Source organism: Tiliqua scincoides, chromosome 1 (genome assembly GCF_035046505.1).
Source record: "Tiliqua scincoides isolate rTilSci1 chromosome 1, rTilSci1.hap2, whole genome shotgun sequence".
NCBI classification, from domain to species: Eukaryota; Metazoa; Chordata; class Lepidosauria; order Squamata; family Scincidae; genus Tiliqua; species Tiliqua scincoides.
Window position 1 is genome coordinate 214,639,858 of NC_089821.1, and position 71,747 is coordinate 214,711,604.

The 71,747-nt window shown below is 42.3% G+C and overlaps 3 protein-coding genes across 3 annotated transcripts in view; 1 reads left to right on the plus strand and 2 right to left on the minus strand.

Moving 5' to 3' along the window:
• Positions 1-1,376: 1,376 nt before the first annotated feature.
• On the minus strand, positions 1,377-20,162 carry PPIL4 (peptidylprolyl isomerase like 4). The gene is made up of 13 exons (XM_066615588.1): positions 20,068-20,162; positions 18,227-18,294; positions 17,878-17,942; positions 16,264-16,381; positions 15,130-15,272; positions 14,135-14,231; positions 13,354-13,470; positions 12,884-13,008; positions 11,657-11,723; positions 10,464-10,575; positions 8,185-8,281; positions 6,857-6,989; positions 1,377-2,657 (listed from the first exon to the last, which is right to left on the minus strand). Exons 1-13 carry the CDS (start codon positions 20,135-20,137, stop codon positions 2,430-2,432), a joined length of 1,440 nt encoding a protein of 479 aa, XP_066471685.1. The 5' UTR covers positions 20,138-20,162; the 3' UTR covers positions 1,377-2,429.
• A 4,861-nt stretch (positions 20,163-25,023) lies between these two features.
• On the plus strand, positions 25,024-43,249 carry GINM1 (glycosylated integral membrane protein 1). The gene is made up of 8 exons (XM_066611289.1): positions 25,024-25,164; positions 29,251-29,310; positions 30,793-30,889; positions 35,056-35,207; positions 38,088-38,244; positions 39,748-39,878; positions 40,128-40,291; positions 42,318-43,249. Exons 1-8 carry the CDS (start codon positions 25,054-25,056, stop codon positions 42,409-42,411), a joined length of 966 nt encoding a protein of 321 aa, XP_066467386.1. The 5' UTR covers positions 25,024-25,053; the 3' UTR covers positions 42,412-43,249.
• A 2,394-nt stretch (positions 43,250-45,643) lies between these two features.
• The window catches only part of KATNA1 (katanin catalytic subunit A1), a 29,965-nt gene continuing 3,861 nt past the window's right edge, over positions 45,644-71,747 (minus strand). Inside the window, exons 3-12 of the mRNA XM_066611290.1 lie at positions 63,199-63,372; positions 62,484-62,641; positions 60,423-60,606; positions 52,854-52,975; positions 51,618-51,723; positions 50,944-51,102; positions 49,615-49,741; positions 48,132-48,266; positions 47,581-47,707; positions 45,644-45,988 (exon numbers count right to left, since the gene is read on the minus strand). Coding sequence (XP_066467387.1) covers positions 45,790-45,988; positions 47,581-47,707; positions 48,132-48,266; positions 49,615-49,741; positions 50,944-51,102; positions 51,618-51,723; positions 52,854-52,975; positions 60,423-60,606; positions 62,484-62,641; positions 63,199-63,369 — 1,488 coding nt within the window. The 5' untranslated portion in view covers positions 63,370-63,372 and the 3' untranslated portion in view covers positions 45,644-45,789. The remainder of the gene's footprint in view (positions 45,989-47,580; positions 47,708-48,131; positions 48,267-49,614; positions 49,742-50,943; positions 51,103-51,617; positions 51,724-52,853; positions 52,976-60,422; positions 60,607-62,483; positions 62,642-63,198; positions 63,373-71,747) is intronic.

Below are 71,747 nucleotides of genomic sequence, written 5' to 3' on the forward strand. Positions count from 1 at the left end.
TGCTTGTAATAGCCCACAGAGCAGCTTTTCAGCTGAGCCCTGGGCAGCATCCAGGTTGAGCTCTATTGTCCCTAAGGAAAGAGGGTGTAAATGATCATCCAGAAGGGGACAAGTAAAATTTGATTAAAATCCAAAGCTGTTTGTGAAATGTGCACAAAGTATCTCTCCAAATTGAGTGAATGGTAACCAAATGTGGTTCAGTGTCAATAAGTGTAAAATGAGACATACTGGGAAAAAAAACCCAAATGTAATGAGCTAGGGGAGGGAATCTTAGGCTTGTGCGGATAGCTTAGTTAAACAGTTGCCTCCATGTGTGGCAGCGATAAGGGCAAATGGCATGTGAGGGCTCTTTAAGTCATTTCTACCCAGTGTTTCGTATATGCAACAGGGATCAAATGTGTACACCTGTGGGCTGGGCAAAAATGGGTCAAGAAAGGGAATGGGTCTTTGACCTGATCCTGCAGGGATTTTCTGTTCTCCTATTCTAGTCAGAGGTCCCAACCATGAGAGTTGGTTGCACACAATACAGAAGCTATATAGGGCAAGATCCAGCTGTTAGGCACTCCCATGTCTCATTGATAGTAAATATAAAGAAATATGAACTTTGGTTAGGAAGGACAAAGCTGGAAAGGAGGCATTTTGTTCCCCTTCCTACAATTTCATCACTTGCCTGGAGAGACTAGCACTTCAGTCTGACAACTCCAAGGGCAATGGCTCCCATAGCATATAGGAAGCATGACCCTCATCTGGCATTTATTATAAGGGAGGAGCAATGGTGGTTTTTACCCCCTCAATATCTTGGAGAACAGTTCAACCCTGTCAAACACCCTCTAAATGCTACCCATTCAGGCTGGTTAGAGGCTTTTTACATTACACTATTTACACTATTAACCCTAATAGTGATCATAAAGCAGTTGTAGTAGCCTACTGAAACAGATAAAGGGTCCAATCCTATCCCACTTTCTAATGCTGATGCAGCTGTGCCAATGGGGCATGCACTGCTTCTGGTGGTGGTGGGGCACTCAGATAACTTCCTAAGATACATTCCCATACTTCAGGGCTGCATCAACACTGAAAAGTTGGATAGAATTGGGCCCAAAGTCACTCAGATTAATTCTGATCGAATACAGGTCTGGAAGGTTAGAAGCATCTAGTGTAACTACTGGTTGTGTCTGCTTGTTGGACTTGTGCTGCCCAAGGCCACTGATGAGGTTGTGGGGAGACACTTGGCCCAGCTCGGACAGCAAGATTAGTTACATTGTAACTGTGATGAAACTATGTACAAATGACTATTCTGACACTTTAAAATAAATCACTAGTCCATAGGAATTCTACTTTTTAAAAAAACTACACAAAGCAAAAGCAAAGTCAGTTAATTCTTTCAACATTTTATACCTTGGCTTAATAGGCAGTTGGTACTGTATTTTCTTACAGCAACTAGTTGTACAGATCTTCCAATCCAGACATTTATTGCTTCTTGATAGCGGTGCAATATCAGTCCCCGTCCCCCGTCCCCCGGGGCTAGTTTGAGTTTTTGAATCAGAGAAGTTACAAAACCCTAAATGAATGCATGTTCCTTATGGTTTTTACATCAAGTATTTACAACATTACAAAATGCACATAAGTTTATTAAACATTTCACCAAGCAAAGTCGAACGCTGCCAGGGCAGGACTTTGCCCAAGATCTATCTTCTTTGTAGGGGATGTGGTTTCCAAGGAAAGGATTCTCTTGTACTATTGTTCAATGCTGCAGGTCATACCTGGGGTTTATGTGGTACTAATACATTAATAGATAGGGAAAAATTATAAACTAGAGAACTCTCCTGACATGGGAAAGCACTTCTAGCCACTTCTGGGAGGTCAGGTGAGGTCCTCCAGTGCAGGTGAATCAAATCAGCAGGTCCCAAACCCACAGATAAGGAGAGCCCACTTTATAACAAAGCACTCACCCCACTCTTATGAAGTACCAATCATGCACTATGAAGGACAGCTTTACTACAAGGTAAAAAAATTAAAGAGTTGCTTCACACGAGACAAATTCCCTTCTTGGATATCATTTCTGTGTAGGAAACTGAGTGTTGTAGAAAAAGGTTGCCAATCTCTGATATAAAGGCAAACATTCAAAGGGGCTTTTTTTGGTGGTGACAGTGGGTGAAGTTTATGTTTATCAAGGTACTGCACATTCCTTCTCAACAGTTTTGCAGGAGTCCCAACTTCTACATCAGCAAAGTTACAAATGCCACCAAAATGCTTTATCTACAAAACAATCTGTCAGCATTGACCAAATTCCTCACTCTTTGGCACTGTGAACCAAAAATCAAGAGAGGAGCTGCAGATTTTTGGCTGGGTATGTGGTCGTCTTTCAGTGGCCAAGAAATATGGGGCAGGGGGTGGGGGTGGGGTGTGAAACTCCCTGTTTCCACCCTCGTTCATCTGTGTTTGGACTTCTCCTTATCTTTGGACTTCTTGGGGCTTCTGGCTCTCCTCTTTTCCTCATGCTCCCTTTCTCGGGGCTCTTCATGGTGTCTGTCTTTAGGCTTCCTGTGGTGACTATCTCTGTCTCGAGACTCACTGCGACTGCGACTCCGGCGTCTCTCCCTCTTGTCACTTTTCCTTTTCTCTCTGCCACCTTCTTCTTTGTGCTTTCGCTCAGGGTCCTAAGGCAAGAAATATGGTGAACTGCATTTAACTTGCTCATTTATACTGAGGCTAGAAAGGATTACAAAAGAAATAGGATAAAGATGACGAGATTCCATGGGAAGAAAATGTCAGTTCTTGCCATGAATGAATGGACATACCTATTATATGAATGAATGAATGAGCATATCTATTAAAATGGCACCTTGCTTTAAAATAAACTCTTGATGAAGAGTATGCCAGATTACAAGTGTTATACAATCATAATTTAAAACAGCAATCCAATTCTTGCATATATCCCTAGCTAAATAAAAATATCAAAAGGAAGGTTCTTTACTAATCATGTTAATGTCCAAAACAAAACCAGAAACCTTCTAGAAAAACCATGGTTCAAATTGTAAAAAAAAAAAAATTCAACTGTTGGATGAAATTTGCACTCTCCCTTTCAAGGACAAAGAAGTTTAGAGGTATCTAAGTTATTGCTGCCCTTCATAATAATTTTTCATTTTAGCCAGTGTAGCAATTTACTAGTGTCTAAAATGGACACTGTTGAAAGTGTCCAAGAATACTCAAGAGCTATACAAATATATGAAAGGTTATTTCCAGTTGGAGCACATCATCAGGTCCTCAGAGGTATGCAAAAGCCTTTGGTTACAAATGGGCTGGCAAACATTTTCTGGAACATGCCAGATGGTATCTATATTCTTGTTCCTGGTTGCAGCTAATTTGTAGTTTATAGTGATGATAATCTGTCCATTTTAAAATTGGTATTGTTCTATATTGAGTCACTGTCTGCATTATACTGTTACCTATCCTGAGGGCTCCTTAAAGCCATGTTTGACAAGGTACCATTTTAAAAGCAAAACAAGGTTGAGTTGGATCCAAGAGTGCCTTTCTGAGTGCCAAAAGGCTCTAGTGCACTTGGAAGGGCTTGTTCAAGTAGACTGTGCAAGAAAGACTGCTCTCCCTTCAAATTTCTTGCATTTACACTTGTCAGGATTGTGTAGTGGTTCGGAAGTTAGACCTGAATTCAAATCTCTGTTCAGCTATGAAGCTTAATGAGTGACCTTGGGTCAATATTTCTCAGCCTCCTCTCCCTCATACAACCATGAGCTCCTTGGAGAAAGGGAGATATAAACATGTGGAAAATAAATAATTTTGATTATTTTAAAATGAAAATATCTGTTTCAGAGGGCTTACTTTTCTTGTAATTGGGGCTTTTAGTTTTCTTTAGTTTATTTTGTTATGCCTCTTTGGGCAGTGGTGCTTTTAACAGTGCTTAAAAAGCTGATTCTACCATTCCTGGCAGCTATTTTCCCTCCTGTAGAATGTGCCAAAAATTACCCTATGTCATGGATTGCAAAGGGGGAAAAAACCTATTGCTGAAGACACTGCTGCTGAACTCCAACCACTACTACAATTTTGAGTATAACCCAGGGATACTTTGAAATCAGATGTGGATATACTGGAGGTCTACAGCATTCACAGCTGCAAACACTCCCAAGCATTACCCGAAAAATGAAAGAAGAAGAGGATACAATCTGGTATGACTCCAGTGCACTTGAAAATATCAGTAAAAAGTTGTTAATGGCTACAAAAACATAATCATGAATTTAGAACATCATCTGTTTTTGAATGCAGCATAGGCAGAGTTTAGATAAGATGGTTTGGATAAGTAAAATGGAGTAATGGGTAAGATTTTCTAAAACAAACTCAGTCACGGGTTTTCCTTATCATAATTTCTTTGTCTCTGTTATCTTTTGTGACATGTACATCTCAAATTATTGTTGTGTGTGACAGGAAATTCACTGAAAATGAATTAAGTCTCCTTTAGGATGCATGCTGTTTGATGTTCTGTTTTAAAGCAGGTTTGAGTTTTTTATTTGTGTTATTGGAAAGGGATTGAAAGGAAGGATCATGAAGGTATTTTACATCAGTATATACATTCCCTAAATTATAAGAAAAATCTCACACCCACACACACTAACTTCAAGCGTCCTTCCAGAATCATTCAACTATAATGCATCAGACAAAAGTTACTCCTCCTACAGAACAAGTTGAAAGTTCACAGAAAATTGGAAAGTGAAAAAAACTGCTTTCAGCATAGATGAATCAGTCAGATGAATATTCAGCATATTCAGCTTTTAGCATAGATGAATCAGTCAGATGAATATTCAGCATATTCAGCTTTCAGCATAGATGAATCAGTCAGATGAATATCATGTATCTAATCAAAAAACCTGCACCATTGCAGGACAGTAAAAACAAAACATGGGCTGATGATTCACAGTAGAGTGTTTGAAACTACTTGCCTAAATCTCCTCAAAGGCAGAACAATACCAAAGCTTTCAGAGGGATCAAACAGAAAGACATTAATGAACACCAACATTATTCTAACACATTTTTCCAGCTGGCGCTTGCTGTTTTTTCTTCTCTCCTAAATGCCTTATTCAGAATTTTCATTACCTTCACTCCATTAACCCAGTCTGCAAAGGGCTCAATATCTTCATCTTCCCTCCATTACACTTGAGGTACCCAACTTGTATCATGTACCACATCACATAGTAGGAGCAAGAGAGAGGTGAATTATTTTGATAGAAAGAGTGCTGAATAGCAATGAGAGGACTAATAGGTGGGTGACAAGGTAGACTAAAGAGAAGCTTGCCACAGTCAAGAGTGCCATCAAGAGTGAAGATGGCTACAGCATGAACCCATTTTCATCAAGGAGTGGAAAGGATGGACGACATTTTCTGCATGCTGTGAAGGGGACAGCAACATGAATTGGTGATGGACAAAGTGAAAAAAGGAAAAAAGGCTACAGGCTTACGCAAAAGGATGGATGATGATTGTCAGCAGATACAGGAAATACAAGGTGAGAAAGGCTTAGGAGCTCGACAATGTCAAACCTCTGCGAGTAGGGGTGCAATCCTATCCTGTGCTGGAAGAAGCAAGCCAAGAGGCTTGCGCTGTATTCAGCCCAGGATAGGGGCCCAAAGTGGATCATCCAGAGGTAAGGGGGAACTTTTCCTCTTACCTCCAGGTAAGCCACCCTGGCCCCTACTGGTCTCCTCGGACTTGTGGCACCTCATAAGGTAGCACAAGTCTGAGGGGAGCGGAGCAGCTTGAAGCTGCTCTGAACTCCTTGGGAACAGGAGTTGTGATCCTGCATAACTGCTGGGTCCCAGCCCCGCTTTCTGCTCCCCAACTGCCCGTTCTTGGGGCCGCTCACTGCCCACCCCGGAATGCCTCCCTCCCGCCTCCTCCCCGCCCACCCCAAAGTCTTGCATCGGCCGAACTCTGAGCAAGACTCAGAGCCTCCATTGGTGCAGAGGCTTATTCCAGCCTCTGCAGGCCAGTGCACCTCCATGAGGTGGCCCAGCCAACTCATGAGGACGTGCAAACATGCCTTACGGCAGGTTTCTGACCCTCCTGGGTCCGCACAAGGGACTTGCGCCAGCCCAAGTGCAGCTCAGGATTGCACTGCAGGTTGCCTAGCCCAGAAGCAGCTTCTAGCAGGAGAAAGATATCAGCAGTTAGTTCATCACTGTTTGTGCAACTGTTCATCTGCTTTACTGTTTGCCATGTCATAGGATAGCCAAGGGTTTGTAACAGGCTCTAGCCCAGCAATTTTCAACCTTTTTCATCTCACAGCACACTGGCATGGCACTAAGATAAACAACTGAAGGCACACCATCAGTTTTTTGACAATAGATAAGGTACATTGCACTGTCACGTCTTCCAATAGCCTGACTAATATATGATTCTCCCCCAAACTCCTGTGGCACATCTGAGGATCATTTGCAGCACACAGCACAGTGGTTGAAAATCACTGCTCTAGCCTGTGCCCAGAAGGTTGTTAGGAACCAATAAGAAATCTATAAAGGTAAGGTGGTTTCCAGGAGCAAGGCTAGAGTGGGAGGGAGGCAGACCAAACATAAAATGATCATTTAGGTGTGGAAGTTAAGTACACACAGAGGGAAAAAGCAAGAGTAGACCTTTTGTTGGAAAGGCGTGCAGATTAGGGTTCAATGTCTAAGTAGGTAATAAGGAAATGTTGATAAGAACGTTTGATAGCTTGCCTAGTTGGGGAGGACTACAAGGGACTTTTAAATGAGTTGGTAAAAAATATTCATTGTAATTGAATTGATGAATGCATGGCAGAGCACTATCATATCAATATATGCTGTTAAGTTGAAAGGGGTAGAGCTCAGCTCAATACCTTCGATTTTTTGGTCCTCTTTTCATCCTCATCTGTGTTGTCTGAATGGTGGCGCTTCTTCTTCTTTTTATCAGAGTGTCGGTGGCTCATTTTGGCTTCTTCCTCCTCCTCTAACACAAGGTCATATTTTGAGCTACAGTCATTTGTTAAGGGAAGTGTTGGATAGCGATAGGAAGGAGTGGAAAGATCCCAGTAAACTAGCAATTGTGCAATAATTAACCAATTCCAAATAATTGATACACTGTGAGGCATATACATGAATAAAACAGATCCTAGAGCATGAAACTAAGAAGCAAAATGCTCCATGTCACTGCATCTTTGCCAGGACAAAGCTAATGAGAACACACAACCATTCTAACAGAACACTTTAATCAAGCATGCCTGCAAAACTTGAGTGAGCAGGGTAGAGCTCATGAGTAGAACCTGTTTAGCATACATAAAATCTCAAGTTTGGTCCCTGGCATTTCCTGGTATAGCTGGGAAAAGATTCCTGAAACCCTAGAAAGCTAGTGTCAGTCAGCCACATGAACATGGTTGCAGGCAGCTTCAAGTGTGCATGTTTATCTCTTCAGAATCAATTCCAAATTTCTGCTCTGTAGCATGATTTAAATGCTGAGCATGGCACAGGAGCCACTGAAAAAATTTCTTGGAGATAGCGGTTTGGCTCCTCGTTGTAGCATCTGTAATTGGCTTAACACACAACTCAGCTAGTTGTGACACCAGGTCACAGAGAGATATGGCACTGGTATGGACACTCCCCACATGATTGTTTCATGGGAATCAGATTACAGACAATCAATACAGTTGTGAGGCACCCTTGTCACATGGAACCATTTTTTTCTCCCAGTGGCCAACACTGCATCCAAAGGAGCCGCTCAGTATCAGCTCACAAAGTTTGAATTTGGCATAATGCAGACTTTAGTTGGGGTTCACATGCTCTGGTCAGGGAATGCGACAAAAAATTGACTTCTCAGTGTGCAGCTGGCATGTCTTTAAGTTCAATTTAGACATCATTAAATGATGAAATCAATTTAAAAATTAAGCACTGAACTACCAGTCCCAGAGACAGAAGTGACTGAAAATTACAATGCACAAATCTTTACAAAATGCAAAACTATCTGCCAATTGAACATAAAGCATACATAGATTTGACAATCAGGCTATGAAACTGCAGAAAATTGGAAACTTATTGCAAAAGTTCTGAAGATGTATGTCTCATACATACCTAGGTTGCAAAAAAATTTTTAAAGTATAAAATATTTTTCATGTGTAAATGAAATTTTTTTAAAGAGAACACACAAATATTTAGTCTTAGTCATTAAGGATACTCTTGCTTGGGTTTTGCCTTCTCCTTCAGGCTTAATTTAGAAGTTTTGTCACGACCCTTTTCATATTCTTTGAAATCATCCTTTGTATACTTGCCACCTGTTTGCAAGAAAAAGTTGGCATTAATGTTGAACTTAAATCCAAGCAGGATGCCAAGTCAGAACACTAGAGACAGGTCTTCTTCAAATGCTAAACTAACATCGGTTTTGTAACCAGAACAAACATTTTCATCCATCTGGTCAGCAACATTTACCATAGTTTGGACTTGAGAGTAGCAACTGTTACTACAACCTCGCTGCTACTTCAGTTTTAAAAATTATATTAGAAATGCTATGCTCTACAAGCCAAGATGATCCCTTGAACTGATTGTCCTAGTTCCAATCGATATGCCCAGTTGGGCTGTTTTAGGAACAACACAGATATTTCATTCTCCTAGCAGCTACTCCTCCTTGGAGCCCCTTCAGAGAATTACTACGGCTACCTTAGCCTGGAGGTCAGCACTTGGCTGCCTCATTGAGCCCCAGCTGTCTCCCAGAAACAAGAGGCTTACACATGTATGAGGAAAACAAGACACTTGTCTCCATGTCGTTCAATTGCATCTTAAGAACTTCTATTCATGGAAGAAGCTCCATTTGCAGAAAGGGAGAGGTATGGTTTTTGCCCACCTTCCCTTCACTCCGAAGCCCCTGAAAATCTACCCTGAGGGTATGCAGAAACGGAGGGGAGGGACAGGGAGCTGCAGAGAGGAGACTGCCAAAAGTCGCTCTTCTCCCCTTTGGGGAATGGAGCTTTTTCCACAATCAAAAGAAGTGCTTAGGATACTACCCTAAAGACTGAGTGTCCCCTGCTTTTGAAGGATATCAATGCACCATGTGGGAAGGTTACAAACGACTTTGGCCCTTGGCAAACAGACTTTCCACTTTTAAAAATATGTTGGTGTTCCATGCATAGTATAGTTAGCTTCTAGTTTTGTGTACAATAGCAACTGTTTAAAAAGATCCAGCTACAGAAATTCCACAAAAGCAGTGCTTCGGAATTGTATCTTCTTGGCAGCTGTATGCTGCCATCTTATGGTTCAAAGTGGCATTTCAATAAAAGTGGCCAAGTATGTTACACACAGATGTTACAACAGATGTTACACACTAAGTTGGAGAAAGGAGCTACCTTAATGCCTAGATCTGTGAAGCAGTCCCCATTGCTCAGCAATGAAGAGGAAGAAGAAAGAGGAAGGCGTTCTTGCTATAACCGTCTTCAATATCTCTTTATTATGATTATCGTGTGCAGAAGCAGGATATGAGGAAATCCTTCACACAATTACTCCCCTAAACGATGGATTGAACAGTTGGGTATATTCATGTGGCACACCACGCAGAGGGTGCTTATTATTACTGAGAATAGTTCTACACTGCTTTTCAACAAAAAAAGTTCACTCTGTGCCAAAAAGGCTCAGAATCTAAGAAGATGCAGAAGAGACACCAGCAAACAGAAAGGGACCAATTGTTCTCCCCCTGCTAAGTACAAGAAGAGCACCACTTCAGAAAGCACCTGCCTAGTTAGCAAATGCCCCCACTGCCCCAGCCAGCCCAAAACACTGGAGAAGCCACTTGGCTGCAATGCCCTTTGCTTCCCTGGTCTGCAAGTGATTTGTACACTGGAGCTGACACAGGGTCTACACTGACAACAGACAAATGCACTTCTGCCCTGTGTTAGGCTCCTGGCAGCTCCATCATTGTTATGACTGAGCATCACAACCCCCCCCCCCCCGACATATACTTGCCATGCCAACAGGCACCTTAGGGCCCAATCCTATCCAATTTTCCAACACTGGTGCAGCCGCAATGCAGTCCCGAAGTAAGGGAACACATGTTGTACACCACCCTGAGCTCTTCAGAGGAAGGGCGGTATAAAAAATGTGGAAAATGAAATGAAATGTTCCCATACCTTGAGGAGGCATCTTGGACTGCCTACACACCTCAGGATGCAGTGCATGCCCCATTGGCATGGTTGCACCAGCACTGCAAAATTGGAGAGGATTTGGCCCTAACTGGCCTACCGCCCACCATCAAAGTGCATACACTACCCACTTTGACAAAAGTGTGTTTGTCATCATACAACAGGGAAGAGATTATGTTTCATTCATTTTGGTAATCAAAGAACCTAGACATAGTCAATATCTGCATTAAAAGTCAATGTTTGTAAATTCTGCTTTAACATACAACCTATGTCATATAAAGAGCTTATAATACAGGACTTATGGCTATAAAGTATAACATAAAGTTACCTTTTCCTTTCCATTTAATCTTTGCAACAGACTGACTGAAATCCACATGTATCCGCCTGTCATCGATTAATACATTATCCATCTTAAAGTAAGCTTTCTCACAATCTTCCTCCTGGTATCCATGTTTCATGGAAAAGTTAAAACGAGAAAATAATCCTGTGAAGCCAGCCTATGAGAACAGAAATTCCTTTTCCAATGCATAGGTGTCCATGAAATGCTAACACACCCTGTACCACCAAATATATGCTTAGGATGGGGAACAGCAATTGCTGTGCTGGTACATAGAAGTTAGGCCATCCTCTTTACAGAGATGTTACTTTAGTATAAATGTTCAGTACCAAGTATTTCAACTTTTTTTTATTTTAGTTTTTTTGTACAAGAAAAATCCAGATATTTCTACCCGGTGATTGCCCTTGCAAAGGGACCAATCTATGAGTACAGAGACAAGGAATCCCAAGGCATTTCAGCAACACTCCTTTGCTGAGTTTGCTGAAACACTTGTGTGATAGTGATTAGGGGAATTTAAGATAGAAGTGCCTAGGACCGACTCCCCTCAACCAATTTTCAACTTCTGATTCACAGCATGAATGTACAAATAAATCAGAAGTTGAACTGAACACAGAAAATATTCAAATAGGGTAACTCAACTGCAATCAAGCTCCCAAACTGGGTCACTTTCTCCAAATTTCTGGATAGCCCCCATTTTCTAGGGAATGCCACAACTTTTACATCCCTTAATTCTCTCAAAACCCCTATGAGGCTGTTCACTATTATTAATATTTATGCACCACTTCTCAACCAAAAAAAGAATTCAAACTTATTTATTCATATACAAATTTTTAAAAAATTTTATTTTACAGATGAGGAACTGAGACTGAGAGATCTTGACTTTTAAGGAACAGAAATGCATCTATGGTAGAGTTGCTAATTGAACCCAGATCTTCCCAGGGAACCAGTACATCGCTGTCCAATACACCAGGCTAGCTTTGATCAGAAAATGGTTTTCCAAGGTCATAAGGGAGAATGCTTCAGTATGGAACTTGGTGGGTTTTTTTAATCCCAAAAGAACCAAGGTGACTTGGTGGGACACAGAGTATAAATATAGGAATAGTCAAACGCTTCCAACATTTGTCTTCTTATGAAGCTACTATATAAGCAACAAATAAACTCAGGTTATTTGCACATCTATGTACCTTTTCAAATTCAATGAAAGCATAACAGAGGGATTCCCCAGTCTTCCAATCTCTAATCACTTCACAGCTGAAAAAAATAAGCACATTTTGTTCTCCAAGTTGCAGGGCAACAGCAGCTGTTTAGCTACTGAAGATTTCCAAGCAGCTTCTTAGTGATGTCATAGTGTTCCAAGAAAGCAATCCAGCTTGTATTCACAGGAATCAACCACATAATAATAGTCTATGTGAGGTGGAAAATCAGAAAGAGGTTTCCTCTTTCAACATCTTACAGTCTAGATACGGATATTCTGCCATAAGCCATTCTTGTTTCAGAATGTATAATACGAAAATGCAACTCACTCTTGAGAAAAACGTAACTACTAAGAGACTTGAGAGAGAATCTCTCAAAGTGCCAGCTATGTGTAATCAGCACTCTTATGCAATATTTTCATTCACAGAAGTGACATCTGATGACACTTCTGTGCTGGGAAATTAACAGCTCTAACAGAACTAGAGGTATTGCCACAGTTCAAAGGGTTCAGCTTGGAAATGCTGAACAGAAAGTAGAGCAGCCCTTAAAATAAGTTAGTCCTTCCAGCAATATATTGTTGCACTTCTGCTTATTTACCACAATATTTAAGATGTATAAATAATGCTGTGCAGCTTTTTCTAAAGAAAAGTGAGTTAGACTCTAGAGTTGTTGTTTCCAACAAGGCCAACCTGATCATGAAGTGATGTGAAAATGCTGGATGATCATGAAGTGATATGAAACTGCTGAGCGGCAAAATTGGAGGGGCAGGAAACTAAGGAACCCCCAGCCTATCTGCAAATTGAGAGAAGATTACTGCAGTGATAGCTCCCTTCTCCTGTTAGGAGAAGAATGGGAAAGAAGAAGAAAAGCTGTGGCTCTTAGATCACCGCTCCCCACTGACCTAGTGGGCATGAAGTGGGCACTGCCAAACACCTTCTCAGGAGCCTGTGTCTCCCCTAAAATGCCACTGCATAGATGTTAACAGATGCAGCCAGCCACTTTAGTTCTGTCTTTCAGTGGGACATTTCTGAGTCTGACCTACCAGCACCAGCTTCCAAAAAACTTTTATTAATTTTTAAGACAACCAAAGGGTGAAACTAAGAGATTTGTGACTGAGTTAGAGGTAAGCAGAGCCTAGGAAAGAAGAATTTTATTGAAGGTGGCTCACATGTAGCTTCTTGGGCTTCTTACTTCTATGGGTAATTTTCCATAATTACCTTTTTATTGTCCCAAAGCGGGAAAATATTATTTCAAGGTCTTCATCTGTCGTCACAGGATTAAGTTTGCAGACAAAGAGTACATTTTCAGGAGGTTTGATATCTGCATCAGGTAAGTCTCCCACCTGAGGTACAAGGGAGGGAGTTTAGTCCCACTTCATTCAGAATATCCAGCAAATAACATTTGTGAATGGGAGATATACATCACACACATCAATTTTTTTCAAGGTGATCAGGAGAAATGTGCAATGCAAATATGAGAGAAGTTCATAACTATTCAGACCCAAATCACAGAAACAAGAAAAACCTCTGTGTTCTATGCTCCTACTTGAGCATTCACTGCTCTGAGATTCTAAGCGAATTTGCATTCACACAATCGAGAGGATCACATGAACTCCAATGTACCATTGCTTTATGTATATTTAGCACATACATATATAATTTCAGTCAAACAAATTAAATATAGTTACCATTTCCAAAAGGATAGCCTGAGTTTTGGCCTCTTTCTCAGCCAGAATTTCTTCTACTTCATCAACAGACCTTCCTTTGAAGTCATCAATTTCCTCATCGGCTCCTATTCTCCCGCTCTGTCTTACATTTAAAAGAAAATTTTAAAAGCATAAATAATCAAACTAATAAACACACTCTTCAGTTGTTTCAGGTCATTGTGATGTGAGACAAGGGTACAAGATTAAGTTAAAGTCTGACTATTTATGTTGTAAAGTAAATTTGCTTGAAAAGAACACAAAAGTACACAACATAGGATACAACTTGCTTGAAAATGACACAGGTAGATGTACTATTGTCCTTTAGAATCACCATTCTATAGATACCATCCAGTTTTGTTTTAACCAGTTATGTGGTAGCCCAGTCTGCAGTGGTGTGTAGCTAAGCCCCACTGATATACTGGTGGGTCCTCAGTATCCGGGAGGGATCTGTTCTCCGATCCTTCACTGATACCAAAAACTGCGGATGATCAAATTTGCCATTTTCTGCCCCTTTCTCCCTCCAAAGGAGACTGGAGCTGTGCCCTCTGGAGGGCTTTCTGAAGCCCACAGAGGCAGTGCACATCCACCTTATTTGACACTAAGTTTGAAGTTCACCTCCCTTTTTTTGCTTCTCATCTTTTTTTGGCATTGCCCTCTTTTCCTTTTGTTGATGAGTAGGGCTCCATTTTTTTTTTGAAGTATTAATACATATCTCCAGCCCTGATCCCTTCCCATATCTCAAGAAGTTAATAGCAACACTCACATCCAACTGTTCCTTTGTGGGTTCTGGTGAATGGTCTGGTACTGCCAAACCTGGTGGGTCATCAAAAGGATCATCTAAGATCACTGTATGATTTATCCTGATAGGAATTGCAGGTAAATAAAAGGTAAGTTCATGTGCAAAATACTTAATTTTTGAAGCTATTTCCCTCAATGTCAAATAAACCTCCCTGGAAAATAAACAATGCCTTTAAAGATAGTAAGTTCCAAGGATGCATGCCAAATCTTAAGACTGCCGGAGTGGACAGCACCTAGAACATTACTGCACAAACCAAAAACAATTAAATAGGTTCTTAACAGCATGCAATGCAGTCTTCTTTCAGAGGACATTTCAAATCCTACGATAAGCATGCAACTAAGCAAAGATTTTTGTGGTGAATCTTCAAGGGTATCAAATCTTTTTTTGCCCGATCCATGTGGCTGTTACACTAGAGGTGTGTCTAGAAATATTAAAGAACTCACAGTCACCCAATAAAAGTAACCAGCAATAGATTCAGGGCAGACAAAAAGTACTTCTGCTATTTGTAGAATTCATTGCTAGAGGATGTGCTGATTGAAACTATCTTACTGAGGGCCAAGTCTTATCCATCTTTCCAGCACCAATGTGGCCATGCCAACAGGGTGTGCACTGCATCCTGCGGTAGGCTGTTAGTCATGGAGGTCTTCTCAAGGTAAGGGAACATTTGTTCCCTTTCCTCAGGGTTGCATTGCAGCTGCATCAGTGCTGGAAAGTTGGATAGGATTGGGCCCTTAGCTTGAAAAGGGGACAAGAGGACTATTGTCATAATGGTTGACTGGAACCTCTGTGCACAATTTCAATTGCTATGAGGCAACAGTTGGGGGTGGCTATTGCCTTCATGCTGGGCTTGTTTCCAGAGGCATCTGATTGGCCACTTAAGGGAGATGCTTGTTTGACCCTGCAAGCTTTTCTCATATTATGTCCTGTTATTTTATAAGATAATGTGTGGAAGCAGAAACCTGATGTCCTGATATGGAACAAAATCCTTGTCAACAAAGGCCTCATTAATTTTTGCCAATACGTCCATGCCTTCTGTTACTTCACCAAACACTGTGTGCACACCATCCAGGTAATCTAAATTTTCTCCTGTAGTAATAAGAAACTATAAAAAAAAATGACAATACAGAAAAGCTATTTATAGGTTACAAATTATACAATAAATTTTGAATTTTATACATAAATCTTTTTTATAAGGACTCCCCCCCACCCCACGTACTCACCAGTTACTTCAATCCTATAGATTTTTTTCTAGTTGCTTTTGTTACTTCATATAATCAGAAACTGTCTAACAGCACCGTTGAAGGCATATCTACTTAGAAGTAAGTCTCACTGTGTTCAGTGAGGTTTACTCCTAGGAAAGTATGTAGAAGACTGTAGCCTAAGAATACTAGCTTAATTCAGAAATGTGTGCAGGTTAGCAACAGTACCCCAAATAACATACATATCTAATAGTTTACTAGTAAGATCAAGCCAGGACACTCATGAGGGAGGAATAGTCTTGTATACTTCTGCTTCTCTTCTTTGGGCTGGCCACCCCACTCTCACTCCATTTGCCAAGTGCAACAGCGTGAGTGAGTGCCAGAAAAAGGAAGTGGGAGAAGAGGTCCCTCCCCCCACTTTCCATTTCCAGGCAAGACCGGAAGGTTGGGAGAAGGGCACACAGTTAGGATGGTGGTGGTGGCAGCAACTGCCTATGGAAGGTGAGCTGTGGATTGGGAGACCTTAGTATGTTCTGCTCTTCCCCCTAATGTGCCACCCAGAAAACTGGAGCTTACCCACAGAGGTCCTGTTTGTTAAAACCCACATAATAAATACCTACAACTGGCCCTTCTCATCCCATTACTGCCTGTGTCTAAGGAGTAAGAAAGGGATCGTGACTCTGTAAAAAAAAAGAAAAAAAAAAAGAATTGCTGCCCTTTGTTTATACATGGAACAAAAATTGTGAGGATTAATTATAATTTTTAATCCTAGGGCAACTCTTTTTACTAGCTGACTCTTCCATATTTTCATTTCCGATGACGCCTACTATGGCATGCCTTCCCCTTCTACTTTTCCAGACTTCCAGCACCACCTTTCCCACACCTTATACCTACCTGAGACCCATGCTGATCATTGCCATTGTTCACCATTGACACCGTCCCCTTTTTCTTGTGTTTAATTCTTGGCACTTTTTCTGCTTCAAAAAATCTAGCTTGATCGCCATACAGTTTGCTGAAACACAGTTATGAAACACAATAGGTCATCCATCAAATAGAGCTACGAAGTGGAGGAAGACAGACCAAACATTTAATGTAAGTGTTCTGTTTTATTGACATGAGAAAAGGAATATGCTGGGCTTAAGAGCAAGTTACACACTACATTAACTGTGTAGTTTGGTCCCGAGTTTTCCCCCACCGCAACTGTGCTGTAAATAGAAACTACTGAGGAAAGGCTGATCGGAATTAGGGTCATGACATTTCCCTGACAAAATGGCACAATGTCCCCCAACGACACACTAACAGCTTTCCTCACAAGGCAAATAGCAGCAAGAGGAAGGATTCTCATCAGAACTATGGCACAAACGGGTAAGGAAAAAAACACCCTCCCCACACGCCATAGCCCTGATCAGATCTCCTTGTGACAATGAAAAATGCACAAGGCAAGACTGCACATTTGATTTAAAGTGTCGTTAGATGCATTTTGGGAACACCAAAAACGACAAGATCCTATGAACACCTACCCATATGATCACGATCAACATTTTCTCATTTATTTGTTCACATCTGCAGTATGTAACATGTGAGTTATTTGCTTGCAGCTGCTCTTAGAACAGTGTTTCCCAACCTGGAAGTTGCGACCCCCGCCCAGGGCAGGCATTTGTGTTCACTTTTACCCCTTACTGAGGGTGACAACCCAACTGGGGACCCATAAGTGCTGTTAGTATGGCACTTCTGAGTTTTGCCACCAAACACAGGTAAGTAAAAAGTTGTTTTTTACCTACTTGTGTTTGGCAGTGGCAACAGCAAAACCCAGTGGTGCTGTACTAATGGCAACTACGGGTCCCTAGTCCCTACTGAAAAGTTTAGAGAACACTGTGCCAGTGTGATAGCGCCGTTCCTATTTACATTGGTTCTAACTTTTGGACAGATGTCTGGAACAGAACCAGGACGTAAGCTGGGGTCTACCTGCACTGAACAGGAAAAACAAAATCCAAGATGGCCAGCATTTTCCTTTGCTGCTTTCAGAGATACATGTTTTGCCTTACCATTCTAAGGACTTGATCTCTTTTCAAGAATGAAGTCTCAGTAGCCCAGAACAGATCCCTCATAATACAGAGAACCTTTGCATCTATATAGTGTGGTTACAAGTAGCAGCATTCCCATAGGAATGTACTTTCTTACCTCAAAGCTAACTCAGGACACAGTGCAGTTCTCAAGATCAGACTAAATGCATTTTCAACTGTTAGTAACATCACTTGAAAAGGAACAAGGATCAAGTCAAACCATAAAACACAACCCTTCCCACCCCCCAGGTGCATCTTGCACACAAGGCCTAGTGGAATTAACAAGGCTTGTGTGGAAGCAGTAGTTGGAGGATCATAACTAAACATGTTTATAGCACTAGATCAACTGGGCTGCTGCACAAAAGCTCCTACTTTCAGGAAGTACAACAGTCCAGGTAAAGTCATTATTGTTCCAATGCATGGTTAAACACTCAAACAAACTTACCAAAAAATTGATTCACCTCCACGGCCAGTCCCCTGGGGATCACCAGTTTGTATGATAAAGTCTCTCTATAGCAAAGCAAGACATACAGAAATAAGACTATATAGTTTCTAAGGCAAGGACTTTATAGTCCTCACCACATATACTCTTGCAATAGTTCTGTGAGGCAGATTACTACTCCTCTGGCAGATTAAGCGAGAGGAACACTCAGTGTGTGCAAAGCAAGATGAAAGGACTTGAACCCTAGTCACCCAGGCCCAAGTTCAGCTTGCAATTCATTATGCAACATATGCCTGCAAAATTGTTTCATGACTTAAAATGATAAAAAGGACACCACAAATACTGAACTTACCTGTATATTATGTATAAGGCAGTAATTGTAGTACTTGATTTTGCAGAGCTTCAGAAAATTCAGACAGGCTGCAAGAAATTGGACACTTGAAACAGACTATGGATTTTGTTTAATAAAACACACTCTATACTTTTTTATACTTTCAATACTGAATCACAAAATCCATCATCAGAGAAAGGGTTAAATAGAATGGCATTAAAATCATGGCAAAGTCCAAGGAGACCGACTGTCAGACTAGCATAAAAACTTCCAAGTCAAGTTTCCAAATAAGAAATTGTTCCAAGTGAGACAATAACGCAAACTCGGATATGTTGTGAGTACTGACACTCCTATGAGAAGCAATATTATAGCTGCAAATACTACTGGTACATCCAGTCTTCAGCAAACCTTATCAGAGAATATCTTAAGGAGAGAGCCTTAACTCACCATATTCCTGGAATCCCCATACACTCCATCAGCCGTACAACATGTAGCCTGATGGGACTCCTGTACTATCACCTTTCCTTCACTGATGAATATGGAGGAGGGGAAGGAGTGGATTTTCAGGTCAGATGACAACTCTCACACAAGTTTGAGATTTAGCCTATGATGATATATGGGGGTTCCCACCTTCTTTTTTTACTGGCTCACCTTCAGTGCCTTTAACATTTCCCTAGCACAGATATCTGAGCCTTTTCCAAGCATGCAGAAACAAGGTGAAAAAAAGAACCCATTGCTTAATCTACAGGTGTCTGTATACTACTGAAAGCATAACAGTATGGCCACTTAAAAGGCAAAAAAGGTAACTCTCTACTACCATTTTCCAGCCAGGCTCCTGTGCCCAAGGCTAGTCCAAATGATAAGTAGTGTGACCAGATACAAAGGGGGACAGAGTGCCTCTATCTAACCATTGTAAAGAGGGAATGTGGGCAGGTGCAGCTTTTCAAACCCTTCCACTGCGTGTTGAGCTGCACCTGCCCACATTCCTTCTTCCATACAATGATTAAAAATAGAAGAACTCTGTCCCCCTTTGTATCTGGTCACCCTACAGCAGAGTGACCAGGTGTCCTCTTTTTCCAGGACACATCCTCTTCTTTTAGCCTGATTTTAGAAATGGGCTATGTCAGAATGCCAATTGGTAGGCCGCTGTGAGATACAGGAAGTTGGACTAGATGGGCCTATGGCCTGATCCAGTCGGGCTGTTCTTATGTCCTGGAAAGTAACTTAAATGACCTCTTTTCCCCTATGAGCAACCCCTGCAGGCAGCGCATAGCCTTTTTGGAATTAATAATCTAACAAATTATACGTAATATAGTTTTCAATTTAATAATAAGATAGTGTTTAAATCAACCACATGAAATCCACACACACGATTGTTTTCCGCTTTTATTTTGTGTCCTGCATTCTTCTTGGATGTCTAACATTTTGGGGTGCCTGGTCCTCTTTTGTGGTTCTGACATCTGGTCACCCTGCCTACGGATAAGCATCCCAAGTGGTCACTCAGAGCTCCAGTGCTTGTGGTGGCGCCAGTGAAGCAGGAGGCTGGCGGGTCCCCGGAATCCCCCCCTGAGTCTCACAGTAAGGTGGGACCAGCGGAATCTCTCGGGCTGCTGCGCATGAGTCAGAAATTCAACCGGTGCAGCCCTCCGCAGCCGGAAGCGCAGGGATGGAGAAGGTGCTGCCAGCTCCATCCTAGCCCACTTTCCAGCGCCGGTGCAGGGCAGATGCAGCCCCCAGGCGAGGGGACAAGCACTCCCCGACCTCGGGGAGGCCTCCCACCACAGGATGCAGCGTGGCTGCACTGGGCTGGGGATCAGGGACTTCCTGCAGCCGCGAGCGCCGCTGCCCAGACTGCTGCTCACCTCGGGGTCTCTCCTCCGTGTACAGGTCGAACACCAGGTCGCCCAGCGTGGTCTCCAGCAGCACGGCCATGGCGCCTGGCTCGGCTCGGCTCCGCTCCCCGCCTCCGGAAGGACGCGCCGCTCTCCACTCCCGCCGCCCTGCAGCGCCTCCCCTTCCTCCCTCTCCCGCGGGCCTGGAGCTTGCCGGGCAGAGCCGCGCTGCAGGAGGGGCGCAGCTCCGGGGACAGCTCGCCTCTGCCCGGGGACGGCGCGTGCTTCCCACTCTGGCGGCAGCGACCCCACTGAGGCTGCCTGCCAGGGCCCAGGAGAGAGCCAGGGTGAGGCTACAGCCCTGCGCACACTGAACCTGGATGGAAGCCCCACTGGCTGAGGGCCCAATCCTAGCCACACTTACTTGGGAGTCAGTCCCATGGACTCTAGTGGGACTTCCTTCTGGGTGGACATGCGTAGGCTGGGGCTCCCAGGAAAGTGTGGCTAGGACTGCAGCCCAAGCCCCAGTGGCACTTACTTCCGAGTAGACATGCAGAGGATTGGGTCATTTGTACCAGGACCCAAAAGAGGGGCCCCAGAAACTTACTGGGATCTTACATTTTCCAATCTCACCTGGACTCACTGCCTGCGTAGGATGCTGGGGGGCACTACTGTGGGCATGATAGCAGCTGCTGCTACAAGCCATGTGCACCGAGCTGAGGAACACATAAATGATACTTCTCAACACAGTGTCAAATCTTGCAGGAAACTGGGGGCCCAATCCTGTGCATGTCTGCTCAGAAATAAGTCCCATTATAGTCCAAGGGGCTTGCTTCCAGGAAAGCGTGGCTTGGATTATAGTCTGACCTGCCACAGTAGCTCTTTGGCTTTGGATCTCCTTACCCTGAAGGAGTGTTTAGGAGCTGTGGGACTACAGCTGCTGCAGAAGTAAGTTTTGGTGCACACAGGACACTTTCCATTCCAGAGTAAGCCTAAATACGATGATGCTAATTTTCTGCAATGATTTTCTACATTTAAAAGATTTTAGAGGGACTTAGGAGTGTGTTTGGTTTTTCGTATGACTGTATCTACCATGTGGGCAGGTAGACCTGGGCTCCACATTGGGAAATTCAGTAGACCTGGATTCTAAAGACTATTCTGGCTGTCACACCCTCCCCACACCTATTTGTACCCTCTGATAAAATTCGTGTCAAGAGGGCCTGCTCCCTGCACATGGAAAAACAGCAAGTCAGGAAGGCTTGGCTGCAGAGGTCTCCCTGGCATGCTAGTTTTCTGCATGTCCACATTGTGCATATGAACTGGGAAGAGGGAAAGAGAAGAAAATGCACATAAACTTGCAGGCTTCCACCTGCAATAGTACAAAGTGAACCAGCTTTAGCACTTGAATCTGCAAATTGTATAAAGCACTCCATACGTGCTCCATATGTGCTCCTAAAGGCTACTTCACTCAAGACAATTTTTTTAAAACATAAAACATTGTGTATTAGCAAGACACCATTATGTATTTTAGGTCCAATGTTCAACAACAAAATATAGTACATGCCAATGTACTGTATCATTGATGAAAGATGTTCGTAAATCACAGCATTTTCTTTCAAAAGACACTGCTTGTGTGTATTTTGCAAGAGAAACATTTGATTTAGATGTGCCCTTCATGAATGGTATCAAAACTCAATTACATTTTTCAATATGTAAGTGTCCCTGGTATATGTCTGTAATGTGGCAAATGCGTTGACATATCTCACAGATTTATTACCAGACCACTCAGGCAGGATTCCCATCATTTCTATGCACAGCAGCCTTAGAAGTGCACATATTCACTGCATATGATGCAATAGCCACAGAGAACAGAAAACTTCATATATAATAGTCATAGCCACATAGGAAATGTGTCTTGTGAAATTGCTGTAAGGAACATGTCATAGAACCACTTTAGCCAGGTGTTGCAAAAATGCTGTAACTCAGGTTTGCTTCCCCTGTTTTATACTCTGGTATGGATGCCCAAGTAAAACACTGACAGCATGATTCTAACTTGTGCTGGCACAGTGGGGGCAGATAGCCCATGCTGTATCCAGTGCCAGTTAGGAGGAGGCTGAGGTCAGGGTTAGGGGGCATTTGTCCCCTTATGCCAAGTAAAGCCCCATTCTGCCTAATAGGGCTTCTCAGATCTGTGATTCCAGGAAGCATCCTGTAAGGCCAGTAGGTCCAGGAAGGGGGTTAGGGAACATTAGAGGCCTCCTCCACCCATTTATGGCACATTTCTGATACTCTAGGCCAGTATAGCCAACAATAGGATTGAGATGTTTTTGGCTACAGAGAGCATGTGCATTACATTGGTTCTCTATTGTAAAATTGACCAGAAAAGGGCCAATGTGCCCACTTATGTGTACTTTGCAAGGAAAGGCTGTAATTTATGCACAAAGGCACCCTTCTATATTGACCCAATAAGGATACATTTCATACTTAGATATCTGTACTATAAAGGGTCTCGTAAGAAATGGTACTCATTAATCGTTTTAGACATTTTGCCATAGAATTCTAAAAGAAAAGAGCGTGTTTCTTAAAGGGAGTTTTTGGCTGGGTGGAAGGTCAAAGGCCACCACTGTAGTCTGTGACAGAAGAAACAAGGGGAGAAACTGGAGCACCTACAGGAGTAGTTGCTAAGTAATCATCCACACAAGCCTTATGACATGGAGACTGGAGATGTTAAGAGTACATCACTCACTAAATAAATGGAAAGGGTTCCCGGTAGGCCATACTCTGACAGAACAAAATGGTTTAGGAAGAATCATTACTACCAGTCACATCAAAGATTCATTAACTTCACAAATCCCGAAAATAGGCTTTCACTCAACAGATGTTTGTAGACTATCAAGTGAATTTGAGATTCTTTTAAAGAAGAAAACAGCTCCACACAGCTCAGAGCTCAGCGTTCCCAGAAGTCCTGTGATGATGTACAGTGTAATCACTGTGTGTCCAAAAACACCTCTGAGACTCCACATAGCAACTTAGGAGAAATATTGTCCTCAATTCACCCCTCCCTGCCCTTTCTATATAGTTTGTATTCTGGAATAACTTTTTCATTGATTCTTTCCGTACTATCAGGTTTCCATTATGTCCTCTGTGTCAATATCCTCTTTTCCAACCAGGCACTCCAGCTCCCTCACCTTGGCTCACAGGCTTCTGGCATTTGCATCTAAACATCTGTACATTATGTCCGCTTTCAAATGATGTTCCTTTGTGCCTTTTTCCATGCAGCCTTTTACTCTCTTTGGCTTACTCTCCTGCCCTATCACATGCTCATGCCTTAATGCAGCATTTGTCAATGTTTGTCCCTTGCTGTACCACTTTGCGTGGTTCACCTATTGGAAGTACACACCGGAAATAACTGGCAATGGCCGCCAGTTACTTCCTGATTGGGAGGCCAGACACATCACAACAAACACCAGTAAGAGATGTAGGGTGCATGGGAGGGCTTTTTCAAGTGAATGAAAAGCACATGCTGGAACTCTGCCTGCCAAGCTAAGCCTCTGACCACTGCTTGTCATGTTGAGTTGCTGGTCTTGTTGCCAGGTGGCAGGCGTCTGCTGGTCTTGTTGCCAGGTGGAAAGGGTCTGCAGGTATTGTATGTATAACCGGACACCAGTACAAGTACTACTGCTTGAGGAACACTGTCCTAATGCTGAATTTTCTAATTGTACTCTTCTGCTTTCTAAATGATCTGTCACAGTGGTTCCCAAGCTGTGGGTTGGGATTCACCAGGGGGTTGTGATCTGATTTTTGGTGGGTTGCAAAACTGACAAGCTGATAGCTGACAAGAAACATGTACTGAACCCTATGGAAAGTGAAACTGAGCCACCCATGTATTTACTTATGAGTAGGCAAACATGCCTTGGCTCATCAAAGGCCAGGCAAAGACCACCATAATGGTCCCAATCAGATGAACTTGGAGTCCTGGTGCTAAAAAGTTTGGGAACCACTGATCTATAACATTTAGGGCCCAATCCTATCCAACTTTCCAGCACTGACAGTGCTATGCCAATGGGGCTTGCACTGCATCCTGTAGTGGAGGGGCAGTCACAGAATCCTCCTCAAAGTAAAGGAATATTTGTTCCCTTACCTGGGGTGGAGCTGCATTGCAGCTGCATCAGCACTGGAAAATTGGACTGGATTAGGCCCTCACACCCTCATCCCTTAGAGATGATTTGGCCAAACCATATGCTGACTGGCTCAAGGGGAAATGTCACTTGTCCCTAAAATCCAATCTACATGTTACGCAGGTAATCTAAAGTAGCGGTTCATATTGCAGACCGTTCAGATTGCAGGTGGGGAGTCATTCTTTTTAATCCTCCCCCATGCAAAAAAAAAAAAAAAAAATCATGCCCATCCTAAAAGGCAGTAGATCAAGCCAAGGAATGTGCCAAACCATGTGCTCTTTGACTATATGCAGTGTGAGATTTATTACATGACAAAGCATTCGGAAATACCGCCTCTACACACACCTGCAGCAGACCAGTGCCCAATCCTATCCAATTTTCCAGTGCTGGTGCAGCCATGCCCATGGGCATGCACTGCAGCCTGTGGTGAGGAGGCTGTCCCAGAGAACTCCACAAGGCACGGGAACATTGGTCCCCTTACTTGGGGGGCTGCACCGACGCTGGAAAGTTGGGTCGGACTGAGAGCGCGATCCTTGGCACACTTTCCTGGGAGCGAGCCCCATGGATTGGCATCGGAGGAGCCGTGCACTGGCTTGGGCTTCCTGCAGCGGTGCCAGGCAGGGAAGGAGGGGTCTTGTTCTTGGCTGGTCCGGGGAAAGCCCTTGTGGGCCGGGCCGGCTGCCAGCGGGAGGCTTGTGCCGAGAAAGAGGCCGCCCCCTCCTCCTGCGCGCGGCTCCCTGCTCGACCCTCCTCGCCCGCCCGCCAGTCCGGCTCCTCCCCGCGCCTGCTCCGCCCGCTGTGTTGATGTTTCACTTTGTTTTAATTCCCGGCTCTCAAGATGGAGGCGGCGCTGCGGCCGCGCGAGGCGCTCCTGCTGCTGTCGGCGCTCCTGCTGCTGGTGCCCCCCTGCCCGGCAGCGCCCGCCGCCGCCTCCCAGCTCCTGAGCCAGGTAGGGAGGGGCGCGTCCCCCGAGAGGCAGCCCCTCCTGGGCAGCGCGCTGCGGGGGCCAGCGCCAGAAGAGCCCCAGGCAGCCAAGGCGGGAGGGTTGGAGGGGATGACAGCTGAGCTGGGTGGCCTCTTGGCCAGGGTGGCGCCTGGCCAGCTCTGTGGCACTGGGGGGACAGCAGGTGCCTGGTCTGAGGAGGTGCCCAGTGCTTGCCGTTGTGGTGCCCACCATGTGGAGTGCCAAGTTTCTGGCACTGGGCCAGGGAAGGGTGTCTGCCCCCCAATCCCCTGAAGGAGTGTTTTGTATATTATTGGGTACCGACTTGCATAAGAGGTGCCCTCAGGCCTTGTGTGGCTTGCATTGGGGAGTGTTTGCACATGTGTGTGCATGTGCAAAGGGCCAGGTGAATAAGATAGGAATAGAGGTACTATAGTCACAGGTAAAGTAACTTCAATATCTTATTATACTATTAGAACTTTGGAATGGAGTGCTTTATATCTATCCATCCACCCACACCTATATACCTATATATGTGTGTATATATAGGTGTGTATGCGTAATGTGTGTGTATCTAGGACTAACACAATTATGTGATTATATACACACACATTTTATATATTAATTAACTAACACAAATATGTGATTAATGCTAATAAACCGCTAGCACCACCTGCAAACCATTTATATATATGGTTTGTGGGTGATGCTCGCGGTTTATTAGCATTCATCATGTATTTGTGTTAGTTTGATGGTTAAAACCACAGTGATGGTTTGGGAGCATTATTCTTTTTCAGGCTCTTATAAAGTGACTGCTTCACCCTTTCGGAAGCAGATTGCTTAGTGAGCTCACCAATATAATCTCCACCACAGTTTTGGTTTTGGAGCATTATCCTTTTTCAGGCTATTATAAAGTGACTACTTCACCCTTTCCGGGCTAGCTGATTGCTTCGTGAGCTCACCAATATAATCTTTGTCACATAAAAAAGCATAATACTTATACTGATTGAATTTCACCCCTGGTTTTGAATGAAGTAGATTAATGTGGGACAATTCATTTTGTGGAGACCTGTTCGAAGTGAATGACTTAAGAGTGCATTTATTAGTTTCACTTGTTCTTTGTTTTTGATATTGTTTATTAATGAGAATATAGTTTCATGTAGGTTGCACAGACTAGACGTTAGAAAAACTTTGCTTCTCAAGCCCAGATGGGAGGCATTTTATACATTAGGGGCGAAGGCACAGGTCTGGTTATTCTTTTTAAAAGTAAACATGGGTAGGTTCTAGACTTTAAAAAGAGTACCTAACAATTACTGACCAGTTTGTTCATGATCACCTGCTATACCCCTTCCTAGGTCTATCTTCATTTTAGAGTTTTGGGCACCACATTTTATGAAGGACTTTGATAAACTGAGGGCAGGAGAGGGCAGCTAAGCTGGTGAGGGGCCTGGAAACCAAGTCCTCTGAGGAGAGCTTGGTATGTTTAGCATGGTGAAGAGAAGATTAAGGGAATATTGATAGCTGTCATTTGAAGGGCTGTCATGAAGAAGAATGTGCTTTATGTGGCTTCTTAGGGTAGGAGTACAACCCATGGGTTGAAACTACAGGGAAGCAGATTTTGGCTAGACAATAGGAAGAATTTTTTAAGTTGCAAAGCAGTGAATCAGCCTTCCTCATGCAGTTGTGAACTGTCCCTCATTGGAGGATTTCAAGCAGAGACTGGATACTTGGGTCTCCACCTACCCATCTACCTGGGATACTGTAGCAGTGAATCAGCCTTCCTCATGCAGTTGTGAACTGTCCCTCATTGGAGGATTTCAAGCAGAGACTGGATACTTGGGTCTCCACCTACCCATCTACCTGGGATACTGTAGCAGTTGCTACAGTACAGGGGGGTTGAACTAGATGACCTCTAAGTCTCTTCCAATCCTAACTTTCTAAAACTGACTCTCAGATGACAAGTACACTAGGGTAGAATTCTGAATTACCTCCCACAAGTCCATAGGATCCTCAAAGTGAAGATGAACATATCTCAACATAAAATATATGTGTCATCTGTGAAGTAGCCATTCCTGAAGCACCCCTGTGGGAGTATAAAAATGCCATTTTCATTAACCTAGGGAATGAAAAGAAAAATTGGCTAAAAACTTTTATCTCCTAGGAACTACTCAGGGAATTGTCTGAGTGATGCAGAGCAGCCCTGAGATCAGCAGGGGAGCGTCTGAGAGAAGGGCACAAGACCTACAGCTCTGGCAAAGCACTGCTAACTTTCTTCCCTTCTCCTCTCCTCAAGTGATCTTCCTACTTTTATTCCATCTCTCTCTTTCTTCCCACACCTAATACTTCTCAGGCACTGCCTGTTCCTGAACTGACAATAAATGGAAAAAAAAAAAAAAACCCACAGAAAAGCTATTTGAAGAAACCACCTCCAGAGCTTGTACATCAGCTGCTCACCTTGGCATCCTCTACTTGCCCAGTCGCACAGGGAACTTGCACCAGTTTTTCTTCCATGTTACCTGCTAATTTAGGACCCTCTTCTGTATGCCTGAGTGCCATTTTGTCAGGGGCTTGCGTCAGACTGAAAGTCATAAGGTGTATTGGAAGAAAAATAAACAAAAACCCTTCCCTGAAAATATGCAGATATGACATTTGACATATCCCTCTTATGTCGAGAAGGTGAAAGGTTAGAGATGTTTTTGGAAGCATTAGCTTTGCGCAAAATGTGTACCATTTGATCAAGATGATGATATTTGTTCATTGGAACCAGTTCTGAAAGCTTACCTTCAAATTTCTGTTCTGAACAAAATTGTTTTAGCAATTTGTTGTCTTAAATTGTTGGGTGGCATAGCTTATTAAAAAAAAAAACAACCTTGAAAGGCAAAGGAAATAATTTGCTTTTGAGGCAGTGCTTCCATCTGACCACTATTGCACAATTCCTGTACTTCTGAAAGGCTTACGCAACACAAACTTTCCCCTCCTTTTGCAATTTTCCTAAACTGGGATATGCTTCTCGGCCGCCCCCTCTCCCACTGTCTGTTGATATGAATCAGTCATTCTTTGCATTCAAGTCACAAAGGAAACACTGCAGAATCAAATATGCAGAATTATGATGAAAAGGCACAGGGAGCTTTGAAATGGAGGCTTAAATGAAACCAGGAAGTATTTCCATCATCTCGGGCAGCATATGTACAGTGTATGTAGGCAAGAAGCCACTAGAAATATTGATAGTCTCTGCATACATGTAGTATGTAAAAGGAATGCAAAATGTGGCACTTTCTGTTTTTGGTGAGTGATATCTTTTTGTCAAGGGCCAGGGCCTTTCTATCATGTACATGTCCTTCTGTCTTTCATGTCTATGTTCTCCTACTATAAGAAGTTTCATTGAAATTAATAGGATTGCATTAGCCATATGTTTGAATTGTGTTAACTCTTCTAAAAGAGAACTATTGAGTGGTGCTAACATTTAATGTTTTTATATCCACAACATGATCGAGTTTGTGTTAAAAATTACTTTTTATCATGTCTGCATGAATACAATAAATGTACTAAAAAACAGGCAAAAAGATCACAAGATTGTATGTGTTCATGAATGGGCTAGAATTCGCAGGTGTTTGTAGCCTGTTTTTCACTGCGACAGTAAACCTGTGTCTGGACTGTACCCACGTTACATGACTGAATGTTCCACCTTATCTGTGTTCTCAGTTTGTAACAGTTTAAGATGGAGTACAAAATGTATTAGGCCTACTTAATTAGCTCATTCCTGCTATGTACAAAACAGATCTGAAGTTGCATCCAGGGCTACTGAAACAGAGAAGAAATGGCAATTTTCTTTTAGAAAATATAAATGCCAGTAGAAGTTTGTATGTGTCCCCGGCACTAATTGAAACACACAAGGCCCTTGTAAGGTAGAGGGGAGGCTTAAAGTTCTGGCTGTGCTTTGAATGACAGTCATTTGTCATAGTATAATATGGGGGAAAACGTATGTGTGCTGCTAATGTTTGTGGCACATTCATGCATTGGCATCAGTATATATTGAGGCATCTGTAATGCTTTCCCTCCCCAAATATCTTTCCTCTTCTTGTTGTCTTGCAGGAAAGTGTCAAGATTAATGTTACGGTATTGCAAAACAATGGAGACGTTCAGGAAGGACAGGTATGTTAGGCTTCTTGTATTTGCCATGGTATAGACATCTTTGTGAATTGTGAATCTTTAGTAGAAACACATCTTTGAGTTTTAACTTATCTTTGAAATATGTACATTTACAAAACACTTTACAAGGCTCTCCAGTGCCACAAGTAGTAATTCCTTGCAGCCAAAAGTGTGGCCTCTTCTCAAACCAGTGGCATAGCTAAGGAGCTGCAGGGGGTAGCAGTCGCACCAGGCAACATGCTTTAGGGGGCAACAAGCTGAATTTGACACTAGTGGCCAAAATTGTGCAAATCTTCATATGTATGAATAATATCATCTTGTTATATATCATTGGAAAGTAATTTAATGCAGAATACAATGAAACAAACCTCATTGGAATATCTTTATTCCATCAAAAGTTATGGCCAATTAACCAGAAAACAAATACACAACTGCCTTAAGGAACAAAAAGTGGATTTTCTTAACTCAAAACTAACCCATGAGACTTATTTTTCTGAGAGCCAATGAGATGTTGTTATGATACAGCATGGAACCAATAAGGTGTCAATATGAGTCAGCTCTCATTTCCATGTATCTTAATACAGCTACTCCTGCTAACTGGTAAAGAGACACTTTTTCAGGTGGTGCTCCTCTTATATTTAGCAGGGAGAGAATAACCGTTCATCTTCACCCCAGCACAGTGTCTCTAACCAATAAGGGGCACACTTTTTATTTACGTAATTAAATTTGATTTTTCTCATGGAGGGGGGGCTACAAAATCTTCTTTGATCCCACATAGCAGATAGATGCCTTAGCTATGCTACTGGCTTGGGGGAGGTGGCAGATCAAGTGGGTGGTGAATTGCTGGGGGCAGGAGGTAGGTTTCCTCCCAATTTGCACTTTTTAAAAAGCCTGGATGTGATGTCACTTCTGGTTGTGACATCACTTCTGGGGCATCATTCTGAGCTCTGCACTGGGCTACGTGTTCATTAGCTACGCTACTGTATCAAACTGTCTTGTATCCTGTACAACCTAATAGGAGGTTGAGAAATGTTTCGTACTTATTGATAAAATTGGCTTTATTATCTTATTTACTTTTCATAGATCTGAGAGGTAAGATGATGCTTCTGTCTTAAATGTAACAATGGAGGCTGTGCAGGCATCTCTCCAGGTTTTCCAGTGATCTTTTTTCCTAGTCCTGGTGCTGATCCTGGGGATTGAACCAGAGATGTTCCAAATGCAAAGCATGCACTCTGACACTGATTTCAGCATGACATTGCTTTTTCAAATTAGTTGCAACCTTTGAAAAACTTTTAACATTAATTTTGTTTCTGGTTTTTGTAGTGATGTAAAAGCGATGTATAGTAGATACAAACCAATAAAAATGTGGTTAATATCCCTTAAATTTATATCTTATTATATGCTGTCATGACTTATTTAAATGAAATACACTCCACCTTACATATGTAAATTTAACATTGTATGTTTCTGTTGGGTTTTTTTAAGGTTATCCTTAATATTACCTATGTTAATGGTCAGGTGTATGTAAATGACTTTCCGCTCAAAAGTGGAGTTGCCCGGATAAAGTGTCAGACTTTAATATGTGAGTATGGCTTAATTTCTTATCTGGACTATATGGTTTTTATGCAATCCAGAGCTATACTGTGAAAAATGGTATAATAAATAAAGGGCATTGCTCTCTCTAGTCATTTGCACTGTTAAAAGAAATTCCACCATTAGGGGTGTATTTAAAATTAGTGGAAGTCAAAATGGAATATCTTCTCTTGATCCCATCTCGCAGTACTTGCATGGTCTCACCAAAGAAATCAAAACTGTGTTCACATCTTGACCTTGTGGAATCCTTCAGCAAAATTCCTGTTCAGTCCATTTATTTTTGGAAGGCAAGGAATTGTGCAACAGACCTGGCAGTATAAATGCAAGGATGTGACTCCACCCTGATAAGCCCAGCCTGTCTCCTCTCTTACACTGACATGTATCCAAATGAGCTAATGTAGGAGAAATAATATAAGACAGTGAAAGTCTTTTGGATAATCTTTTCAAAATACCATTTCTGTTGAACTTTATTAGTTTCAGTTCCATCTGTGCATGAACCAGGGTATTATCAGGCAGCTGCACATTTTAAAAGTGCACCTACAATAAGGGTGGTGGTGGTTACTGGTTTTTTGTTCTCATATGCCTAGTGCTGGGCAGAAATGATTTGGGGATGCAGGCAATATTTTCCATAATTAATGAAGCCAGAGCAATTACATGCCACTGAAGAACATTTTACATATGGAGCAGTCTCCTGATGCACTGGTTACAGCCAACCTTAAGGTTAGCTTCTGAGATCATCCACCCTTTACGATAAACTCTTGTACTGAAGATGTGCTAATGTATTTTTGAAATTGACTTGAGAGAGCCTAAAACATTATGCATTAATAACTCAACACAGTTTCCTTGAGGGAGACTAGCAGTTGCTCATCATAGCTTGATGCAGTGAAAGTGCTGCTATGCAATTTTGAAAGGCTTCCTTCTAAAGGAAGTAAGTTCTCTTGAACTCAGTGGGACTTCCATTTGAGTAAACAAGTTTAGAGTGAGCTGCAACTGAATTTTATTCATATGCTATCAGCTCTCAGACAATCATAAGTTTGTACTGATTTAATATAAAATCTGAATGCTTTTGCCAGCTTTATCTTTTCAGTTTCTGTCCTATTTTCAGGACAAGAATCTAGAATGGTTCTGAGATCTTCTGTGTGTATAATCATTTATTTAAAAGATTTTTATCCCACCTTTTAAAAAAAAAATACTTTAGGCACCTGACAATACAGTACCATACAAAAACCAATAAAACTTCAAAATAAAATAAATAAAAATGCCATAACCCACCAGTACGTGGCACACCCAGAGCTGCAAAACATTCACATCTATACGCAGTAGCCTAAACATTATTCATTAAATAAAAAAGCACACATAAATCGCATCTAGTTGTGCCCTACTAACTAGATAAGAAGCAATTTTTCAAGCGGGTCCTGCTGTTTTGTTTAGCAGGGGAAGAGTAACTGGCCCTTCTCACCCCAGCAGTGTCTTTTTTTAGTAGCTGTCTGCTTTTTAGATTGTGAGCCCTTTTGGGACAGGGAGCCATTAGTTATTTGATTTCTCTGTAAACCATTTTGTGAACTTTTAGTTGAAAAGCGGTATATAAATACTGTTAATAAAAACAACCCACTAGCAGCAATAAATGAATCACCTAAAAATATTACATAAAAGAAGCAGTAAGCAGAGAGTAAGCACCATCCAACCCAACCCCCTACCCACGCTAAAACACTAATCTAAATTTTAAAAAGTCTTCAACCCCTGCCAGAATATTTCTAAGTTCTTAGATCAGTGTTTCTCAAGCTGTGGGTCGGAACCCACCAGCTGGATCGTGAGCCAATTTCAGGTGGGTCCCCATTCATTTCAATATTTTATTTTTAATATATTAGACTTGATGCTTCCATGGTATGTTACTGCCTTGGGGGAAATGTTACAGACCTGTACTTTTAACAAGCTACTATGTATATTCTTTTAACAATGATAGTAAATGGGACTTACTCCTGGGTAAGTGTGGGTAGGATTGCAGCCTAGGATTGTGAAAAATTTTTCTGCTTGATGATGTCACTTCCAGTCATGACATCACGTCCTGACAGATTCTTATTCTAAAAAGTGGGTCCTAGTGCTAAATGTGTGAGAACCACTGTCTAGTTCAGGGGTGTCAAACATAAGGCCGGATGCGGCCTGCTGAAGCATTTTATCCGGCCCTCAGGCTCTCATCTACTGAGCAGTGCTGAGGAGTTACTGCTATAAGGACAGCCCACATGAAAATTGGGCTCTCCCATAACTTGAAATATTATCAAGATTTGTGTATTTTCTCTTTTGTCATTTGCAGCTAATGAATTCCTAAGTGACAAAAGTGGTTTTTTTGGTTATGACCTGATTAATGACATCATTTCCTGCCTAATGACATCGCTTCTGGCCCTCAGCAGGCATCGTGAATGCTGTTTGGCCCTTGGTATGAAATGGGTTTGACACCCCTGGTTTAGATCATAAGGGATGGAGTGTCAGTAATGAAAAGGCTCTACTTCTCACTGCTGCCCTCTATGTTCTGCCAGTGGTGGTACACACACCAGGGCCCTATCAGATTATCTTAGGGGATGAACTGGACTGTATGGAAGCAGGCAGTCCCTCAGGTACCCCAGTCCTAGGCCATAAAGCACTTTAAAGGTTAACACGAACACCTTGAATTGGTCCTGCAAACAAATTGCAGCCACTGGAGCAGCAGCCCCTACAGAATTGAACTGCAGAGCCCTGGTGACCACATGAGCTCTATAATTCCCAATATGTATAGAGTACTCTAACTCAGCAGCTTAGCTAGAGGGGTGCAAAATGCCGCTGGAGCCAGTTGGGGCAGTGAGAACAATGTTGGAGCCAGTTGGGACGATGAGGGTGAGGAGGGTGAGGACGATGAGGGTGAGGAGCCTCTTACATGGTGCTGTTGGGCACCGTGAAAGACTTTGTGTTTTGCACCCCTCTAGCTACGCTACTACTCTGACTTTATGTGGACATAACTGTGGGGGAGAGGGTCTCTATGGACCAGCCATCAACAAAAGAACTTGCCAACAAGGATGATGTGTTTTGTCTTAGTGGATATGAATTCCTGGGTGCAGAAGACTGGATTGTAAACCCTACAGTTCAGTCCTGTGCAGGATTAGGTGTGCTTGACTCCACTGAGATAAGTTGACTTCCAGCACAATCCTGTGCATGTCTACTCATAAGTAAGTCCCATTGTGTTCAGCGATACTTACACATAGAAAAATGTACATAGAATTGCAGCCTTAGTCATACCAACCTAACTCCTACTGTGCTGATCTATGGGTAATCTGTGCATTACTTGGATTGAGAGGAAGATCGTAGTGGAGCAAAAGCATCAGGAAACAGCACAAGGATGGAGACAGGACAGGATGCCTCAAAATTGGGAGTGTTCTACAGGAAGGGCAGGCAGAAGAATCTGAACTCATTGTTGTGTTCTCATTATAATGAGTGGCTGCTCCACTTTCCATTTGATCTTTAGAAATGCCAAGGCACAAATGGAAATTTTCTTGCATTCAGTAAAGCTTCTGCATCCTCTTGGACCCTTTTTCCTGAAATACAGTCTTGAACCTAGTAATTAGTAACTGTGTGTTAGTATTCTTCTGTGCTTATGTGACCAGATGCAGTCTACAAAGAATCAATAATAGAGTGGATAGCTGGAAGTTCTTTTCCCTCTCACAACACCAGAACCAAGGGACATCCACTAAAATTGACTGGTGGGAGAGTTAGAACAGACAAAAGGAATATTTCTTCACCTAGTGCATAATTGATCTGTGGAACTCTTTGCCACAAGATATGGTGATGGCACCTGGCCTAGATATCTTTAAAAGTCAGATTTATGAGTGAAAGGTCCATCACAGTTTACAAGCCATGATGACTAGATGTAACCTCTGGGTTTTAGAGATAACCTATCTCTGAATGCCAAATGCATGGGAGTGGCAACAGGATGCAGGTACCTTCTTGTCTTCTCGCTAAGGCATTTGGTGGGCTACTGTGAGATACAGGAAGCTGGACTAGATGAGCCCTTGGACGGACCCAGCAGGGCTGCTTTTATGTTCAGTTACCATTTTTGTATGTAACTTGTTTTTGGAGATTGTGTCTCTCTGCATGACCACTATATGATACACAATTATCTGTTGACAGTGGAGAGTGGAATCTCTGAGAAACTATTGGATCAAAAGCGATTAGGAATCGTTAGTTTTCGCATTATGGTTCATGAATGGCCAATGGCGTCCAGCTCCAACTTGCGATTGATTGTTGTCCAGGAGGAAATAACAGAGATTGATGGAAAGCAGGTACATTTGTTTATTAAAATGATTGTTTGCTGGTCTCATTGAAGAACCACAGGAGACATTTTGGTTGCAATGTGAGTGTGCTTTTGTCTTGTAACATGTCTGCACCATTGAGCCAGTCATACTGTTATGCTTAAACTACTGTATGTCGTCTTTGTACAATGAATGTGAGCCCTGAGTACATAATTTTAAAAATGCTTTTTGACAGGATTTTTGGTGCAGTCCAAAGCATGTTTACTCAGAAGTTAGCCTTACTGAGTTCATGTGAGTGTGCAAAGAACTGCAGCCCTAGGGCCTAATTGCACATGACATCAAATGCATCACTTGCTCTGACTTGTTTCCATTTCCTTTGGCAAATAGAAAATGTACACGCACCTTGCATGGATCAGGATTTAGAGGGGAATTTAATTCTATCCGCTGCCACAATCCTAGTACTGTATTAGTAGGTTCCCACCCCTCCCCCCACAGCTGCTACTTGCCGAGGAAAATAAAGCTTTCATTGGCACCCATGAGGAGTTTTTTTCCTTTAGGTAACAACAGTTCTGGGGTGAGGAGGGAATCAAGATTGGGACAATGGCAGGGTTAGGCTTAACTCCAACCTTCCTCATCTGCTATTGTGCTGATCCATGTGGGTGATCTGGCTATTTACTGAGACAACGGAATCATGTCCAGGCCAACGATACATTTAATGTCAGTGTGATCCTTTGTTGCATAGTTTTTTTATAATTACTAGAGGTGTTTGTTTCCGGTGAGTAAAATACACGTAGGATTACACCCTAAGTCTTCCTGAACACAGTAGGCTTACTTCAGAGTAAGGTAAATAACACCATTTTCAAATACCTCTAATAATGACTGATGGCATTTCCATGGAAGATGTATACATATGTCTAGGAGAGTGCCGCTTCTGGGTGATGTGTACTAGTTACCATGAAGCGTTGTTTGTTCATCCTCTTTATTTGCTGACTTTCCCAAGCTTGTTTCAGAAGTTACTCACAGGCTGCCCCTCTTTAAACTAAGATTTGGACACAGGGTTGCCTCCTTCACTAGGGTTCAAGTTTCTTTTTGTGAAACCAAGAAAAGCCATACTGAAAACTTGTGAAGGAGAGATTCTGACCTTGTCCTCCCTCCACTCCAGGCTAGTGTAGGATAACTGCAGTGGGTACACTGTATAATGTGTGTACCCTTCCCCCACCCTCGCGCGCGCACACACACACACACACACACACACACACACACACACACCCTTGAACTGGAGGCTTTTGTTTTTGTGTTGCAGTTAAGTTGCTTGAAGAAAGCAGTTGCTACACTGAAGCACTTCTATGAACATTAGCAAGCAGTGTCAATTATTTTCATTCATCCAATATTTGTTCTGTGTTCATCATTTACTAAATGTAAATGATTTATTGAAAATAAAATGTATATAACTCCTCCTCAGTGGAACTGTAATGTAATTTGTGCTTTTTATAACACAAAGCCATATCATTTTGGTCATTCTCCAGAACAGATTCTGCAGGGAAGATGTGGCGCATTGAACAAATACTCAGCGATGGCAGGAGGTTTTCCAGCACATGCCTTTTCTAAGCTGCAATCAAATTTCATTGTGAAATTCACCCTTGCTGTCAGAAAGTGGTTTCTATTAATTACAAAACAGCTAGCTCTCATGTTTGGCAAAGGCATTTAATAGCAGTGCTTTTTGCAGGGGAAAAACCGAGTTTTACAAAAGTGATAGAGCCCCTTGTCCTGCCAAACAGTTTTGATAGCTCAGGAATCAGAGTGGATTATATGCTATGTAAATTCCAGCGTAGAGAACTTGCCGCACCCAGTACCTCTGTTAACTGTTGTGCAGTAATTCTGTGCTAGGTTATTTTTAGCACTCCCATTGTTTTATGCAGTACACTCAGAACTGTGTGGAGTAATTAGTACCACTAGGAAGCAGGCGTTACCGTGTTTGGGTTCCCTGCTTAAGTACTTGGGTCTCTTTAATTTCAGAGCAAGTGTCAGTAAATATGTAATTCTTAATCATGTAATTATTCCAAGTTCAGCACCTGAAACTTTGGCATAGTGCCTAGGGATAGGCTGACTTCAACACCTGTGTTCTTTTTCATTGATGAGTCCCCAGGCTGTAGTTGATATCCAGACAGAAACATTTAGGTTGGGGTTTGTTTTTTTCCCTTCATGCTCACACATTATAATCTCAGTGTTGGGTCGATTAGTGAGACATGAGTGACTAATGACAAAAGGATAGCAAAAGTTAATAAATCACAGAATGAATACATCAGGGTGCCATGATATATTCAGCCATTATACATTCAGGTAGCCTATTTCTGATTGCTTTCTATGACTGCTTGGTCTTTGGAGCAGGAAAGGTGAGTCTGTAGCTCAGCGGGAGAATCCAAACTTTGCGTGCATAAGAGCCAACTTCCATTTCTGGCAGGCCCAGATTGGGCTTGGAAATATCCTTCTCTGAAACCCCGGAGAGCTACCGCCAGTCAATGTTGACTGATACTAATACTTATGACTCTGCTGTTGTGTGTGTGTTTCCAGCACCATGTTTTCTCTTAACGTTGCCTCAGAGAGAGCCACTGTTTAACCTGTTTATGATGGATGGGAGGAGGGCCCATTCTCTGCTAGTGCCCTGCTGAAAGAGGTGTGAGAAGGATAATGTTCTCTTTGAAGGATGGTTTAGGCCGCTCCTCCTCCATCTTTTCTTTCATTAAAATTTTTTTAAAAGGCTCAAGCGAATCAAGTCTTGGTTAAAGAAAGTAATATTTCATCTAGAAATTCTGTCTCCCTTTTCTATACCTGCCTTTTTGTTTTCAGCCATCTGCACCCTTCCATTTTCAAGAGGATTCTTCATAATATTGTTATACTTATCTTCTGCAGGTTCAGCAAGATGAAGTGACTGAAATAGATATATTGGTAAAAGACTTAAGAATCCTTCGGCACTCAAATTACACGGTTCCTTTGAAAGAAAGTATGCTGTATTCCATCCCCAGGGAAAATGATGTCTTATTCACACTTCCCAATATGGCAGGAAAAGGTACACATTCATTGTCATTTCTGACATATTTCTGACATCCTATCACAACCATCTCTGTGCACAATCCTAACCTGTTATTCTGCTGGTGCAGATGCCTCTCCACTGGTCCAGAGTGTTGTAAACATGCTGTAAGGCACTTGGGAGCTGGCTGTGCTGGCAAGAGGGTCTGCACTGGCCTGCTAGTGCCACACCCAGTTCCAGGGCCAATGGTGGAGTTAAGTATACCACCAAGTAGTGCAGGGACTGGGAGAGGGTGGTGAGAGGGAGTTCTAGAGATGGGGAGGGGGTGTTTCTGGGCAGAAGGAGGGTGGGAGCAGTGGAGGCCGCCTCCACCATATCCTAACCCCCCTCCTGGGCTAGCCAATGTTACACTGGGCTGCTTGGACTTCTGCCAGCTATTTAGCTGGTGGAGATCCAAGTAACCCCATAGAGCTGGCTGGGGTATTACTTGGGGTAAGGGGAAAAATATCCCCATACCCCGAGGAAACTTCCAGCCACCTCCTAACCTGTGCTGGTACAGCCCAGGCCATACTGCCTGACTGTGTCAGCAGAAGTTAGGATTGGGCTGCCCGTCTCATAGCAAGACTAATGATGTAGTCCTTTTAAAGAGATGGTAGTTTGATTCCTGTAATCCCCCAACATCCATTGAAAAATATCCTGAAGAAGACTTAGTTCCCAGAATGCTATTTTGGAATACGATGGTCATCTTTCCTTTAGCCTGATATGAACAGTTTGGCTCCCTTCATACCCTGCAATAATATTCTAAAGGAGCTTCATTTCCCATTGTCAGACTATGGATCCTGACTTGCCTGCAGTGGTTTATTCATTTGAGCTGGGCTGAGTAACTAGACATGCTGTGAATCTGGTTTTTATAAACCATTCTTGCTATGAAACAAGATTTTGAAAGGTGGGCTCTAACCCATATCAAATGGGACAGTTCTTTCCTCCCTCCAGACACAGGAGGGGCATGCTGATACAGTGCCTAGACTCTGGCCTACTTGGGTGTTACTTTGAGTACATGCCAATGTGCTCCAAGGCCATGCCTCTGCTCTCTTTCCATTCAGCAAATCTCTGCACTGAAGGTGAAGAGATTTTCTCCTCCCATTGTGGAGGGATGGCTGCATAGGCTCAGTGCTTGCCTCTATGGCCAAGTACTGAACCCAAGGAGATTAGGGGGTGTGACTATGGAATGCCTCAGTGCTAGGGATGGGACAGGGCTAGCTGATGTACTCCTAATCCACTTCTACCATTTTAATAATTTTTTTTGTTCCTCTGTTTTAGCAAAAAACGTTTTAAAGCTTTACAATTCATCAAACCAATACAGTCACACTCAGCGATTTATTTATAATTTGTAATGCAAAACTCTTTACTTATTATTACTTTATTATTATTTATACTCGAGGATGTCTGTGGTCCACTTCTTTTTCCTTGGCAGAAGTGAAATTAAAACACCAGAAGCCACCTTCCCATTAAACTAACTTGCTTTTATGTTTGATTAAGCAGATGTTGAAAGTCCACTGCAAACCACCAGTCACTACCTCCTCAGGCAAGTCGAAACAACAGTAGATGAAGAGACATTGCCTGGCAAATTACCAGAGACTCCTCTCCGATCAGACCCCCCATCCTCCTATAAGGTATGTTTCATGTACTCTTGCACCCTCTATTGGCAATTTGGGTTTTCTGCATGCAGACACCTCAGGAATCTAAGTGAGATGGGTTAGGGAAGGATATAGTTGGTAGAGGTCCTGTTCCTATGCAGGAAAACCTAATGGGAGTCGGAAAGATCACTCTACTCAGTTATAGGGCTGAGGGCAGCGTCTTCATAGTTTGTGGATTCCCAGAGTGTTAGCGCTATATCTGACCTTGTGTTGTTCCATGTGCAGGTGATGTGCCAGTGGGTGGAAGACTTACGAAAACAACTCTGCAAATTCTGGCTTAAATCCCTTCCAGTGTTCTTTAATTTTATGGAAGTTATTGCAGTTGGAGTTGTGGGAGCCTATTTCATCCTAAAAGTCTTAAAATTGTTGTGTCCTTCGTGTGAACACAAGTAAGTAATTTTTGCATCTCACCTTCTAAAAGCAAATTCTTAACTACATCAGTTTTATTTTGATTAATAAGAAGCACCCACTCCTGAGCTCTCTAGTGTACTGCCCCTCACTGGGTGTGCCAAAAAGCACATTTATGGCACCCAAAACATAGGGATGTTGGTGATGGGCCTCAGTGCAGAGTACAGTTGCTGTGGGATTTCTGGGTGGTAAGTAGCAGTGGTGCAGCTTTTGGGTGGGTAACCTGGGCAAAAAAGGATGCGGGAAAGGGAGGATCAGGCCCCTGCCGCCATATCCTGTGCTCCCTCTCTGGCCAGTCAACCTGACATGGGCTTCCTCAAGTCTGCGCCCACTCAAAAGCAGGCACAGATCCAAGGAAACCCATTGGCAAATGCTCCCTTACCCTCATGATGCAGTAGCAGCCCCTGTGTAGCAGAGGTACACTCTCCACTCTGCCAGTTTTGTGGTCATTTGGGACCAACTGAAGTTTCAAAAGCAGAATCACATAGAGCTTGTTACAATAATCCAAGTGAGCAGGACAACAGGGATATAGTATGAATCTCAAGGAATCATGGGTTTTTTTGTGGCTTGAGTTTTTAAAATTAAAGTCTATTTCTCCAGGGAAGTTTTTCAACCTAGGTGGCTGAAGCTCTCTGCTCACAGGATTTTGAAAAGCTACTGTTTATTTTTTAAGATGGATTGTTGGTGAAACCAGATTTTTACCATGCAAGGGCCTTCATTTAGGGCTCTCAGAATAGCTGCCCAACTTCTCTTCGTAGAAATAGAAACTGAGTGAAGGTCTTTATTAACAGGATGACATCTGTTGTGGTATTCCAATTATAACAGTTTTAGCCTTCAGTTCTTCACTACTACTCCACTAATTTTGATTCCTCCCTGTATTTTTAACCTGTGCATATTTACCTGAGAGTAAGCAGCACTGAATTAACTAGACTTCCTCTCTTACCACTAAGAGATCTGTTCAGAGGTGGCAACTGTGTCAGACATCATTGCTGACTTATGGTTCAGCTGGCTTCAAGCTGCATGGACATGTAGTTTACCAACAGTACTGCTTACTTTGATGCTTAGGCCCAGGCTGTAAAATGCAGGTAGTACTTAACAGCCTACTACTTTTTCCAATAAAGCAGATTATCTTACAAAAATAAGGCAGATTATCTTTAAACTTTGTATGGCCAGTCTCATTTAGGTGACAATCCTATGCCCACTTACCTGGAAGCTTACCTGCTACAACTGATGTGCAACAGCTGTTGGAAGGGATGAACACTTATCTCCCCCCCCCCCCAAATTGGCTGCAAAAAAACCTGACTGATTTGAGTAAAACTAAACAAACATGTATAGGATGATGTTAGAACAAAAGAGCCAGGAAGGGAAAGAATCTAAGCAAATATACTTTATTCCACACCTAGGTTAATCTTCTCGTTTATTAACATGCAAGGGTTAGCCAACTTATTAAGGTCACAGCAGCTAAGATTCTGAAACCTACCCCCACATCAACAATTGGCTGCATTCCTGCCTAATGTTAGACACACAGCTCCTGATGGTGTGAAGTGAAGGGAATCATAAGTAGATGCATCGTGCAACCTTTTTAAAAGCAAAAAGCATAGCATCTTGTTTTTTTACTACCTCAATTGCTGCATTTATTGTAGCGCATACTAAACCCCAGTCTTACAACAGATAGGTCTGCCTGCTGGGGATTCTTGCCAACATGAAAAACATCACCACAAGGTTTGGTGGGTGCTTTTGTTGATGATTGCTCATTGGTGCCCTAGCCTCTACTTCCTCAGACCCTCTTCTTATACCTACCACCTGAACTGCATAGAAAGGGGGGGGGGGTAATCTGTGTTGGCCACTGGTAAATTGCTGACCCTTTTGTTTAAATAGATTTAAACCCAATTTCTTGTCCTATTTTCAGTTGCAAAGCTAACACTGTAAAATCAGACTGAACTTAATTGACAAAAAAATCCTTAATTTCTGAAATCTAAACTTAAATACCAACTTTTATTTTTTCAGGGGAATCCTTCAGTTTGATGTCAGTGTCATACCTGCGGAGGCAATTAGCTTACTTCCAGATATTCCAGAGAAGAAAGACAATATAGAGGAATAATGTATTTAAAAACATGTTTACCTGAATTGTACGAGTTTGACATGATTTTTGGCACTTGATTCTTAATATATTGTGTAAGATTTCCTATTAAGACTATGAAATATCAATGCTTTAAAGGACACTTAACCTTAAGACCCAAGGAAGTTCATCTTGTTTCTCTTCATTTCAATCACCCAAATATGTTTTTGACAAAGTAGTAGTAGCTTCCTTGTATAAGGACTTCTGTAAGTGCCAACTTCTATGAAGTCATTTCCCAATTCCTCTTATAACCATTCCAAAAAAGTGGTTGCATGAATTTGCCCTGCTAATCCAAATAACCTGTATTTGGAAATTAACCTTACAGATTTCAGTAAGGTTTGTTTCCACGTAAAATTTTCCAAAAAAATAAGAAACAAGCATCACTGAGATTACAGCCTTAAGATTCACAAAGTAATAAAAGTGATTAGGCCCAGTAACATGGGACAGAATCATACACACCTATAACAAAAACAAATGAGGTTAGGCCTACCAGCCTTAAGCATGCCTTCTGGGAGGAAATGGGTACAGAAGACGAAATGGAGAGAACTTTCATGCTGCTCTTACAATAAATGGGTTATTGGCACAAGGCTTTGGTGTACAAAAAAGCAACCTGAAATTACAAGCACTTTAGTCAGTTCCCCCTCCCAACAAAAGTTGTATGCAGTGTCAAACAGTGCTTCTTGAATTTGCAATTACAATACAATTGATTTTTACCCAAGAGTCCAAATGCCTTTAAGATGTTGATTTATTCAGAGCAGTTTGATACAATCTTGTATGATAACTTTTCAATAAATCCTTACCTGTTGAGGAAAACTGGAAATCATGTTAAGCTTTTTTTCTAAAAGTGGATTAGGAGAGCAAGACCCCATGTCTGCAAAACTAGTTTATTTTACAATTATCTATCAGATCTAAGACTGTCTTGTAAATAACATTACAAGATTTTACATGGAATACTTCTTAAATACCTAGAAGCTGAGAACAAGGTAAGTGCAACACAACACATTGCATATTTGTAATACTGAAGTTGTGTTGCTATGTGGTCAAAACACCTGAGCAAAATTTAATCTATGAGAGAGGGCAACTTTCTTTCTCTTACTAGGGCTGCATTTTCCATCAAGAACACGACATTTACGAAGTGCCACTACATGCTCTAGGTCTTAGTTTGTGTTAAATAGCAGCCTTGGCAGGCATCAGGATTTAGACTGTGATAAGGGGTATTTAACACTTGGCAGTACCATAGTCCTGTTGGAAATCACACTCCTGAAACTGCCAACAAAGCTTCCCTTGTGGGACTAACACAGTTTCAGATGTTACTTTCATGGGGATTGCAGTGGGAAAAGGTCAAGCACTCCCCTCCCTGCATGTCATGGTCCCAATTCCAACACTCCCCCATACAACTACTATTTAGGGCACAATCCTAACTAATTTTCCAGCACTGACATAGCTGTTCCAATGTGGCATGCACGGCAGCCTGCAGTGAGAAGGCAGTAATGGGGGCCTCCTCAAGGTAAGGGTATGTTTGTTACCTTACCTTGGGGCTGCATTGCAGCTAGGTCAGTGCTGGAAGGTTGGTTAGGATTGCGGCCTTAATTTAACACACACGCATATGGAGGGCCAAATTATGCATCCAAAATGCATTTAATATAAACCTATAGTTTAGTCCCTAGTTGCAGTGAATGTGTTGGGAAGAGGGGTGGGAATTAAAGATATTGCTGTTTGAGTGCTATGAAAGGGAGATTTTCCCCAGCAGACTGGTTGATTAAGTGAACAACATTTGAATTCCATAAATCAACTAAATTACATACACATTTATTGTGCAGTAAAATAGCAGTCTAGACAATTTCTTGAAAGTAGATTACTTGTTGTTCAATAGTTATGTCCAACTTTTTGTGACCCCATGGACCACAGCACACGAGGCCTCCTTGTCTACCACTAGCTTCCAGAGCTTGTCCAAAGTCATGTTCATTGTCTTGGTGACACTAACCATCTCATCCTCTGCTGTCCTCTTCTCCTTTTGTCTTCAGTTTTTCCAAGAATCAGGGTCTTTTCTAAAGAGTACTGCCTTGTCATGAGATTATTAAAGTATTTAAGCTTCAGCTTCAGTATCTGTCCTTCCAATGATAAGTCAGGGTTGATTTCCCATAGGATTGATTTTATCTCCTTGCAGTTCAGGGGAGCCTCAAAAGTCTTCAACACCATAATTCAAAAACATCTATTTTTCATCACTCAACCCTCCTTATGGTCCAGCTCTCACAGCCATACACTACTACCAGGAAAATCATAGCTTTGACTATAAGGACCTTCATTGACAAGGTGATGTTGCATCTTTTAATTTCATGGCTGCAGTCTCCATCTGCAGTGATCTTGGAGCCCAAGAAGACAAACTCTGTTCCAGCTTCCATTTCTTCCCCTTCTATTTGCTATGAGGTAATGGGACTGGATGCCATGATCTTAGTTTTTTTAATGTTAAGTTTCAAGTCACATTTTGCACTTTCCTCTTTCACCCTCATCAAGAGGTTCTTTAGTTCCTCCTCACTTTCTGCTATTAGAGTGGTATCATCTGCATATCTGAGGTTATTGATCTTAGTTCTGGATTGTGATTCATTCAGCCCAGCCTTTCACATGAAGTACTCTACATATAAGTTAAATAAGCAGGGTGATAATATACAGCCTTGGCGTACTCCTTTCCCAATTTTAAACTAATCAGTTGTTACTAATTAATAAAAACCTGTAGCATGATGAACAGAAAGCATTTCATTACCCAGCATTGATTAGTCTGTGGAACTCCTTGCCACATGATATGGCAATGGCATCTGACCTAGATGTCATTAAAAGGGGATTGGATAATTTTATGGAGGAAAATTCCATCACAGGTTACAAGCCATGATTGTTCCTGGTTCTAGAAGTAGGCTATAGCTGAATGCCAGATGCAAGGGAGTGGCAGCAGAAAGCTGGACTAGATGGGCCTTTGGCCTGATCCAACAAGGCTATTCTTGTGTCCTTATGAACTTCAACCTGGGCAAAGCAGGCAGGCAGGGCAAGAAAAAAATAATGCTGGTTTGCCTAGAACGGAAGCAAGCCAGCCTGCAAGAACCCATCCCATTTATCCAACATGCCAATACCTCAAAGAGCTTTGTAGAAAACTCAGTAATGTTTCAAAATGGGAGAAATACAGAAGGAACTACTAGTCTGAGAGGAAAAAAATGAGCTGCTGTTTAAAAAATTAATTTTATTAAGTGTATTGCTGTTATGGGTAATTACAAAAGTTAAAAAATAGCACTCAGTGTCCCAGAGCACTACTTTTTCTTTACTTCTGGAATAGTTTGCAATCTTAAGGCAGATTTCTCAAGGTAGGAAGGCTTAGCATGATCCAAATTCTAGTATCCATTTCTCATATTTCTCAATGTCTGCAGCAGAGACAGACTTCGAAACTTTCTTTAAAGCCATTTCAAAATCTTCCATCGTTGTTGGCATATGCATTTCATCTCTAGAAAGATTTCTGATTTCTTCTGGTGTCAAGCCTTCAATGCGCCTTCTCATAGCCATTAGTGAAGCATCCCTGTTGAGATGGAAGAGTGGGTTTTAATAAGAATAAACACCAAACAACTGGTACTAAATAAGGGCCTGATCTTACTGGGCCCATGCCAGCCCAGTGCCAAGTGGAGGCCAGTCAAATGCTGCCCGGAGCTCTGGGCAAGCGCTGGGTGGTGGAATGGTGAGTTCGGATGGGGGGCGGAAGGGGCAGGGGTGGAGATGGTGACAGGCTCTGCCACCATATTCTGACCCCCTTACCCGCCCAGGAGACCCAACATGGGTCTCCCTGATTCTGCGCCCACTCAATAGTGGGCACAGAACCAATGAGACCCATTAGGGCCACCTGGGTCTTACATAGGGTAAAGGAGCATAAGCTCCTTTATCCCAAAGAGACCTGGCACTGCTTCCCAGCCCCACTGGATGCAGCAGTTGCCATTTTGGTACCACTGCAGCCCTGGGTGTTGGAAAGCATTGGATTGGGCTGCAAATGTTTAAAACAGTGACAGGACACAAAGGCCAGAGTGGCTAAAAGATGAAATGAAGTTGGGAATGTAGAATTTATGAATTTCAGTACAAGATTAGGAACAAGTTTTATAACCTGCAGTCTAGTGCTGTAATTTGCCACTTTCTGAAACTCAGGACAAACTTGACAAGACTTTTTTTTTTTAACTATTTCACTGGCTCTTTCTGTCCGAAGGGGGTCTACTACAGGTTTTCATATAGTATCCCTTTAGCTCAATCTCTGCAATTGTCAGAACTATCTTCATGGAGAAACGGGGTTTTAGGAATGTGGTATCAGCCAGCAGAGTGAACAACACCTGAAAGTTAAGTGGAGAAAATTTGTATCTTCAAGAGAAATGGGGTGGGGGGGGGGAGGACAAGAAAACAGGGAGGAAAGGAAATATGGCTAGGACAAAGGATGAAGGAAAGGAAGAATGCATTTGAGATTTGTGAATTAGAGAGAAAATAAGAGGGACAAATGAGAAAAGACCAGACAAAAGATGGGGAAGGAAAGGAAGGTGTGAGAGAATAGGGAAGAAGAAAGGAAGTGGGGTGGGAAAGGTAAAATGGGGGGGGGGAGAGAAATGAATGAAACAGACTGGCAGAATAAAGAAAGACTGAGACATAAATGAATGTGGCGAAGGGAAGGTTAGCACCTATGGCTGCTTGCCTGCATGCAAAGGAGATAAGGAAACCAGGGCTAACCAGCTTAGCAGCCTCCAATATCTTCTCGGGAAAGCATACAGGGGATTTGCAGCAAAGTCATACAGTGGCTTCCTAGTTGAAAACCCAGGTAGACTCCATTCTGCTGCTACTTTGATCCAGGGTTCAGTCACTACCTGCTTTTCTAGAACCACAGGAGAGTGAAGAGGAATAGACTGCCTGGTTGGGAAGCTGCCTCATTATAAAGAAAAATGTTTTCTTCCCATGAAGAGTGTCATCAGTTCTAGAAAAAGTCAATGGTTAAACACCACCAGTGTAGCAACTATAAAGCCTCTGCATAAGTGGTGTCTGGATTGTGATAGTAGTGACATTCAAATGGGTCTGAACAGGATGTTCAGGACTGTTGCTTAATAAAAGTGATTTTTTTCTTACAGTGTTTCAGTTTTAACATACCTGCACACATTGGTAATGTCAGCACCAGAATAACCTTCCATATTGTGTGCTATAGTGGCAAGGTCAACATCATCAGCAAGCTCCAACTCTCGTAAGTTTATTCTTAGAAGTTCTTCTCTGCCTTTGGCTAAACAGAATGAATGATCAAAATGTAATGAAACCAACAGAAAACAAATAGTAAAGTTTCTGCATAACATGCAGGCATCTATAGAATGGACAATGTTTGCACAACATACTAGAATCTAGTCACTTTACATTAAAACACTGAGACACTAAAATATAAGCTCTTAAACATACATTTATGTTTCGCTCTTTGCCTTTCTAAAATATCTATGCATACCAAAGTTTATCTGCACTTAAAGGCTTTGAGCGAAAAGCCCAATGGGGATACATTGTTAATTTCATTTTAAATGGGAGGATCTTTTGCTTGGATACCATTTGGAAGAGTCTCCAAAAAATCTTAGCCATGAACGGCAGATTTTATCCAATGCATGAAAGTTTCAAGTTTAAAAATGTACTAATATGGATGGGTTCTCCTGAAATGTTTATACCTGATGGTAAAGGAATGTAGATTCTTTTCTCAAGTCTCCGTCTTAAGGCTTCATCAATATCCCATGGAAAATTAGTAGCAGCCAATACCATAACCATTTTGGACGGGTCATCATTTTCAGAAGCACCTCCAACACCTAGATCAGACAGCAAGATGAAGAAGACAAAAAAGGCTGTCGCATTACATGTTTGATACTGGAAGTAATCCCAAGCAATTTAAATTAATGTGAATTTTAGTATTGACATCAGTGGCAACAGAATTACAGTTCATTAAATTGTTCGATCATGTTAAGTACAACTGAGCTAATAAGCAGCAGTGACTCCTGGACATGAATGGTTATCCAGTGGTATCACTATGGAGGTGTAGGCTGCACCAGGTGACACACACAGGAGTGTGTGACACCGCTACTTAATTATTTGAGAGATTTATATCCCACGTTTCCCATGCCCAAGGTAGTTTACAAAGCTCCATAGTAGAGTATAAATGAGTTTATTACAGTAATTGTTCTACGGGCAGCTTGTAGAACGCTTTTCTTGCAGATGGAATCCTTTAACGTGTGGTTATTTCATGTGGCATCTGGGTATGCCTTCCAAGCTTCCAATTTTGGTCACTATTGCCCAAAATTATTAAAATCTTCATATTTGAATAATACCATTCTGTTATATATCATTCCATGCAGAATGCAATAAAACAAACCACCTTGAAATATCTCTATTCTATCACAAAAGATATCCCCAAAAATTAGAGAAGGAAAACACAACTGCCTTACATAACAAAAAGTGGATTACTTTAACTCAGAACTGACCAAAGAGACTGACTGTTCTGAATGCCAATGAACTGTTATTATGACACAGCAGAGAACCAATAAGGTGTTCATATGAGTCAGCTCTCATTTCCATGGATCACAGCTAATACTAGAACTCTTATTCAGTTGTGGGTCATCAAACTGGCCACAGGTTTTTTGTGGGTTACTGATTTGTTGGGTGACCTGTATTGTTATATATTAAAATACATAAAGTTAATGGGGGCTACACCAATCCTAGTGACGCCACTGCATTTAGGTGGTGCATATGATATTGTAATTTATTCTGTATGGTCTGGTACTGCAGGTGGTCCATCACGGGGATGGTGGAATGAGCTCTCACACCGGATGACCAAACCCTAGTGATGCTTCAGAATCCTGAATTATGCAGAACAGAGCATACAAATAGACATCAGCATAAATTGAATTCAAATGTGAGATTTGAACCTAACCAAGTAGTTTGGGTCAAGTTTTTACTCATCCTAACCTCTTTATGGGGCTAAAATAGAAGCTTAGAGCTTGCTGAAGATTGATGAGATACAAAAATTCAAAATGAGGAAATAGATGTACGTTTTGGATAGCCTAGTGCTCAAAGTAGAGATGTTAATAAATTAAAGAGTTCCTGTTTAGGTATCTCAACATTTCTACTTTTCCTTTCACACTGCCCATTAAGCTTATTTACCATCCATCTGAACAAGTAATTCTGCCTTCACCCTTCGACTGGCTTCATGCTCCTCGGAAGTTCCTCTGCGGCTGCAGATAGAATCTATCTCATCAATAAATATTGTTGTTGGTGCGTAGAATCGAGCCTGGATGCAAGAAAAAAGAAAGGGATATCAATTTAATCTAAATTTAATTCACTGGAAATACACTGCACTAAATTGAATATACTTCATTGAAAAAGGGCATTTGACAGAGACCCCATCCAGCACAAAGCAATTCATCATTGTAAGCAGACAGCAGCAGATCGTTGGTCTGCAGGCTTTTTCAAAAAGAGTTACAAAATTCAATTCTTCATTGCAAACTTCATTTCAAACATAATGTTCCATTTAAAGTTAAATTGGAAATCTAACTTTTGGAAACCAGTGGTTTCCAAAGTCCTCCTCAGGAGGAGGGAATCACCTAAGTGCTTGTGGGGGGGCAATCCCCAGGATTACACTGCTGCTGCTAAGGAAAAGGGGGGTGCCTGGCTTGCCTGAAGCCACTGATGGGGTCCGGGGGTGCTGGGAGCTCTGTGGACACCTCTGCAAGGCGCCCCAAGCCTTGAAAATTTAAAAAAAAACACGATCAGAAGCCACTTCTGGTTTCACAATCACAGAAGTGGTTTCTGATCATTCTGATCAAACCTAAGTATTTCTCTCGCTGGTGGTCACATCCTATCAGTTTATGAACCACTGTAGTAAATCAAACTACTGTTTATCTTAAACCAAGGTAGGTATCACCACTCACTTTGTTAACTGGCTAAGTAACCTATAAGGCAGTGATGGAAGAGGGAAGGATGGTAAGGGAAAAGACATATATCAAAGTTCAACATGTGTGTTGCAACAGCTTCACGCTATGCTGCAGAATAGAGGAGAAGAAATGACAAACTACAGTCGAAACAGGATTGGTACTGAAGTAAAGCTACATCAGCAGAAAGAGCGCTGGATATATAGTCTGACAAAGGCAATAGCCCTCCTATAATTTGAGCGGACCCTACCAGTGTAGTATAAAACCATCACACCAGGAAGTAGGCATGCATATAGCTACGACTTAACAAACTACCATTTCTTTTACGTGCAAGACAAGGAGGGAAGGGGGGGAGGAAGTGCATGGAGTTCAGTGGTCCTCCAGCTCATGGTCACAATCCAACACAGCATGGTTTGTTGGATCACCTGAACCATGGCCAGTAACAACCCCACAACATCAAAAGTTCTAGAATGTTATTCGATTTTTACAATTTGCAAGAGTTACCTATCACTCCTCTAAAAAACATTTCAAGGAATGACTAACAAGATCAAAAATAGGTCACCATTTCAAATAGTAGACGAACAAGTTTTTCAGATTCTCCTCTGTATTTTGAAGTGAGTGTTGATGAGGATATGTTGAAAAAGGTAGTCTTGCATTCAGTAGCTACAGCTTTCGCAAGGAGAGTTTTCCCAGTGCCAGGAGGACCAACCATCAATACACCCTGTTTGAAAAACAGAAAGCAAGAGTCCTGATTAAAGTACTGAGAAAGCAATCTGCTAAAAGTGTGATGATAGATGTATTCTAAACAAGATGATTCAAAACTTTTCAAAATACCATGGTTAAGAAAATAACTGTTCTGATTCTTAGTAATGGGACAATGTGAATTCAGTACCTCTTACATATCTCCTGTTCAATTTTCTACATTTCTGTATTGAAGACTTCATTGCTGTAGCAAAAGGCCATAACAGAATAAACAAATCACTCTGAAAACATATCAAATTGCTTTTACAAAACTAAACTGAATTTTTCAAACTTCTATAGAGAACAAAAGTGGAAAATACTTTGTCTCAGCCATTTAACAAATAAGCTAAGAGCAGACAAGCAAGAAACACTAGCCACGGCATAACTGCCTTAAGATGTACATGAATCAATTATTTATATCACACAAAGAATATATCCCATTAGGACAGCTGTGAAAGCTATACTAGCCCTTCAGAATTAATCAGGGTGACTTACCTTCCAAGGCCTTCTAATCCCTTTAAAGAATTCAGGCATCCACATAGGTAAGACTACTGCTTCTTTGAGCAACTTTTTAGCCTCCACTAAGTCAGCGATATCATCCCTAATGAACAAGAAAAAGAATTAACAGATGATGGTATCCCAGAGCAAACAAATCAGTATTTCATTCAAGAGTCACTTCCACTGTGTCAGAGTAATGGAAATCCCCAACAGTTCAATTTTCCACACGAACTTCCCCCTCACACGAACTTCCCCCTCACACGAACTTCCTCATGCCACATTCCACACACTGTTCCCCAAAGGTTCCCTAACTCCTAGGGATGGCTGGGGGGGAGGTGCCACAGAGAGCTGACCTGGAAGGGGCAAGGAAGATAGTTTGCACCACTGCATGAGTACTGCTTAGTATAATAACCATCCTTTTTCAGTGATTAAATTTCAATAATTGTTTCAACAGTGTATAAATTATGCCATACTTTAGGACCGCACTACTTCCTTAGGAACCAGTTCCTAAGAATGCAAGAAGTTAGGGATTTGGCTAACGAAGACAGGCTCTAGGCAGATAACTGACAACCCAAACAATTGTTGAAGCAGCCCAGGCCTATGGAGAAGTAGTAATTTAAGTGACAGCAACTAACGCAGCCCAGGCCTATGGAGAAGCAGTCATTTAAGCGACAGCAACTAGCGAGCATCCTACTCATGGCAAGGAAGGCAAAATATCCTTGTAAATAACCACTGCATTAGATGCAAAACACTTCCAGGCAAGGAAGCTACTGTAACTTAGAAGTTACAATTTTTCTTTCAGGTCATTATCATGTCAAAAAAAACTAAGGTACATGCAAAGTCTTGTGAGCCAATAACTATTGTGAACTTATTTGCAGGGCTGCTCTATGATCCTTTCAAATTCTAATGTATTGTTGAGGAATAGCTCATATGATATCTGGCCTTGTTCTTCATTCTGCAAAAGCTATTTGCTTGACTCAGTCAAACTCTGTGGGAAACATCAAGTTCTGATGGGCAAGTTTTCCTATTACACTGGCCCTGCTACTCTGGTTTCTGCATGCTGCTGCCTCATAATACTTTCATAAGGTCATTGAAAAAAGTTTATTTGTGAAAGCCCTGCAATCTGGTGCCAGAGATAATATGCTTTTTATACAAGTGTTGGAGATCTTCCTTCTTAAAAGCCTCAAGCCTATACATAAACAACCCAACATAACAGAAATGGATTACACTTACCATCTCACATTGGGATTCTGAGAAATGATATCTCTTTCCAAAGCTTCTACTAAATCTTTATCATATCCAGTACTGTCAAATTTCTTCGGCTCAGGTTCTGAAATGTCTGAGGAAGACTTATTCTGCAATTCAAACAAAATTTGTATATCAATTATGCAAATTACTTTCATATTGCCCATACTTATTATAAACACACCATGACCAAACAAAAAGTGGGAGCCCTGCAAGCAAACATGAACCTTGTTTATACCACTTACAGCCACATAAGAAAGATGCACATTTCAAAATGAATTTATTCAAGATATAAAATATCTTGCATAACGCATGTTCTTTGGAAAGTAAGAACTCTGAATCTTTCTTATGGTAACAAAAAGTTAAAAATACAACAGAAAAGAAGCACAAATGTTTGCCAACACCTCTTCAATAAATCAAAAATGGGAGGAAGATTTTTTTCACAACTATTTGGAACTAAGGGTAAGCAGCTTGCATTATCGGCTGTCAAACTGGGACCTCAATGTTGACTCTACTGTAGAAATACTACATCCTTTCATGCACACACACACGCACACACACATATGTATCAAAGAGCAGGGACCAACCAGCACAGGCCCTTGAAAAGTATGACAGCTGAACATCATTCTCAATCAAATCAATACATTACTCTGTCATTTTAGGTTAGCAACATAACTACTAGAGAATGGAGGCTTTGAAAGACCCTGGGTCACATTATGCCTATTGCAATAGCAGCAGTATTGGCAACCTTCAGACTCGAAAGACTATGGTATCGCGCTCTGAAAGGTGGTTCTGGCACAGCGTCTAGTGTGGCTGAAAAGGCCAATCCAGGAGTGACAATCCCTTCCACACCGGGAGCAAGTGCAGTCTGTCCCTGGTCTGTCTCCCTGGCTATGGGCCTTCCTTCTTTGCCTCTTAGCCTCAGACTGTTGGCAAAGTGTCTCTTCAAACTGGGAAAGGCCATGCTGCACAGCCTGCCTCCAAGCGGGCCGCTCAGAGGCCAGGGTTTCCCACTTGTTGAGGTCCATCCCTAAGGCCTTCAGATCCCTCTTGCAGATGTCCTTGTATCGCAGCTGTGGTCTACCTGTAGGGCGCTTTCCTTGCACGAGTTCTCCATAGAGGAGATCCTTTGGGATCCGGCCATCATCCATTCTCACGACATGACCAAGCCAACGCAGGCGTCTCTGTTTCAGCAGTGAATACATGCTAGGGATTCCAGCATGTTCCAGGACTGTGTTGTTTGGAACTTTGTCCTGCCAGGTGATGCCGAGGATGCGTCGGAGGCAGCGCATGTGGAAAGCGCTCAGTTTCCTCTCCTGTTGTGAGCGAAGAGTCCATGACTCGCTGCAGTACAGAAGTGTACTCAGGACGCAAGCTCTGTAGACCTGGATCTTGGTATGTTCCGTCAGCTTCTTGTTGGACCAGACTCTCTTTGTGAGTCTGGAAAACGTGGTAGCTGCTTTACCGATGCGCTTGTTTAGCTCGGTATCGAGAGAATGAGTGTCGGAGATCGTTGAGCCAAGGTACACAAAGTCATGGACAACCTCCAGTTCATGCTCAGAGATTGTAATGCAGGGAGGTGAGTCCACATCCTGAACCATGACCTGTGTTTTCTTCAGGCTGATTGTCAGTCCAAAATCTTGGCAGGCCTTGCTAAAACGATCCATGAGCTGCTGGAGATCTTTGGCAGAGTGGGTAGTGACAGCTGCATCGTCGGCAAAGAGGAAGTCACGCAGACATTTCAGCTGGACTTTGGATTTTGCTCTCAGTCTGGAGAGGTTGAAGAGCTTTCCGTCTGATCTGGTCCGGAGATAGATGCCTTCTGTTGCAGTTCCAAAGGCCTGCTTCAGCAGGACAGCGAAGAAAATCCCAAACAAGGTTGGTGCAAGAACACAGCCCTGCTTCACTCCGCTTTGGATGTCAAAAGGGTCTGATGTGGAGCCATCAAAGACAACAGAGCCCTTCATGTCCTTGTGGAAAGATCTGATGATGCTGAGGAGCCTGGGTGGACATCCAATCTTGGGGAGAATCTTGAAGAGGCCGTCTCTGCTGACCAGGTCGAAAGCCTTTGTGAGATCTATGAAGGCTATAAAGAGCGGCTGTCGTTGTTCCCTGCATTTCTCCTGCAGTTGTCTAAGGGAGAATACCATATCAGTGGTGGACCTGTTGGCTCGGAATCCACACTGCGATTCTGGATAGACGCTCTCTGCAAGTACCTGGAGCCTCTTTACTACAACTCGGGCAAACAGCTTTCCTACAACGCTAAGGAGAGAGATGCCGCGGTAGTTGTTGCAGTCACCCCTGTCACCTTTGTTCTTGTACAGCGTGATGATGTTTGCATCCCTCATGTCTTGAGGTACTCCACCTTCTCTCCAGCAGAGACAGAGGATTTCATGCAGCTCAGTGACGATGATCTCTTTGCAGCATTTTAGGACTTCAGCAGGGATGCTGTCTTTTCCAGGTGCCTTGCCAAAGGCAAGGGAGTCCAGGGCCACGTGAAGTTCTTCTAGGGTTGGTGCACTGTCAAGCTCTTCCAGCACAGGCAGGCACTCAATGTTGTTCAGTGCTTCTTCGGTGACTACATTTTCTCTGGAATATAGCTCAGAGTAGTGCTGCACCCAGCGTTCCATCTGCTGCGCCCGATCCTGGATGACCTCGCCTGTGGCAGACTTCAGAGGGCCAATTTTCTTCTGTGTTGGACCTAGGGCCTGCTTGATACCATCATACATCCCCTTGATGTTGCCCGTGTCAGCTGCTATCTGTATCTCGGAACAGAGCTGGAGCCAGTAGTCGTTAGCACATCTCCTGGCAGTCTGTTGGACTTTGCTGCGAGCAGTTCGGAGGACCTGCAGGTTGCGCTCACTGGGACAGGCCTTGTATGCTGCTTGAGCTCTCCTCTTTTCCTCAATGACTGGATTGCAATAGCAACATGTGACTATCAGCATGAAGTCTTTTGAGATTCATTCAATTTCTATTCCATCCTTCAACACATAGGTGCTGTAAGAAAAGCTTACCATTTCAAAAAAATGTCATGCAACAAAAATTCCAAAATAATATCAAAATAAAAATATTTTTAGATCTGCTTTTTTGTCCCATCTGAGGGGCCAACCAAGGTATTTAACAATTTTTTAATAAAAGTTTCAAGATCTAGAAAAATTAAAAAGGTCATTACCAGCACCATAATGACTTCAAAGCAGGAAGGCTGAGTTGGCACCGAGTACAGAATTCTACAACCAGAGTACCATAACTAAAAATAAGGCATCTCTAGTTTTCACCTACATTTTTGCAGAAGGCAGGGCCACCAAGAGGAAAACTTCCAACGACAATTTCAGCATACTAGCATGGGGAGAGGCATTCCAACAAGTACCTTGGTTCTAAGCCATGTCGGGCTTGAAAGGTAAGCATTAGCCCTTGATTAGGGGTCAGAAATGAATTAGGAACCAGTGAAGTTGTTGAAGCCCAAGAGACACATGACCTAAAAGCCCAGTCCCAACTAGTTGCCTACCAGCCACATTGACTACAAGTTTCTGAACTGTCTTCAACAATAAGCACACATGGAATGCATGCAGGAGTCTAATCTGGTTGTTATACGTAGTATGCACAAACATGGCAAGGGTACTTGTACAGAAGGAGTACAGCTAGCCTAAGCTAGTGAAAAGCTCTCCATGCACCAGAACCCACTTAACCTCTACTGCAGCAGTTTTCAACCACAGTGCTGCGGCACACTGGTGTGCCGTAAGGCTGCCACAGGTGTACTACAGGGCCAAGGAGTCAGGTGGTGGCAGCTGTGCACAGGAGAAGCGGCGGCTTGGGGCAGCCGCGCAGGGGCTTGGACGCTCCTGCTGTTGCCTGCCCCGTGCGCTGACTGGGCAGCCAGCCAGCCAGCCAGAGAAGCCTGAAAGAGCTCCTGGTGGGCAGGGACGTGGAGGGAGTGAGGACGAAGGCAAGAGCGAGGAGGGAGTGAGAGCGAGCCTGATGGTGGAAGCAGGTAGGAGCCAGAAGCAGCTGGCTGGCAAGGACCCTGGAGAGACCCTTTTCCTTGCCTGCAATGCCCCAAAGTGACCCTCCCTGTGTTGCCTCCCCTGGCAAGGCTTTGGCTTTAAGACAGTGGTTCTTGAACTTTTCCGGCTCACACTTCCCCTGATCCTTGTAGCCATTGGCCACATCTCTCCATTACAACACCTCACCTCAGTTACCCCCAAAATGGGGATGAAGGTGTTATAATTATACACTAGAAACAAGGCTACCAGCACTCTGAGGCTGCAATCCTAACCACACTTACCTGAGAGTAAGCCCCATTGAGCAAAATAGGACTAACTTCTGAGTAGACCTGGTTAGGATTGTGCCCTGAGTTTGTTAGCAGCACACATGGATGGTTATGGAAAGGGAGGGGGGAAGTGATGAATCTGCTGGGGGAGGGGAAGACTTTGTTTTGTGTGTATCTGCTAATTGCAAACTGATGCAAACTGAGACCCAGAGACTGTTTGGCTGGAATCCTAAACCCACTTTCCTGGGAGTAAGTCCCACTGAACACAATAGGACTTACTTCTGAGTAGACCTAGCTAGGATTGTGCCTTTTGTCCAACAATAGCAGCCAACAGAGTACCCCCCCCCCCAAAAGGAGGCAGAAGGAAAAAGGGGCATGGCTAAAAAGGAATGGGGATTTTTATTTTGAATCAATTTTTGGAGACAAAGCCATCAAGAGTGGCTTTTTTTCTTTTGGGGGGGGGGAAGAGAAAGGTGAAGATCCTGGGTTAAGCTGACACAGACCCCAAGCCTATGTAGGTCTACTCAGAAATAAGCTCCATTTGAGTCAATGGGGCTTACTCCTAGGCAAGTGTGGAAAGGATTGCAGCCACATACAGCAAGATTACAACTCACCCCAAAGAAGACGGGGGCTGCTCACACACATACACCCAGCATGCAGATGCCACCCCTGTTCCCCCAGGCAAGATGGAGGGATGCAGGTTGGGGCATTTGGCCCCCCCCCCAGTAGGAGCAGAGGAAAGCGCTGCACTGCCTGTACTTACTCTTCCCTCCCAGTTTGAAGTCTGCCAGACCCTGTGCTGACGTGATGCAGCACCTCCGCACTCTTCTCTCCTCCAGCCTTGACCAATCCCAGGATGCCCAGGGTGAGGGGCACACTGGGAAATGTAGTCCTTGGGATGAAGTTGCACATGGAGACAACTCCATGATGAGATGCAGCACCTCTGCCTGCCCAGCCAGCCTTTTTTCCCCATTTCCATTTAATTATATTTATATACCGCCTTTCTTGGTCATCATATTTCTCCTCAGACTTTATTCAAGGCGGTTTACATGGGCAGGCTGTTCTAAATCCCCGTAGGGATTTTTACAATCGAAGAAAGGTTCTATCTTTCAAGAACCACAACATTTCAGATGGATCTTTTTGATCTGGTATCACATTCTGACCTCCGGTTTCCTTCCACGCAAGCTGACAAGCAGCTCCTTCATCTCTCACATGGAGGGCAGCCAAGACACTTCTTCGCTCACACCAGGTGGAATAACTCGGCTCGGCTTGTCAGCTGCTTCAAGGTCTCACCATTCTCGGTGCTGGTGGCCTCAAACTGGCGACCTGCGGATGTTATCTTCAGGCTCTACCCTCTAGACCAGACCTCCTGCCTCCTGCTTTCTCTCCCACCTCCCCCCACCATGTTTCACACTGCCCCACCCACCTCATTCTCAGCCTCGGAAAAGCAGCAAGTCAGGAGGCAGCCAGTGCAGCTGAGCTGAGCAGAGCTCAGCAGCAGAGCAGCTGCCAACCACCTCTCTCCCCGAGATGCCTGGCAACGGCCCTGGAAGCTAGCCAGGGCTCACTAGGGAGGCAGGACACACAGATTGAATACCTCAGGCTTTTAGAGTATGGGCCACAATCCTAGCCACACTTACCTAGGAGTAAGCCCCATCGACTATAATGGGGCTTACTTCTGAGTAGACATACAGAGGCTTGGTCACACTCTTTCTTGAATAAATGAGCAGGCAAGTGAAGCTTTTCTTCCCCCCACCTCTTCCCCTCCCGCACACACACATCCCCCCATCATAATTACAGTAACCCCTCTCTTACTGCCCTCCCCCCCCTTCCCCACCTTCAAAGTCCAGAATCAGGTGCCTGCATTCTCTTTCTCTCTTCCCCCCACCCGTGAATCCTGCACTTATTTCAGTCACATCTCACTGCCCCTCACCCCCCCCCCCGTTTCTCCAGCATGCTCCATCTCATCTCTCTTTGCCAACACCTCCTGGCATATCAGAGCATATCAAATGATAACAGTTTTGAACAGACCTGCTTCAAAACATTGTTCTCCCTTTCCAGAAACTACATACACCTCCCTCTCCAAGCTTCTTCGGAATTTCTTTCATTGTCATGATCTAAGGCTGCAATCCTAACCACACTTTCCTGAGAGTAAGCCCCATTAAACAAAATAGGACTTACTTCTGAGTAGACCTGGTTAGGCTTGTGCCCTTAGTTATATTAATTAAATTAATTGTAATGTAATAATGTAATTAAAAACTGGTAGTGTGCCTTGACAACTTTAGAGCCTTGTCAGTGTGCTGTGAGCGAAAAAGGTTGAAAATGGCTGCTCTACTGTCATAGTTGGATTAAATGAGCACCCCCAGACTTCAACGGAGCCAGCAACACGGTGAACACTACCTCCCTCCATGAGCAGATGAACCAACCACCAACTTCTCCATCTTATCTGGGTTGAACTTCAGTTTATTAGCCTTTATTCAGTCCTTTACTGAGTCCAGACATAAGTTCAGCATCTCCAATCAGAAACAGAGTTGGATGCCCCCAATGTACTGCCATTTCACTCCAAACCTGTGAACGACCCCATCCACTGAATTCATGTACACAATGAAACGCAAGGGGAATGAGAGAGCCCTGCAGGCCCCTACAGCGTAAAGATCAAGGGGCAGTACCATAGTCTACCTGCACAACCTACTGGAATCCAGCTTTAAGTAGGAATACCAGTGGGTGTATTAGGGAACACTGTGCTCCTACTTCCCAGACTCAAGAATCTATCAAGAAAGATGCCACAGTTGATGGTACCAAAAGCCACTAAGGGCCCAATCCTATCCAGCTTTCCAGAGCTGATGCAACTGTGCCAATGGGCATGCACTGCATCCTGAGGTAGGGGAATGTCATCGAGACCACCTCAGTGTAAGAGAACATTTGTTCCCTTACCTTAGGACTGCATCGTGGCTGAATTGGCACTAGAAAGGTGGACAGGATTGGGACTTAAGAGATCCAGAACAGTCATACTTCTCATCCTTATCTTGGTACAGGTCATCCATTGGCAGCCTGCATATGAAAAACTGGATCCCTCCCTTTTTTGCCATCTTGGCATCTGAGAAACTCAATACACTTTTAGTTCCATTCAGTGATGTGCATTACTAATAACTGAATCTCCACCAAAACCTTATCTCCTGCCTGTTAGTAATGTTACCTACAAAAGCAATTCAGAGTGCAGGACCCAATACTGTCAAATTGTGAACATCACTGAAAATTTGAAATTTAGGGTTTATTTTCACAAATCTTACTTTATCTTCTTTGCCTTTGTTTTGTGGATCCTTTTTTTCCCGGCCACGGACTACTTTGCCTTTATCGTTTGTGTTTCGGGATGAGGGACGATTAGGGGCTTTGGCTGCCACACTTGGTCGGTTATTGTGAACCTTGCAGTCACTGAACTGAGAAGACTGACGTTTCCTGAGTCCTGGTGAAGATCTGATCAGTGACAAATAAGAAAAAAAAATTTGAATGAACTAGAGATGTCAAACTTATTTCATACAGAGGGCCAAAAAGCATTCAGATGAGACCTCTGTATCCACTGATTTGGTATCCACTGATTTGACTTACTACTGATACTGAGGTCCACCTTTAAATGCCTTGTAACAAGGAAAAAAGCACCAAAATCCAATTTCCTACCTTTGTGCTGTTAATAATTATAATTTCATTCCATTATTCACTTCATCTAGAGGCTGAATGCGGTATAGTGTCTATACCAATGCATTCTTGGTCAACAACTGAGGAGCAAGAAACCTGGATGTGGGTCTTTAAAGCTATTTTTCCACTTGGTATCCACTGATATTTTTTATCCACTAGCAGTCAGAACGGGGAACCCCAGTGGATAACAAGGTATGACCTGTATATGGTATCTGTTGGCATCCTTCAGTCTTGGAAGACTATGGTATCGCACTCTGAATAGTGGTTCTGGAGCAGAGTGTCCTCTCCAGTGCGCGAAGCCTGGGTAAAGTAGATATGGAGGATAGACTGTTACCCATGCAGCAAATCCCCCCTCTCCACATCACTGAAATGGTCCAATGGAAAGGCAGAAGCCAATACGGTTGGCTCCAGCGGCATCGCAGGAGTTGCAAGAACGTGACTGTGTTCAGCCATGAACTTCCTCAGGGACTCCGGCTCTGGATTTTGCCTCGAGATTGACTCCTGAACTGGAGTCAACTTTTTCATAACTGGATGTAGCCACAAGGCAGTGGAGGTTTGGGATCACAGTTTTCCTTCTCTCAGATGAGCTGCCTTCCCAGGCTAATGAGTCCCATCTACCCGGTGGCTGTTTAGTCGCCTCTTAGAACAAGTACAGCCAAACAGAGGGCCTATTCTTATCTCCAGCCCCCAGGGGAAGTATGATATCTACTGAGGCTGGAAATGACATAATTAAGCAGATGATGGCCAGAAATAAGCACTTTGTTTTCATGTAGGAACTCATTAGAAAAATATACAAATCCTGATCATATTTTTCATGAGAGGTCAAGTATCATATGGGCACCCTTTCCGTTTGTTAGAGGAGCATACTCAAGAGATTTAGGGCCTCAAAATAAAGATTCCAGAGATCTGTACTTATTTATGTAACTGATCTTACACATGAAGTTGTTTAGAACAGGGACACAGTACTAATTATTTACAGCACAATATACAAGTTATACAGCAATCCCTTGGGTAGCATTGGAGATATACAGGGTGACCCCCCCCCCAAAAAAAAACAGAACCCACAAATCTTTGAATAAAACTGTTAATTTTAATTTTCCTTCTTTTTTCTTTCAGGGTATACAAGTCAACTTTGTGCATGAAGTATTGGAACAATAATCTTACCCAATATGTCTTGGTCAACCAAGGAAAAGACATTTTGGACATTACTGGACCTTTGTAGGATTTAATAAAATTTTTATCGGTTCTGGTTTTTTTTTGGGTCACCCTGTACTTTCTGAAGGTCAAGAGTAGCAAGAAACAGCACCATTGGGGACATAGCTGATTTAACAGCAGGAAACAGTCACTGACTGGTCCAGGATACACTGCTTCCATTGATTAGAGTGGCTACCAATCATGCCAGGATAAAGAGCATTGCAACAAATTAGTGCTAAAGGAAGCTGCATTATTGAAGGTATGACTATAATTGAAGTCACACCTATTCACTCTGTGACTCAATTAGCAAGGGCTCCCAGGTGGCCAAGTAATATTCACAATAGAACGTTCTTAGACTTAGGAATTGAAACCATTATGTAGGTCTCACACAGACAATATTTAATTAGCAAAATGTTTTGATAAAATGTTTGGGCTCCCTTGAGCTATCTGACCCCATTACTTACCTACGTTCAGCAGGTACAGGCAACGACCAGACTTCTCCATCATGAGCTGGTAATTCCTGTTGTGCAGCTTTCAAAGGAGTGCTGTCTAATTTAAAGCTTTCTAGTGTTTTCATGATATCCTTCACATGCTTAGCTTCTACACTTATCTCCTGCCTAACCTAATTGAAAAAATACAATAAGATGTTAACTTGTAGAAACTTGTCACTTTAATTTGGGAATCTCATTAACTAGATATAGCTGAAGAAACTTTCTGGAGATTGTTATATATGCTATAATTGCTGACTTGAACTGTTTTATATTAAGTCCAAGGTATCTACCATAATTTTTGCTAACTCCATGGAGGACAAATGCACCAGTATAATCTTACCCTTTAAATCAACACAAGTTAAAGGCAAATGGTTTTAGGACTGGAGGTTAACCCCAAAATACATTTCATTTTTCATACAATTTTGATTCTAGGTTTTTTTTAAAAAAAACTATAATAGAAGAAAAAATATTAGAAATAGTCTTAACAACAGAGAGGCAACTTGTGTATTATGTGCAAGTTATTTTATATGTCCTTCCAAGAAGTCATTACATAGAGGGTTTACATTCACAAAGGGTTTACATTTATTTAAATGTAACTGATCTGTAAAAAAAATAACATTAAAGAAGTTCCAATTGTTCTGTCCAATAACTTAAAGTAAAATGCGGTCATGGGTATAGGATGGCTCACCTGTTGCCATTTCTGCTGGAGATACGAATCTTTGACAGAAGAGAGGTATTTGTTCATTTGGTCAAGTACCCCCTGGTAGTAGACCATTGCAGAATCATAATTTCCCAGCAAGGCATATTCACGGGCCAGTTTCACATTCTCACTTATCATGACAAGACTCATGCTCAACATAAGCTAACAAACACAAAACACAACACAGTTGTCAGATGCAAAAAAAAAACAAGCCATAAAACCAGTTGAAACATCCTGCTGCAGAATGAAATTCTACCTGTTCCATCTCTCCCAAAACAGACACATTGAACCTGTTGTAAATACAGCATGATATCCCTGTACATGATAGTGATAGTGATAGTTCTTATGATAGTGCAACTGAAAGATGTTGTCAAATCAGTGTTTATCTGTAACACATTTTATTGAGTAATTAAATTGTCTTTGGTTACAAACAAGACTTGAACTGAGAGTTTTCAATTATTGGGCAGCCCAATCCTAATGAAAGTCCTGCACTGCAATCCAGTGGGGCCAGTGCAGCCTTTGCTGCCACAGGATGTGGTGACAGCATCTGGCCTGGATGCCTTTAAAAGGGGATTGGACAAGTTTCTGGAGGAAAAATCCATTACAGGGTACAAGCCATGATGTGTATGCGCAACCTCCTGATTTTAGAAATGGGCTATGTCAGAAGGCCAGATGCAAGGGAGGGCACCAGGATGAGGTTTCTTGTTATCTGGTGTGCTCCCTGGGGCATTTGGTGGGCCACTGTGAGATACAGGAAGCTGGACTAGATGGGTCTATGGCCTGATCCAGTGGGGCTGTTCTTATGTTCTTACATAATACTGGTTAAAATGGTTGGCAACCTTCAGTCTTGAAAGAATATGGTATAAGCCTACAGCACCCGGTATTCCTAGGCGGTCTCCCATCCAAGTACTAACCAGGTCTGACATCGCTTAGCTTCCAAAATCAGACAAGATCGGGCATGTGCAGGGTTTTACCGGGTAGATGGGACTTGTTAGCCTGGGAAAGCAGCTCATCTGAGAGAAGGAAAACTCTGATCCCAAACCTCCACTGCCTTGTGGCTACATCCAGTTATGGAAAAGGCTTCAGGAGTCAACCTCAAGGCAAAATCCGGAGCCGGAGTCCTTGAATGTTCATGGCTGAACACAGTCACGTTCTGGCAACTCCTGCGACTCTGCTGGAACCAACCGTACTGGCTTCTGCCTTTCCACTGGACCATTTCAGCGACATGGAGAGGGGGGATTGCTGCATGGGTAACAGTCTATCCTTCATATCTACCTTACCCAGGCTTCGCACACTGGAGAGGACACTGTTCCGGAACCACTATTCAGCGCGCGATACCATAGTCTTCTGAGACTGAAGGATGCCAACTGTCAATACTGGTTTAGTGTAATTCTGAGCTCTAAAGAACCCTATTTCCTGCTCAGATTATACATATTCTGCATATTTATTACCACATAATTGAGAGTCGGGTAACGAAGGGCGCAATCCTAACCAACTTTCTAGCACCGAGATAAGGGAACAAACATTGCCTTACATTGAGGAGGCCTCTGTGACTGCCCCCCAACTGCAGGATGTAGCACATGGCAGTTATGCCAGCGTTGGAAAGTTGGTTAGGATTGCACCCTAATTAAACTCTACAGTAGATATTGCAACTAGACACTTGCCTTCCCTATCCCCCATTTTGGTATTTCAAACAGGAGTGTTTTACAGAACGCCACTCCAGTACCATTCGTACAATGTGAAGTGCAGAAAGACATTTTAGGTTTCTCTCAACCTGTGATGAGACTTTTCAAAGACCCAGAAAAATGTCTTCCAATTCTCAAACAAATTGCTTCATCAGAGAACAAGTACTACATTTGCCCATTTACATCATGGACTAGAAACAGCTGGACTAGAAAGAGTTGCTGCACATCACCATTATGTAACAATTATTACAATAAAAATAAATTCTCCAATACCAATTCTGGCACAGACTAAAATTGTAGAAAGGGCTTTTAAAGACATGCACATGTTTCAGGGATCTGATCAGCTAAAGCAACACATCTAAAACTGTACATGACCCGTTTTATAACAGTTACACAGGATGCCAATCATGTTTAATATAGCAGTTCCCAAACTGTGTGTCACAACACAATTTTTGGTGGGTCGTGGGTTGGTGCTGGCTGTAGCACTGCAAGGCATTCTGGAGCGCTACCCAACTGCTGCAAGACACTCTGGGGCACTACATGGCTGATGAAGTAGGTTGCAGATCAGGGCCAGCTGTGGCACTGCAAGGTATTCTGGGGTGCCACCCAACTGCTGCAAGGCATTCTACAAGGCATATCCAGCTATTGCAAGGCATTCTGGTGGCTACTTGGTGACTGCAGACAACAAAGTGGGTCACAGCACTACAAAGATTGGGAAGCGTTTGGTAGGACAAATACTTTTACCAACATGCTATTTCTTTAACCAGCATAATTAATATGTGGAACTCCTTGTCACAGTATGTTGTGATGGCACCAGGCCTAGCTGCTTTTAAAAGGGGTTTAGACAGAGTTATGGAGGAAAAATCTATCATAGGTTACAAGAAATGTGAACTATATACAATCTCTGGGTTTTAGAGGTTGCCTTTCTCTATATGCCAGGTGTAAGGGAGTGGCAACAGAATGCAGGTGTCTTGTCTTGTGTGTTCCCAGAGGCATCTGGTGGGCCACTGTGAGATATAGGAAGCTGAACTAGATGGCCTTTGGTCCATCTAGCAGGGTCTTCCCATGCTCTTATGCACAGGAACATATGATTTTCTATGAGCATGTCTTTCTATAATCTAGCAGCGTTTCTATGCTATTGGGATCAAACAAAACCATACTTATTTTAAAACCATGAAATATAATTTGAGTATTGCTCTCAGTGGTTGGTCAGCCTGGGCACTGGGCGAGGTTCATCAGAAGGTTCACCAAGCTCTTGGCTCTTGACATAATCTAGCAACACTGTTCTTATGAGTAGACATAGGAAGCCTGTAAGATTGTGCTGCAAGTTTCTTCAGAAGGTGCAAGGCGCCTTCTTAAAGAGTTCATCCTAATTACAACTATTATTTTATGGAGGAATATTCTAGTGGCTGAATCCCCAAAGATTGGTTGGAGAATATAAAAGTCACTGAAACAATCTTAAAGGTTACAAAGCTCTATGCTATGTTCTAAATAGATGTTCTAAATATAACCTAAATAGATGATTCTGATTATCCACCAATGAAAAATTTGTCATGGAATTGCATTTGGAGAAACACATATGCATTATGAGGATTTCTGCTAAATTTCCAGTTTAGTGGCAGCTTCACATACTGCTCTTCTGACATTGTTTGCAGATAACATGACAGGTCACAACTTGGGGAATGGAACCAACTGATAAGTTTATCAAAGCATTCTGCTTGGTGATTCTTTTAACCCAAACGTCAACAACAAAAGGGATAGAAAAATACCCTTTTATTTTTTCAAATTGGCAAGTGTTGCTTTCATATTTAGTAGATGGTCCATCACATGTTCTCAAAAACATCTTAAAGCTAATTACAAAAAATATTTCTGGCTTAAAAACTTATATTAATAGACACTCTATTTATCTTAGCACAACAGGCTATTACTAGTACAGGGTGGGGCAACAGATCTGCAGCTTGCCTCAGGACTAAAATCCCTCCACTATGAAACTGATAATAAAATTCCTTTAAGTTTAAAAATAGGGGCAGAGCTGGTGGTAAAAATTACAACTTAACATGCATAAAAATACAAATTTACATATTTGTTAAGGCAGCATTTCTCAAATTATGAGTCAGGACCCACTTGGGTTGTGAGCCAATTTCAGGTGGGTCACATAGCACCTAGCTCAGCTGCCATTAAAAATACAGAGCTGAAAACACAGGGTACAGAGCTGCTGGGCAGGGCGGGCTCCCGGTAGGAGAGAGGCATGATGTTTTGCCCTGAATAGATAAGATGAGATACTGGAAAGAGGGGGGGGGGAGGAGGACTGTGTGGTTGGGAGAAGGATCCAAGTCTCAGTTCTGTTTTGACTTCCAAGCTGGAATTTTTTATTTTCAAGCTATGCAAAATAACAGCATGAGCGCACTGTGTAATTGGACCTTTGGTTGATTGTGGCTTAGGTTTGAAGCCTAAACTGATATCACTCCCAGCCCCGACACCACTTCCAGGTTAATAACATCACATCTAGTGGATTCCAAAAGTTTGTCATTCTAAAAAATTGGTCCCGGTGCTCAAAAGTTTGAGAACCACTGTGTTAAAGTCTTTTGTGGAGGCCCTTGTGCAATCATTGAGCAAGATATGGCTAGTATACACATAGGACAGAGCCTTCCTCACAACAACCCTCCAGTTGTGGAACTCCCTGCCTCAAGGAGTTAAAAAAAACAACCCTACCTTTCCCCCACTTTCAAGAAGGCACTAAAACCCAGCTGTTTCACCAACTTTTTGCTTGTAAGCTGCTACTGAAGTAGTTTATTTTTTTCCTGTTTTAAGCACTATTTTAAATTTGATTTCACTGTAAGCTATCTACAGTATTTTTAGACTTTGTTAGCTGTATTGAGACCAATTATGAAAGGCAGGATAAACATGAATAAATGTAACAGTTTGTGCACCACATGGAGCAGGTCAGCTGGTCAGCAGGTGTAAAACATCAAATTAAAAAAGAATTTCTTTACTAGGATCACCAGTTGTACTACTGCATAAATGAGACCTGAAAAACCATATTTGAATTTGCCTGTATCACAGCAGGTAACTTAATAGTTAAAATGGCCATTTAACTTACAGAACTATCTCAAAGGAATAATGTAGGTTTTCAAAATTCATCATAAAAGTTTTTGTTTTAACCAAGATTGTTATGTAACAGTGAGGCAAACAAGGCCCAAAGGGTGACTATGAACAAGCACCCTAAAGTACTGAATATTATCAGTTTGTTAGAATGATACTACCATGTTCAGAACCTCCGATTGGTCTAGTAGACTTTGTTAAGAAGATGAGGTAAACGGGCACAGAAGTAGATCTTATTGGATCATTAATCCAAGCTGCAGCTTATCAGGTGATTAAGTGTAGGTTTTTTGATATTGAGCAGCAGGAGCAGTGTGGTGCTGCTAACAAGACATGTTATCCACTATACCTCTTAATTTCCTTAAAATATGGACAGAAGGCCCCCTATTTACATCTTCTAACTGGCCCTCAGAACCACAGAGTACTCTTATTAGCCAGGAGTAATGTGATGCTGTCAGCAATTCTTTTTGGCAGAATTTAATGGAACTCCTTACCCAGAGAGGCAGTGTGTATGTCAACTAAGGAGAATTGAAACTTTAGTGCATATGATCGTATATTGTCCATTGTAACATGATTTATATTTGATATATTCGGATCCAATTTTGGATCCAAAATTGGATGCAAAGATAAGTGGGCAGTCTGATCAGGATAAGATTAGGTTCATCCTTATGGTGGAGGATAAGACTCTTGGGAAGGTTGCAAGTTTCCTGAAATTGATGGCAAGGTGGAGAGGAATGAATATGGTTGACTCTTGGGTCTGATTTTTCTATTTTTGGGGGGGATGTTTATGTGCTTATTGTATGATTGCTGTACTATGCCAATAAAGGTTCACTGAATTGAATTGAATAGTTCCTCTTGCCCAATCCGTTATTAACATCAGAGAGCTCTCTCTTCTCTCATGCCTCAACTCCAAATGCACAAATGATAAAATAGCTTTAAACATTTGAATCTAAAAACAAAAATCTACTTTGTGACTTGCCATTACTTGCTTAATTGTTCTCATCATCTTGCTAAACTTGTAATTTCAAACTAGTTTAGTCATCAGTTCAGACAGACAAACAGGTGTATCACATATAAGCAGCACACCTACCTATCCTGAACATTCCGGTGAAAGCCTGTTGAAATCTTTGGAAATTATTATGTAAGCTGCGCACTCTAAATCTGCTTAAGCTTTACTGCAGTTCTCAAGGATACAACTTTCACCAGACTGCAATTTTGATAAAGGTCCACTGCTTTAAACAGATATTCTGAGGCCTTTAACATTTATTTCTAAGTATGATCAAAATTTACCATAACTATAGTTACATGCAGCTATTTAAGAAGAGCCATGTGCCGCTTCTAAATAAATCTCTACCAAAACAGTGTTATGAAAGAGAAGTATAACCTCTACTGATAACAGTGCACAGGAGTTAAGCACAAAATCAGCAAGACTTAAAATTGTTGACTTTTTGTATCTCACCATTTTCTATTATATTTTATTTAACCAATTTTTATACTGTCCTCTAGACACAATATTATGGAAGTGTACAAATAAAACATTTAACAAAAACACAAGTCACACAAGCTATAAAATACTAAAACACAAGCAGAAGCAATTAAAACCCCAAGTACTGTATAAAACAGTGGCACAGAGAGAGAGAGAGAGAGAGAGAGAGAGAGAGACAGCCAGCCAGCCAGCCAGACAGACAGACAGGGCATCCACCAAAAACTGTTGAAAGCCCATATGAGGAGCATTAAAAGACCTGGAAAAACAGGAAAGACTTGACCTTCCAACATGAAAGAAAATAGTGAAGATGCTAGATGTACCTCCCTAGGTTGCAAGTTCTGCCAGAGAGACTGCATGGCCATAAAAGCTCTTTCCCTGATATCCACTTACTTCACTTTCAAAAGCAGGGACACCTGAAGGAAAGTATCAATAGATGAACACAGCATGAAGGAAGGCATCTTTTAAAGCAACTGAGTTGTAAGAGCTTTCCAGACAAACAAAAGCACCTTGAACTGTGCTTGGAGACAATGAAGCTTGTTCAACACTGACACAATGCACTGCCAGCAAACAGCTCTAGTTAAAATTCTAGCCACTGTATTCTGGATTAATTTACAATTTCAAAGTGTCATCAAGGTTAGTCCTATGTATAAGTCATTACTACAGTCTAGTTGGGAGATTACAAGGACATGGATAAGCAAGACCAGATCATCCCTATCTGGAAATGGTCACAGCTGGTGGAAGGCATACCACAACAATGCTAAAGGGCCCTCAGATGCCAAATCTGATCCTATATGGGAAAGCCCAACCCTATCAAAACACAGTGAACCCCATCTCTCTCCATCAAGGAAACAATCACCTCCAGGATCTTCACCTTGTTGGAGTAAGCCTCTGTTTACTGGTCCTCATCTATACCACCAGTGAATTCAGACAGGGGTTCAAGATTTCCACAGCTTCACCTGACTTAGGTGTTAAAACAGGTGTTAGTAGAACCATTGCAGGGGGGTAACTATTTGGTCCACAAAGAAGCAGCTGAGCCACATAACTATCGCAGAGGTGACAGAGCACGTGCTTTGTACACAGAAGGTCCAGGATCAATCTCCAGGGTTGATCAATCTCAAGGGCTGGTACAGTCTCCTACTGGAAATCTCAGAGAGTCATTGTCAGTCTATGTTGACAGTACTGACCTAGACAGACTCATGACGTAACAGCTTCATATGCATGACTTACAGTTTCGTACATATACATAAAATTTGGATACATTTAAGTTTGGGATTGCTACTGCATCCTGGTACTACTTTTAGTTGTACCAAATACTTTGTGGTCATTATCAGTTGAGCAAATAATACAACTGATAAGCAGAGTTTAGGCCAGATGTTTGAGTTTTTTCCTCTTTTGTCCTAATCCTTCCATCTACAACTGCTATAATTTGCATACAATAAGCAAGAAATAACATCTGCTTTCACTTAGAAATGTCTATCATTCTATACATCATCTTAAAAATCCAGCCTTAATCCTAATAAGAACTGCAATTGATAATATTGACTTAGTGACCCTGCAGACTTTTCCAGTAGGCCAACACGGCTACCTGTTTTTGACATACTACACTGAAGTTATCCAAAGAGTCACTGATGCCTTTTATTGCCTTCAGGATACAATTGCCCCAATTTCCATGTGCAGTGAGGTACAACAGCCCAGGAATTAAATTCATGCTTAAGCTAGTTCCTTCAAGTATCTTTGGGAAAGTTTCATCTACAGTTGCAAAGAACCACTTCACTTTATTCAAACATTCAAGAAGATTTACATTTGTTTATATTCTAATGTTGTCTGCTTGCAGTTCTCTATTTGCCATTTAAAAAAAAATTGTTTTAAATACTATTTTTAATGTTGTGAAAACCAATCTGCAAGTCATCTATATGTTATAACATGTATAGTAGAGTGGGGGAAAGTATCAGCAGGTGTTAAAGCTTTAGAGCAAAAAATGTGTAGCAGCATTTATCAACTCAAAAGAGTAGCCATTATTGCCTTTTTCTTGATTTTTAACTGGCCAGCATTTTAGCTATGTGCCAGAAAAGTAAATCAACAATACAGCTATTATGCTGCAAATGAAGACATTTTATATAGTTAGTTGTGCCTTCTGATAGTGCATGTAGATTAGCCAACAAGAATTAGCCCAAAGGTGGCCTTTGATCCTCAGGTATTTCAAGACACAATGGAGGGGGGACTAATTGGTAAAGAAACCACTATCAAGAATAACTCTGCTAAGGTAT

Bases quoted from the DNA above. Each gene is read 5' to 3' on its own strand.
- GINM1 (XM_066611289.1), top strand. From the start codon at position 25,054: ATGGAGGCGGCGCTGCGGCCGCGCGAGGCGCTCCTGCTGCTGTCGGCG. The intron at 25,165-29,250 runs GTAGGGAGGGGC...GTTGTCTTGCAG, and splicing joins CCTCCCAGCTCCTGAGCCAG to GAAAGTGTCAAGATTAATGT. The intron at 30,890-35,055 runs GTGAGTATGGCT...ATCTGTTGACAG, and splicing joins AAAGTGTCAGACTTTAATAT to TGGAGAGTGGAATCTCTGAG.
- PPIL4 (XM_066615588.1), bottom strand. From the start codon at position 20,137: ATGGCCGTGCTGCTGGAGACCACGCTGGGCGACCTGGTGTTCGACCTG. The intron at 13,471-14,134 runs GTGAGTGTTGCT...AATGTAAGACAG, and splicing joins CCACAAAGGAACAGTTGGAT to AGCGGGAGAATAGGAGCCGA. The intron at 6,990-8,184 runs GTATCCTTAATG...AAATGACTGTAG, and splicing joins AAGGCAAAACCCAAGCAAGA to CTCAAAATATGACCTTGTGT.